Source organism: Argiope bruennichi, chromosome 8 (genome assembly GCF_947563725.1).
Source record: "Argiope bruennichi chromosome 8, qqArgBrue1.1, whole genome shotgun sequence".
Taxonomy (NCBI): domain Eukaryota; kingdom Metazoa; phylum Arthropoda; class Arachnida; order Araneae; family Araneidae; genus Argiope; species Argiope bruennichi.
Window position 1 is genome coordinate 63,158,085 of NC_079158.1, and position 72,089 is coordinate 63,230,173.

The 72,089-nt window shown below is 29.5% G+C and overlaps 3 non-coding genes across 3 annotated transcripts; 1 reads left to right on the forward strand and 2 right to left on the reverse strand.

The window, feature by feature from the left end:
• Nucleotides 1-38,165: 38,165 nt before the first annotated feature.
• Trnaw-cca (transfer RNA tryptophan (anticodon CCA)) lies at nucleotides 38,166-38,237 on the forward strand. The gene has a single exon. It is a non-coding gene; the product is annotated as a tRNA-Trp (tRNA).
• A 1,145-nt stretch (nucleotides 38,238-39,382) lies between these two features.
• Trnaw-cca (transfer RNA tryptophan (anticodon CCA)) lies at nucleotides 39,383-39,454 on the reverse strand. The gene has a single exon. It is a non-coding gene; the product is annotated as a tRNA-Trp (tRNA).
• A 31,764-nt stretch (nucleotides 39,455-71,218) lies between these two features.
• Trnaw-cca (transfer RNA tryptophan (anticodon CCA)) lies at nucleotides 71,219-71,290 on the reverse strand. The gene has a single exon. It is a non-coding gene; the product is annotated as a tRNA-Trp (tRNA).
• Between the last annotated feature and the right edge of the window lie 799 nt (nucleotides 71,291-72,089).

The following is a 72,089-nucleotide window of genomic DNA, read 5'->3' on the forward strand; positions in this document are numbered from 1 at the left end:
CGAGCATGACAATTTCAATCCATTTTTGATAAACACTTTAATTGTCCGACTGTCTCGCTTTTCACGAATCGCTTAATGGAACCTCGTAGACTAATGTTGACGATACCATTAAGTCGTGAAAGGATAATAATAATCACTGTGAGATCACTTCAGGAGGTTATAATCCCTGACCACCATTATACTTAATGGACGTGGACATAATGGAGAGATTGACTATTCACCTTGAAAGTTGTCTTGGGAATAAATAAGTCGGACGCTATATTTCCCAGAGTGGCTGTAAGGGAAAATGCATTTTACTTGAAATGAATAGCATATAAATAAACTGAATGGAAGATCACTTAGTCCATTTAGGAAAGTCCTTCCTTCACAATCTCAGATTGAGGTTTCCCTCATTTGAATGGATTAGCAACTTAGAAATCACCCTTGTAAAAATTGTGATTTTGTTTAAACTTTGGTTTAGAATTTTTGTTCGAAATTTTCTATGTTGGAAAGGATTGGGAAAGAAATAATGGAATAATCTTTAAAAAATGGATAAAGAATGCCCTTAAATATATATGTGTGTGTGCGTGTGTAATGATATTTTAAAATCTAATTTAAACTTAATTAATTTCCTAATTTTTGGCTCAATTCAGCACATATTAACTTCATTCTAAAATATTCTCTTATTTCCTGATCCCATTCCACTTTTTCTATTTAATTAATGCAGCAGAATTCTCTGTAAAATGCTTTCGTCAGCGGTTCCCACTCTCCGTGTGAAGGGATAAAAATTGCTGGCCAAAACAAATTCTTTTAAAAGATCCCTATAATTCCCTTACCTGAATTCGACACGTGTAGGAAATCCCTATCAAAATCTCACAATATCTAAGCATTGGGGAAAACATTCTTTCTCTCTCTCTCTCTCTCTCTTGCCTCTTTTTCGCTGTCTTCTGCTCTTGTGCCGCGCTGTGAGAGGACGTGTTTTGTCCATGCTACTTGTACATAAACCATGCCTCCTGGGAAGAAATAAACGAAATTAAAAATTCAAAGTATCTTCCCTCTCTTCGGCAACGATTCTGCTTATAAAATTATGTTTACATATATATATATATGTGTGTGTGCGTGTGTGTGTATGTGTGTGTGTGTGTGTGTGTGTGTGTGTGTGTGTGTGTGTGTGTGTGTGTGTGTGTGTGTGTGTGTGTGTGTGTGTGTGTGTGTGTGTGTGTGTGTGTGTGTGTGTGTGTGTGTGTGTGTGTGTGTGTTTTTAATCTTCATTTAAAAATGACTCTATAAGATTTTCCACGATCAATAGCCTTAAAATGTTTTAGGAGAATTTTATAAAATGAATAATATTGTTGATTTATTGTGGATTCCATTAAGATTTTTCAAACCTTTTAATTATTTTTCAGGGTTTAAGAATACTAATTAATGAAAATAAATGAAAAAATTGGGAGCAGTGAAAATTATTTGTTGGCAATGGAAACAAGTCGGTGTTTTTGAGGCATGAATTTACTCTTTTTTCCCTAATTTTGGAAGATGACAGAATTAGGCTCAGTGGTTAAAAAATAGGAAATAAATCAAAGTGGTACTTGCATCTACAAACAATCTAATATTACGGCAAAATCAAAAAAATATATGAATAAATTATAAAATAAAAATTCATGTGAAATAAAATTGAAATATTCGAAAATCTTTGAATTGAAAAAAAGAGCATAAATAATGTGTTTTACCATCGCTCTTTCTCTTTTTTTATTTTTATCTTCCTTTCTAACTGTTTCAACCGCAATGTTCATATTAGAGAGACTATATTCTTTAAGTAGTAATAATTGACAGACCTCATTAAAATCTAATTTTTAGAAAAATTTATCTAATTAATGAATTTATCTAATTGGAATAAACTATTTGAGTTTTGATTTGATTATTGAACCATTGATTCCAACTATTGAACCATTGATAAGAGAAAAACAGGACAATTCAGAAACTTTCCAAGTTGAGATGAATATTCGTAATTCAATAATATCTCGACTACCTTGGGATATCTGATTTATATATATATATATATATATATATATATATATATATATATAATTTAATATGGGTTATTTATTCATAGTCAGCTTTACCATGAAACATATTTAGGAAATCGTCTAAAGGCGCCGATGTAGTTAAATTCTTGTCTATGAAACAAAACTTTGTATGTTATTCATACTACAAGGGGTGCTCAAATGAAAAAGTACGAAACGTTGTAGCAACGTAACCTTTAACATATTTGCCTATGCCGCTATGGGAGAACGTAGCGAGACATCTAAGGATACGATTGGAGTCTCTGGCGTAGATCGGAGCATGCACAGGAGAGAATAGAGGCTCTTATAAAGAGCGTCGTCCACTTGAGGTGCACAGAACTATTAACTCCGATGTGTACTGTGAAACACTCCGAAGACTATGCAGTACCATCAAGAACAAAAGACCGGGCTACTCACGGAGTGGTTCTGCTCCATGATAACGCGCGTCCACACGTTCTCCAAGATCACACACGCGGAACTGCCCAAGTTCAAGTGGGAGCAGCTCAATCATCCTCTCTACTGCCCGGGCATGTCACCCTGCGATTTTCATGCGTTTGGTCCCTTGAAAAAACATCTGAAAGGGAAGTACTTCAACTCGGACGGCGAACTCAAGGACACTGTGAAGGATGGGAATTCTGGGAACAAGAAATCCTTCGGATCGTTGTGCTCAGGCCTATGGTGTATACTTTGAATAAAATCTTCATTTATACCCACAATGTCGCTTCGTACCTTTTCATTTAAACCCTCCTTGCATAAAAAAAACAGTGAAATGTTACATGCATTTTGTTACAAATCTAAATGTAATCATTTTTAGTTATATTATTGATGATAAAAATACAAAATAATGAATATTTTTAAAAAAATGTTTTACTTTTTTTGAGATTTTAAAATGCATCATTAAGTAAAAAGAAAATAGTATTATATCATATATGTCTATATTTGACTTTGCTATTTTGGCAATGTTTGTGACTATGTAAGTACGTATTGGCAAAAGAGAGCACAATTTTTTCTTTTCTCAGGGATCTTGAATTTTTCTCTGAATAGGAGTACCATGCACATTACACCAGTCTTGTTTATTGCGAAATGAAATTCAGAATATTAAAATACTTTTTCTGTTCGATTCATTCGGTGAAATTCACGTCTGTCTCTGAAAACTTCAGATGAATGACCACCTTAGTTAAAATTAACTAAATAGCAATTTCTCAAATCCGATTAGTGTTAGATTATTAAATTAAAAAAGTATAATTTCTAGAGACCTATCAATTTGGAACGGGGGGGTGAGTCTATTCTCTCTATATATGTATTGTAGTGTTTTTAAAGTCGTTTAATTTTATGCTTTCATTCAATTTTAAAGGTTGTGCAATCAAGCATTCAAATTAAAAACAAATATTGTTTGTTTGTTTTTAATTTTAGAGAATCATACTTATAATATTCCTAACAGGTTGCTATTTACAGGTGTTTTGTAATTTTTTAATTCTAAAAGAATATAGTGATTTAAAATTTTAAAAAAGGATCGATTCTATTATTAAATATTATGTAAATTGAGTTAAAAAACGTTTTTTTTAACAATAACTTTTAAATTTCATTTGTAAATCTTTTTATAAGCGATTTATTAAAACCAACATTTTAGAAAGTGATTTGTAGTTAAGTGTTTTGCTATTTCAGTTTATCAAAACTTCCTATTTAAGACTACTTACGTAAGTGTTAAATTAAAGTCGACAAAAAAAAATATTTGGTTCTGAAAATTTAGAAAGGAAAAGTGCCCTCCAGATTTGCGTTGCCTAATGGCCCCTAGTAGATTAAATCTAAACGGAATCTGCTCTTTTTGAAACAACCAAACCAAAATTTAATCCATCTGCCCTATAATTCGATATTGGCCATTTCACTCAACGTCGCTCACACTGAAAGTGGAAACGCCCCTTAAGCCAACATAGCACACATCATATAGTAACAAGGCACTACCGAAGGCAATTCAGGTGTGCGCACACATAGCTTTCTTCTTTGGAATCCATCTTCTTGGAGAGGAGTGCAAATTTGCATAGTGGCAACGACAAGCCAAAATCGTGACTCGGCCCGAGGCTCATCTACATCTGCTTTGACCTTGAACCCTCTGTTCTTCATGAACTCCGATGACTCTTGATGGGAGGCACTCGAACAGGAATTGGAGATCATTTTTCTACCGATCTCCCACACACAACGAAAACGGAAGCTCTGGTAAAATAATGCATATACATTTTGTATGACACTAAGTGTAGTTTGTTAAAAAATTTTACAGAAAGAGAAAAAGTAAAGGTATGACTCATGGTTTCAACAGTCGAAAAGAAGCAGCTGAAATTTTTTAGCTGTTTTTCTTAAATACCGGGTGATTAGAACGGATTTTAGATTAACGGAGATCAGTGGATTTTGGCTATTTAAAATGGAACCAGAAGGAATTCGCTTCATTCAAATGATCGACTTTAAAACAATTAAATCTGAAAATGTGTAGTAAAAAAAACGATAGTATTTCAGTTTAAAATTAAATAAATTAAGATTGTTTAAAAAACTAGAGATAATAAATAAGCAAACCTTATACTCTATTAATTAAAAAGTGAGAATAATTTCTTTACAAAAAAATTGTACTTTCAAAAATAGTGAAACCTTTTATTGTTATTTCGATTGAATGCATTTTTTTTTTTTTTCGATTGAATGCATGCAACGTGATGAATGCATTTTCATCACGTTGGAAACAAATTACCAACGTATTTAACAAGAAATAACAGCTAACAATTCAGAAATAATTCTTTAAGTTTTTAATTTTGAGTTTAATCAAAAGTCAAATATTTTGACATCATATTAATAAAAATTACAAGGAATTAATGATAAGCAACAATATTTATAAAATTATTATTTCTACAACACATTTTTAATGTCAATACTTTATTTTTTAATAAGAATAACATGAAATGAAAAATTTTGAATACGATTTAATTTAAAACTTCCGCGATGTGAAAATGAATTATGAAAAATGAAGGAAAGTATTAAGTTTTATATATAAATATTTATCCTATTGAACAAACTTAAACTAATTTTTGGAATTATACAGCACTTCAAATTTTTTCAAGAATTGTTTTATCACAATCAATATCTTCTTAAGAATAAAATTTCGTCCTTATCCTTAAAGTAAATACACCACATAACCTTGAAACTCACGAAAACTGACCAAACTTCTCATTTTCCTGACCTTTGTCAGATACCAGGAAAAACAATGGAATCAATTCATCGGATGATCAAATATCGAACTATATATTGGGTTTAAAGGTAACCGTAAACGAAAAGACTTCCTGATGACGAGTAGAATTCAGACCATGAATGTCATGGTTTTTAATGCTAGAAAATGACTTTGAACACTGTTCAAATTACCTCTCACGAAACAATGCAATCTTTGCATAGGAATGGATATAGATAATTTTATGTTATTATGAGAGGGAAAAAAACTAATCTTATAAGGAAATTTTCTTGAAATCTTTATTAAAAGCATCTTCTTTAAGATGACATTTTCTTTACAGCTATATGACTATTTATATTATTATAACTAAAAGTATTATTTTTAAAAAGGTAAAGGTAATAAGATCGAAACCCATGAAGCATATAAAAGCAAAGCTTTTAAATATGTTCTGCCAAAGATTTTCTTGCAGTACTACTTGAGTTTTAAATATTAGATACCAGCTGCCTTTGACGACTAGCTCACCAGGTATTTAGCTTTTATTTGATTTCAATTAAATCTCTTCGTATAACTTTATATCCATGCTTTTTTCAACAAAGCATTTTAGAGCATTTATTTAAAATGTATTTAAAATCGTGTGATTTTAACAGCTCTATACCTGTTATATAATGAGTCATGTACCTTTCTAATATAGATCCATGGTTATAAAGACCTATGACATCATAAAGTGATCACAAACATAACTTTCCGGGTAGTCTTTACATCATCTTTCATTAAACTTTAAATTTCCTATCCGATTCCTGTTGTATAGTACTACTTGAGTTTTAAATATTAGATACCAGCTGCCTTTGACGACTAGCTCACCAGGTATTTAGCTTTTATTTGATTTCAATTAAATCTCTTCGTATAACTTTATATCCATGCTTTTTTCAACAAAGCATTTTAGAGCATTTATTTAAAATGTATTTAAAATCGTGTGATTTTAACAGCTCTATACCTGTTATATAATGAGTCATGTACCTTTCTAATATAGATCCATGGTTATAAAGACCTATGACATCATAAAGTGATCACAAACATAACTTTCCGGGTAGTCTTTACATCATCTTTCATTAACTTTCCGGGTAGTCTTTACATCATCTTTCATTAACTTTCCGGGTAGTCTTTACATCATCTTTCATTAACTTTCCGGGTAGTCTTTACATCATCTTTCATTAACTTTCCGGGTAGTCTTTACATCATCTTTCATTAACTTTCCGGGTAGTCTTTACATCATCTTTCATTAACTTTCCGGGTAGTCTTTACATCATCTTTCATTAACTTTCCGGGTAGTCTTTACATCATCTTTCATTAACTTTCCGGGTAGTCTTTACATCATCTTTCATTAACTTTCCGGGTAGTCTTTACATCATCTTTCATTAACTTTCCGGGTAGTCTTTACATCATCTTTCATTAACTTTCCGGGTAGTCTTTACATCATCTTTCATTAACTTTCCGGGTAGTCTTTACATCATCTTTCATTAACTTTAAATTTCCTATCCGATTCCTGTTGTATAGTATCACAATGTTAAATAAAATCTTCCTTCTTTAGTTTTCAAAAATGGAAGAAAAATAAATATTTTATGGAACAATATAAAAGATTTCTGTTTCGTTGCAATAATGATATGTGTTCCTGAAATTCATTCTAAGAAATACTTCTTAAAAATTGTCATAGATTAGGAAACATTTACACGACAGCTAAAATAGTATCAGCAAAAAAGAATTCTTTTTATATTTTAAAATGGCATAAAAGTTATTTATGTGCAAATACACTTCCAGAAGTTTTCATTGAAGACATTAAAATTTCGCTTGATTTTTAATGAAATGAAATACTAATTAAAATTTCAAAAACAATAGTCTAATGTAAATATTCTGAATTCTAATGCATAGTTGCAATAAATTTGGTAGCTTTGAGTCGTACGATGTAGTTTGCAGAACCCTAACACATACACATGAACATATACACAAATAAACATACAGCTTTATTATTGGACTTGTAGCTTTGGCGACCAGCTGGTTCATCGAAAATACTGGTCATCCTTATTCTAGTGAAATCATTTAGATATAACTTCCTATTCATGATACCATAAAATTGTCAGACATAAAAAAAAATGTATTATTTTAAATATTTTATATATGTTCCACTCAAAGTGTATATGAAAATTTTAAATGAAAGTCAGTTCCATGACATCATGGTATTATTAAAGATGTAAATGTGAGGTTCATCTATTTTATAAATTTTGCAGTGTTGTATCTTCTCTTTTTTTTTTCCGTCTTCTAAACTACGCAGGTATTAAATGAAAGCATATATCCTTCAAATCCTAATCTAAAAATAAATTCTTAAACATTCTGCTGCTAGATGAAATTTAAAATGGGTATATTTAAAGATTAATTGATATATATTGTTGTGGTTTATAATGGCACTTGCCATGGATAAGCTCGCTGACGAAGTCAGAGATTTTAAACCAAGAGAGCATCTCTTGTTTTTTAGTAGCGCCAACTAGGGCCAAGAGTACGTCTTAGTTACTCACACATCACACTCGCTTGTACAACCCCTTTTTACAGGTGGGCACATTCACACATCTCACAGAGAGAATAGGAAGAACAACCATGCCCGAACAGCGACTCGAACCCAGGATGCGCAGGTCACTGGGACGACGCGCGACCCCTATGCCAGGACGCCGGCAAATGATGTATATAGAATAGATTAATACATAACAAATGACTTGCCCTCTCGCTCATTTTATCTATTATGTCCAAACAAATAATTTAAGAACTTTATCATAAAAATATCAACAAATCTGCTATGAAAAAAAAGAAAAGAATGAAAAATTCATATGGTGTAACCTTATTATAGGGATTTTCATAACAAATTGTATTTAATAAACTTATTAAACAATTATTTAATATATTAACGACTATTTATCGTACAGAAATATTAACTTTACAGAAGTAGGCCCCAAAATTAACTCGGTCATTCACATTCAAATAACAACAGTTGTCCGATTTAGAATTTAATTAGCATATAAATTTATTATTTTCCAAGTATTATAATTATTTTTATTACCTCTATTGTAAAAATATCAAATCAGTAAAAAGAAACCTTTAGCAAAATTAAAAGAGACTAGAGCTACAAAATTACTTAGAACTTAATAAAGCTATAAAAATGCCTCAATTGTTTTTTAAATCTTTAAGGTATCTGTCTACGTCTAAAAGGCCACTTTTGGTCAAAATTCACAATTTTTTTTTTTATTTTAAAGTGCATTTATTTAGCTTTCTAAATCTGTATTTATTTTTCTCCTACGATTGATAGAAATGGAGATATGAAGATTTATGTAATTCAAAAGAGTCGAAAACGAAACCGGAAGTGCTTACCGGAAGTTGAATGTGTTTCGTCGTTTCATCAAACATACGCTCCTAAAATCATAAATTAATTATTTTTTTAAATTTATACAAAACTATGTGCAAGCCACCTAAATTTGAATTAATTTTCAGCTCTTTATATACAGAAAAGATTGGCAACAGCTGCTTCTCGAACATTGTTTACGTTTGAAAACATCTGCTCGTCTCGTGTTATATGTTTATTTACTCTGCTTTTTCGAGTGAATACAGCTTAGTTTGATTTGAATATTTATTGCTTTTTGTTTAAAAAGTGTTTTAAATGGGTGGAAAAAGCATTAACAGAAGTAAGAAACGAAAGTTTCATGGAAATAGGCATTCTTCTTCCATGCAAGCTGCAGACTCTGTTGGTGTATCAGATTCAAAACAAAAGACTTGCAGCGAAAAGAAACTGCTGAATTCGCAGTTATGTGAAGATAATGTTCCTGATTTGAAAACAAATAACCTTTCTGGATTTCGAATTATGGATATCGAGATATTAATAAGTGTTTTTACTCTTTTATGTTGTCCTTTATGCTTCAAAAGCAACTTGTATTTGATAGAGGATTCTACCTTTGGATTGTGTTCGAATTTCTGCCTCAAATGCAAGAATTGCTCCTTTTACAAAGGTTTTTCTTCATCTAAAAAGAAAAACACATCCAATGAAATAAACACTCGACTTGTGTGTGCACTTAGAATCATTGGAAAGGGTTATACAGCTGGAAAGAAATTTTTTGCTACCCTCAATTTTCCATCTTTTCTTTCCAAACAAGCATTCAGAATGCAGGAACTGAAGCTTCTTCGTGCTGCTCGTTCTGTTGCAGAAAATTCAATGAATATTGCTGCTACTGAGTTAAAAGACAATAAAAACCCTGCTATTACTGAATGTGGTGTATCTGTTGATGGAACATGGCAACGGAGAGGGTTTTCATCACTGAATGGAGTAGTGAGTGCAATCTCTGTGACATGTGGTAAGGTGCTGGATATTGAAGTGATGTCTCAGTTTTGCCAATGGTGTCACACGAAAAAGCTGAATTTATCATGTGCATCAAAACATCAGTGTGCAAATCATAAGGGTTCATCTGGAAGTATGGAAGTGCTTGGTGCTTACAGAATATTTGAGCGTTCCAAGAGTTGTCATAAACTCATTTATTCACAATACTATGGAGATGGTGACTCTAAGGGCTATGATACAGTTAAAGACATTTATGGGAAAGATTCCGTTTCAAAACTGGAATGCATTGGCCATATTCAGAAGCGAGTAGGCACTCGTTTGAGAAAATTAAAGTCATCGAATAAATCTCTTGGTGGCAAAGGGAAATTAACAGACTCCTTCATAAATAAGTTGCAAAATTACTATGGGATAGCAATTAGAGCTAATGCAGGGAATTTATTGCAAATGCAGAGTGCAACCATTGCTGCATTTGCTCATACATGTTCTAATAATAAACATCCCATGCATGGACAGTGCCCAACAGGAAAGGACAGTTGGTGTAAATATCAACGTGCAATTTCCTGTGGAAAAAAATTCAAAGAAACAAATGCAGGTCTTCCAAAGAACATTATTAAAATCATTAAGCCAACATATATGCAGCTATGCGATCAAAACTTATTGAAAAAATGCTTACACGGTAAGACTCAAAATGCCAATGAAAGCTTCAATAATCTTTTGTGGACAATAATTCCCAAAAACACATTTGTGGAGCTACAGACTTTACGTTTGGGAGCATCAATAACTGCAATAATTTTCAATGATGGATTTTATGGTCTCTTGGCAATTTTTTTTGAACTGGGAATAACTCCTGGGGATTATACCCTGAGACACTTCCTTTCTCTCGATAAAGAAAGAATCATCACGTCAAAAAGGCAGTCATTGGGTACAACAAAAATTGCCAGGAAAAAATTAAGAGCTGTTAGAAAGAAGAAAACAGATAAAATTGTTAACAAAGAAGGTGTATCATATAAATGTGGTGAATATTAATAAAAATAAAGAGAGATATTTTTCATAAAACACAATTAAAAACTTTAAATGCATTTTTTGAGGAACTTCAATTTTGTAAAAATTTTGATACGCAAAACATGATATCTCAAAATATTATGAATATTTTTTAATGAAATTTTGTATGTATGTTATTTATACTATCCTAAAGGCAATGAACTAGGATTATAGTTTTGAGATGAATAGTTTTTTATTTAGAGCTCATTAATGTTGTTTATGCATAAGAATTTTGATAAATTTTCAGTTAGGAAATACTCGAACTGCTATAACTTTCTTATAAATGCCAATATTTCTTAGATCCTAGTTCATTGCCTTCACTAAAGCTCTAACTATATTTTGTAGAAAAAGAATTTGAAAATTTTGATTAGAATTCTTGTTAGGATGTTTTGCGTTTTACACCAATTTTCACAGTTTTTTACCCAAATTTCCCCATTTGACTGAGTTGCAAATTACATAAAACTTTTTAAATGGTATTATTCATTGTTTTGAATTGCAATAACCTAAAAAATAAACTAAAAATGAAAATTAAACAGTTTTTTCAAAAATTTGTCTTCGCACGTAGACAGATACCTTAAATCAAATAAATCAATCAAATTAATCTTTTTTCTATCATTTCTTACGGTTTTCTGGCAAATGGCGTCACTTTCCAATCTGGCATTAATAACAAAATTCCTATCTATTTGGTAGCATCAATATTGCACCTAAAAGAAAATGGCACCTTCGATTCGATCTAAGGGCGATAAATGCAAGATTTCATAATGATCTTGCAATTAACAATGCAAATTTTAATTCATGTTACAAAAATGTCTACATTACAATGGCATCATTTTCCAAAAGATGACATTTAAATACAGTTCTTATCCGTTGCCAGTCGGCATCAATAGTGGAGGCAAAAATTAAGCAGCGTCGTGAAAATCGATTTAAGATCGAAAAATGAAAAAGATAAATTTAGATGGTATACTAATGCTGTGAACAAAGCTAATTTTTATTCATGTCAAAGACGTGACAAAATTCTGTACATTGCAGATGAAAATGGCATCATTTTTCAAATTCATTTAAAGACAATTCTTATTCGTTACTAGTTGGCATCAATATTGCACGTACTAGAAAGCAGTCTCGTCAAATTAATTTAAAGTCAAAAAATGAAAAAGATTAATTTAGACATCACGATATACTCCTCGATTAACATTACAGATTTTCATTCATGTAACAAAAATTTATACATTGCAAATAAAACGGCATCATTTTTCCAAACTCGTTTAAATCAATTCTTATCCGTTGCTAATTGGCATCAGTAGGGCACGTAAAAAAAGCGTTGTCAAATTCATTTAAAGGTGAAAAATGAAAAAGACTAATTAAGATTTCATGATATAACCGCGCGGTAAAAAGGCAAATTTTCATTCATGTCAGAGTTGTTTTTCATAACAAAAATATATTCATTATAAATGAAAACGACATCATTTTTCCAAACTCATTTAAAGACAATTTTTATCCGTTGCCAGTTGGCAACAATTCTATATCTAAAAGAAATCGTGAAATTCTATATCGTGAAATTAAAAATGCAGATTTTTATGCATGTTAGAAGCGTGACAAAAAATATCTACATTACAAATGAAAATGGCATCATTTTTGCAAACTCATTTAAACCAATTCCTACCCATTGCTAAAGGGCATCAATATTGTACTTAAAAGAAAACCGCATCTTCAAATTGATTTAAGAATGAAAAATGAAAAGGATTAATTAAGATTACATGATATAATTGTAAGGTTTACAATTTTTAATGCAAATTTAAAGCAAATGCACAAATTAACATTGCAAATTTTTATTCATGTTAGAGGCCCAACAAAAAAAACAACAACACATGAATTACAAATAAAAACGGCATGAATTTTCCAAACTCGTTTAAAACAATTCCTATCCGTTGCTAATTGGCATCAATATTTTACTTAAAAGAAAACCGCTTCTTCAGATCGATTTAAGAGCGAAAAATGAAAAAGATTGATGAAGATTTCATAATACCCGCACCGTTTGTCATACAATTATTTATTCGCGTTGGAGGCAGTCACAGAAGCCTCCCAATTTAGATACGCCATCTCTGTTTTCTTCAACACTTTGAGAGGAGCGATATTTCTCCGAGCCGCCTCCGGAGTTCTAAATTACCAGCTTGTGGGGTGTCGCGAGTCTCCAAATCCGTAACTGTTCGCACACGTCAGTTGCTGCATCTCTTTGTCAAAATGCATTGTTTGGTGTCAGTAGGTGTTGATAACCGAGCACCCCCCCTTACGTAATAAGGGGCGGGAGGGAATAAAAAATGTGTGCTTCCGATCACGCCGAAAGCACTCTGGCAAGAGGGGTGGAACGATGCCGTCTGCAAACGATGGAACCTTAGACATTTTCGTTATCGCCATCGTCGTCTGCGATTTAAAAATATCTTTTGCGAAAGTTTTTCTTTGCCGTATTCGTTTTGCGTGGACGAATGTATGTGTGTGGATGTGTGTGATGTCTAGAATAACGTCTCAGGGAGGAGATATCTATATTTGGGAATGGGAAGTCCCTCCCGGGACGATGTGGGAACCCGGAGAGGCCTCCTAGCGCAATACGAGACAGCTTGAGGAGGCTCTCGGGACGAGTTCATGTTCTTGACTTTTAGGTGAATTTCTTTGCATTGGAGGGTTTTGTAAGAGCTATTCGGAAGCAATGGGGGGATAAAAAGAAACTGCATGAGTGACATTTTAATAATTGAAAATGAGCAAGAAAAATTGTTTTAAAGATTTTTTCATTATTATTTTCTGTTATTTAGCAATGGTTTATAGCACTACCATTCATAACAGCAAATAAAAGTACTATTGTGTTAATAATTTTCAGTGTCCTCAACAATAGATTTAACATATGGTATTAATTCATATGATAAAGCTAACTGCGCATGTCCCTTAACACATAGCTACATATTTTTTTATGCTGCCCCTTAACGTCCTGTTATCGTTTGACTTCCAGATGTTCAATGGATTCCAAAGAAATAAAGTAGCAATGACCCATATTACTTGAAGCATAATTTGATATTTTCATTCTCCATCAGTGGCGTATTTTCAACTGAGGAAGCTATGCAGCTATCTAAGCAGCTACATTGAGAGCACACTGCAAGCAGGTATAATAAAAAGCTTTATTTCCCTAATTGTCAAATATAAAACATACAAACTTTTTGATTGAAAAAATAGGATAATAGTAATTAATACTTTATCAAGTTTAATTGACCTATTCATTATGTTTACTTGTTATTTGAATATGTATAAAACCAAGCATCTGCTTTAACAATCTTAAGTACAAGCTTAAATTCCCAGCAGTCTTTAATCATAATAGATAAATAAAAACTAATACATATTAAAAAAGTTAATAAAGTTCAAATGTATCATTAATGTTAAAAATGTGCTGAAATATGAAACTAAATTATGTTACTAAAAAAGGAGTATCATAATGTGCACTTCCCAGAGCTGCAAAATGCTTAAATCCACCACTGCCATTAATCCCCTATTCTCTTAGGGAGGATTAATGGCATCCATAGCATGGTATTGTAGAATATGCGATTAAGTTTTCGGGGAGACAGCATCAAGCTAATTTCCCTTAACATAGTCTCATACCAACATGGTAGTTAGAACTCTATATGGGAAAGTTGAATGTACTTTTGTATGGCTTTTGACAGATTTCATTCAAAATTTGACGAGAATTTAAATTTTAGATGCTAAATCCGTGTACCAAATTTTATTTTTCTAGCTTCATGTAATTATCGTATTTATTTCTCTCCGGAAACTGGGCAGACTTTCTCTAAATAATTTCATTTAAAATTTGATAGAAATCTACAAATGTAGTGTTAAGTCTATAAACCAAATTTCATCCACATAAATCAAAGCGTTTTTGAATTATCGTGTTCGCAAACAGATGGGCATGTGTTTTTCAGATGTGTTTTCCAGACTCAGATATATCTGAAACCTGGAGATTCATCAAAATTTCGAACTCGAATTTTTTATCGATTGCAATACTTTCTCTTCGTATACATCATGTATAGAAAAGTAAAAAAAAAGGGGCAAAAACTGTGAGATATATTTTGTTTTTTGTTCTTCCACCACCAATCCTTATATCGTTATTAATTGTCCTTCGTTCGGGTTAAGCAATCACATCGTTGCACGTGTCGAGCTGCAATCGTCAAGCTAATATCGTTAAAAATAGTTTGAAAACGAATTCATTTGTTGCTTTTTAGATAAATCCCCCGCGTTTGGCGAGTTTTACGAGTGACTCATTAGCGTATCAGCTGGTTTCGAAATTAGAGACATCATCATCCCACATCAGAATCCAGCTGTTTGATTTCGAAAAATTCGAGTTTTTCAGGGTTAAAAACACATTAAATCAAGAATGTAACGAATAAATCCATTGCGAAATTGCTTCTGGAAGGACGGCCCCACTCTTCCGTTTTAATTCGTCGTAGGTAACTCTCGTTTAGTGACTCTTGTTAGGTAATTTTCTCTCATCGTAACTTTAGGCGCTTTATAGCCAAACATGGCTCTTTTTCCAATAAAATCAAATAACAACATTAATCATAAAATCGCGTATATATATATATATATATATATATATATACTTTTAAAAGAAAGAAAAATATTTTTCTGATTCCTAAATTAACATGCTAAGAAGAAATCATAGTATTATGGGAAAAAAGATGAGGTAAATGAAGAATTTTCTTTGAAAAATTAACTGGAGAAAACAATAAATTCTAGTTTTTTTTGTTTTTGTTCTAATATTTTTTTTAAAGAATGAAAATAAATTAGTTAATAAATAAAATATCTTAACGTAAAAAAAAATTATTCAACACAATCAATAAGAAGACTTTTTTTGAAAAATCGTAATCATAAAGAACTTTTGATTTGCAGATTATGAAAATTACCTCCCCTCCCCAGATATGTAAGAACCTAAGACTCTGATGATTATCTTTGGTCACTAAGATTGTTTTAATGTAACAAAGAGCTTGTTTCAGTTATGAACGCCAAAAAGACAAAATATGTTTATTATATTGTTATCTTGTTATGTTGTTATATTGCACAAATAAATTGAAACTACTTGGAATCCAAAAACTTTACGCCATCTTGCATTGCGTATATTTATAAATTTAATTTAAATTGCTCAAATCACGAATGATTACAGATAGAAAATTCTCTACAACATTTTGCAGCTAAACTCAGAAGAGTTTTTTTTAATCGGCTTTGTGTTATGGCCATATAAATATTTCAGCTGAATTTCTTTTTTTAAATCATGTTAAAAATAGGAAAATTCCAGTTAGTATATTAGGATTGTACCCTAATTATTATGTAGGTGCCTTGCTACTAAAACAAATCAAAAAATAATTTTTTTGTGGCTACACCAGCTTTTTGAAATTAAATTTATTTGTCTGTCAACTGATATTCAATGACTTTCTTTTATATATATTTGAGTTTGGAAACTGATGTGCCCTTTTTAAAAAATGATAAAGAAACTTATTCTATATCACATAATTTACGTCTGCAGCTCAAAATAATTTTATTTAGGAATTTATTGCACATTTTGCAAGAAGAAAAAGGACATGACACCTTGTCAGTTCTTGGATTAAAGGTGTGTTATATTAAGACAGTATTGTCACAGCCAATACGAAGAGCATGCGCAGGGAAAATACTACGAAAAAGCAAAAAAAAAAAAAGACAATAATACTTGTCCTGAAGGAAGCAACTGCGTAACTTGTTCTGCACTTGCGTGATTTTACTGGCTTAATGTGAACCTACTTTAAGACAATGTGAAATTAGATATTAAATATTATGCAGAATTAGGTTTATCATATAACTGTGACACCTTTGAAATGATGTCATTGTCAAAGTAGTTAAGAAAACAATTTTTATTCGCATCGAAGCTTGTTCAAGTTCGCATCACGGTTATTTTTACTCAACATCAAAATCTGCATTGTTATTACCTAACAATGAATAAAGAGATACCTTAATTTGAAAGCCATTTTTCCGCCTTTTACTAAGCTTGCTTAAAACCTGCCCACTACTTCCTGTTTATTTGCAAAGATTATTTGTGAGATTGATTTATCTTTAAAGGTCACATGTGATCGGTTTCGAAATGCTTAAACTATCCTCGTGTTATTTCAATTTTTTTCCATAAGGATACAGTAACATCATTGTTTGATGTATCTTATAATATTAAAACAAAATTCCTGAGTTTCGCATTCTTCGGCAAATTGCGAAAGATAACATTTATGATTTATTTTCTAGTCGCATTTATTTAACCTTGTTAAAAAAAAACAAAGAACAGGTCTGTTTGTTATGCTTGTTAGGGGCATGACAATAGTCTATAAGTTTCAAAATCTACCTATTGAATGTAATATGTTCGAACATTTCACAGTAACTTTGATTAAATGGAGAAGGAAAAATTTGTATAGCCTTTATTCTAGGCCTTGAGTAAAATAAAATATTAATTGCTACTGAAACAAATATTAGTAGAATTTTCTGGGTGTTCCTCTCTTACAAAAAATAAGGTCTGGTTGGATAGAAGGTATTTAATATATTTTAGAATATTTTAAACTTAAAGCGGTACGCTGCATGTCCAAATTTATTTTGAAAACATTTCATTTCATTTCAAATTTTAAAAAATTAGTTAAATGAAGTTCGTATATAAATATTTGTTTTTTTTAGTTAAAAAATGTCATTATTTCATGCTAAAGTAACACACATAATAAACATAGAACTCATTTAATTTTGAATTCTCTTATGTAAATTTTATTTGTTATTTACAAAAATACGAACAATTTAAATGAAATACATTATGCAGTTAAATATTGACTACAGGTCACAAAATGAACTGTGAAATAATCAATGGATGACTTTTTTTACAGCATTTAAAAATATTAATCAATTTAGATTCATTGATGGAAACACTATTTACTATTGATGAAGCTAAACGTAATATGCAGTTTATGGTGAAAATATACAAAAAGGAAAAGAGAAAAAGCATGCTCTAGTTCTTTACGAATATTGAATAGCATACTCTGTTACTACAGGTCACAAAATGAACTGTGAAATAATAACTGGATTGTCTTTTTTACAGCATTAAAAATATTGATCAATTTAGATTCATTGGTGAAAATACTATTTACTATTGATGAAGGTAAACGTAATATGCAGTTTATTATGAAAATATACAAGAAGGAAAAGAGAAAAAGCGTGCTCTAGTTCTTTAAGAATATTGAATAGCATACTCTGTTACTACAGTTCACAAAATGAACTGTGAAATAATAACTGGATTGTCTTTTTTACAGCACTAAAAATACTAATCAATTTAGACTAATTGTTAGAAACATTCTTTGCAACAGATGAAGCTATTGTAATGTAAGTTTATTACAAGAATTAAGAGAGAGAAAACTGCAGCCAGTTCTTTACGAAAATTGATCAAAGGAAAAAAATAGGAAGAATCAAACAAAAAAAAGGGACTACCCATGAAGAAACAAACATTCGAAAATACCACCAAATCTCCAAGTGAAATAACTCATTTCATTTAGATTTCCACAAACACAACACATGGCAAGGGCGAGCTTTATGTCAGGATGTGACTAACATGTGTACGAAAGAATGACTCACTTTGAAGAAGTTAATACAAAATAGAACTAAAATGTTTTGAAGAAAATCTGGATTCTATGAAAGAAAAAAAAATGAAAATACAACTGAAACCGCTGAAAAATGGGCATCATTTAGCCATCTTTATTGCTCTTAAATAAACTGCACTATTTTGTTGCCAATGTGCAACTGCTAGGAAAACCACGGCGAATGAGTCTTTCGACCTTTTTCGTTTCTTGGTCTGGAAGAGGAGAAACACAAGCATAAATATAAAGCATTTATAACTAGAAACAACAAGCAATAGTTTTTCTCCTCTATATTTAGACAATATGGCGCCTCTTTGTGTTAAGTTTAATCACACTTTGGTATCTTTTACATGAGGTTCTTTTCATCAAACTTGCAGTGAATGGAGACTTTCGACAATTTATCGTGCTCAACAATTATCAACAATTTATCCTTTGTTATTGCTTATTCGTATATTAATGATTTGCATATGAATTATCAGTATTATCGTTGAAATTGAGTTTATCGCTGTAGGAATCGTGACCTAAGCTTTCATCCGTAAAATTTCCACTCCTCGTCCCAGGTGGCCACATCCCTATTCTCACGAAATTCACTTTCTATCATAGTCGGTCTCATCGTCTAACCTTCACAGGTAGTCTGTCATGTCCCCAACGGACAACACCAGATCATGCATTCGAAGCCATTCAAAAGTAATCATTCATCTTAAGGTGATTGAAAACCAATTCCCACACCTCTAATCAAATAATCATTTTAGAATTATCTGTCACCTGCTGTAACTAAATTTTGGGATTTAAGCAACATGCTTTTTCGTATTTAAGCTATTGCTTAAAAAAGAAAATTGATGAATTTTGGGATATCTTAAGTGCAACTGATTGGTTCCGGAATTTGATACATAAACAATATGGAGAGATTTGTGTTTAAGTTATTTGTATAAAGAAAAGAAATGGATATGAATTTTTTGGGATGCTTCATCTGCGGCTGATGGGGAACAAAATTTTATTCTGAAATACTATGATATATGTTTTATTTTGGTAAATATATAGAGAAGAAAATCGAGTATGAACTTTGGGATGGCTCATACTTGACTAGTTGTGACCAAAATTTGATTTTAAATCAGTATGGCCTTTATGTGCTTAGGCATATCATTTAAAGAAAAGAATTAAATGCGAATTTTGTCTTCCTTTGGCTAGTAGATCTGAAATTGGATACAGACTTTTGACTTTCTGTCAAAACAATATGACATTTTTTATTTATCTCGGTGCTTTTTGAGGTATCATCTTCAGAAAAATAACAGTTCACGAATGGTATACAAGTCAACACTTTGATTAAACTTATCCAAAATTTGCCCCAGATATATATAATTCTAAAGATAAAAAGAAAATATTTGTCTGAATTCATTCGTATAATTTATTACATGTGCGAATTATTGCATTCATTTGCATTTAGTGGACAGACAGACTGACTTCTTCTTTACTGATTTCATACAAAATTTAATGCAAGTCAACGGATTTTTTTCCAGAATATTTACAAAATTTTAATCGTCTGGCTCATTGCTTTTTTATATAAAAACATTATTTCTTTTTTTACCACAAATATACCTTAAAAAAATAGAGATTCATCAGGATGTCGAGGTTGGCTTTTTTTTTCGATTATTACAATATTATTTCTTTATATGATACTGCAAACTAAACTAAATATTGAAGTTAAAGATGAATAAAAAATAGAGCCCTTATTCACTATTAAGCATTGAATGTTATTACTAGTATTTTTAATAGAACTATTGCTGCTGAGGAAGATAACTATTAAATAAAAAAATGTAAACTAGTAAGATAACAATTACTGACGCTTTCAGAAAACGATATTTTACGTCAATTTATATAAACGGATGAGATTAATTTTATTTCCTGCTTAATTGTTAATCATGCACATTAATTCGAATTCGAATTTTGTAGTTGTCAATGCTGTTTTTGTGACTATCTTAAAGGATCCCTTTACATCTATTAAATGGGTCTTCCATTGTAATTCGAACTCTCAGCCATTGTTCTGCTTCGTTTTTGCTGCTGATGATTCATATGTCTTGTCGCTATTCTGTAATGATTGAAAAGAAGGATTCTACTATCTTTGAAATTACTTCACTATCTAAAATTTAATATATAACTTCCTTTTTAAAATGCATAGTTAAAACTAAACAATCTACAAATAATTTAAATAAGTAATAAAAATATTTAAATAATATAAATAATTTATTAAATAATAAAGTAATACTATACTGTGAAATCTCATTTCTTCATATGCATCTACAAATACTTAGACATCAACAGGAAACGTGTGAGTCTGCCTAAAACACAGATTACTCCAGATATTTTTATTTTCCCGTATGCAAAGTCCATAAAGAGAAAGTAATGTAATTGTTACAGAAATCCGGTCTATAAATTTTGAATTTACACATTTCAAGTATCGGTGAGTTCGAAAAAATTATTTTTTAAATTATGTTTGCCTGCCAAAGCTTGTGTATGTAAACAGGAAAGAAACTGCTCCAAGAAAACTGCTTATATAGGTATCTATAAAAAAATCTATGAGATATATAAAATAAAATGTATAAAATAAATAAATCAAAATCTATAAATTAAATTAAATTTAATTTAAATACTTATAATCAGGGATAATAAATATTTATAAAATATAAATAAATATAAAGTCTATAAAAAAAATAACTAACTGACTGACATTTGGAAATTAACCCCTCTCCTTCCGAAACTTGTTTCCATATAGAACTAAATCCCAACGTCTTAACAGAACTAAATCTGACTGTTATTACACTTGACTATATTTCTGCTTTATTTTACTTCATTTGAACTTTCTGCATTTGGTGGACAGTCCCTTTTAAGAAGAGTGACAATTCTCTTGAAATGACCCATGTCGGTCTCCCAGCTGATACGGAGGAAGGAGATGCCTTCTTCCACCGCTCTTTCTCCATTTACGGTCGTCTCTCCTTCTTCCTCTTTTAGAGGAGTTCTCGCTTCGCTTTAATTACGGAAATAAATCGTGAAGAGAGGAAAAAGTTTACGAACCTTTCAGGTGAAAGCAGAAAGGATGAACTTTACAGAACTGCAGAAGATAAATGCGCTCTTAAGGAAAGTGTGCACTGGACGCAATTTCTTTTTTTCTTTTGTAAAAAGTGCTTTTACTTTTAGCACCTATAAAAGGAGTTTCAAAAACTTGTTCTTTCTTAGAAGAGGATGCGATCTTAGAAGAAGAAGTGATCTTTTGCCCTTCTGATATGTAAAAGTTATGTTAAAATGGAGGAAGTTCTTTAAATTCCTGGAAAAATGCAAAAAGATTGATGGTTTTATTTCCAGATGAATGGTAAAAATTGAGGTACCCATCTTCCAAAAGTTCTGCTTCTGAAATTTTCTAGGTAATATTTCTAGAAAAAAAGAATTATTTTTCAACTCATAATCAAGTAATTTTGCTTTGATTTCTCAAAAATTAAGATAATATATAGATATATATCTTTCAAATAGATTTTTTAGAAAAAACCTCCGTCCTTATATATTCTAGAATGTTTTGGAGAATAGAATAAAAAGTAACTAAATACCTAGATTACGAATCTTTTGTGCAAAACGTGTAAGCAACATAATATTCTAGATTTGATTCATCTGACGTAATTCAAGATTAAGTCAGATGAATATAAGATGATTAATTTGATTCATGTAACTTAATTAATCTGAATTCAACCACGATGCATTGATACAAATCAATGTATCATGCTTGAATGAGTTATCGTTGGATTTATTACATAAAAAATTTTAGATCACTCAATTCATGCGAGAAATGCCAGACTAAAAGAATTTTAATATTTATAAATTGAAAGAGAAAATTCTGCTTATAATTAAAATATAACGAAAACAAATATTTTTAATTGAATTTTAACCATAGTGAAAGATTTTATAGAGCGATAAAACTGATTTGAATTTGATCACAGCATTAAAAATCATGACTACAAGAGATGAATGTAGGGAACATCGCTGTATTAACTCGCATCACTAAATGTTGAATGCTAAATTATGAAGATTCATACTGCATAGTCTATGAAGTATGAATCTTCATAGTCTATGAAGTATGATTCCAGTAATTGTGTGAATACAATCCAATCAGTCGTAGAATTAAATCCCATATTTAATTAATAAAGCGATGACTGCTGATTTGATGAGTAAGGAGATGGATGGTAACTATTGTTAGAAAGAATATAAAATTATTGTATTATCTGTCAGAGATCACATAAGGTAAAATTCCTCTTCTACTTCAGAAAGAGGAATTTATAATTCGAAAACTGCGATTCTCTTCCCTTCCCTAGTAAAGACAAAGAATATATGGCGCTGCTCACCTTAGGATGCACATTGCAATTTTTTTTAACGGGTTGTCACTAGCCAATTCTATTTGATTAACTTCTTTTGCTGCTTATAAAACAATTGTAAACACAATTGGAGAAATAGTATGAAATAGGCTTAAAATCAATGCAAAATTATAGATATTATCATTTGAAAAACACATTTTTCTCAATCCAGATAATAAAAGGTGTCCCAAATAATGCAAGTTTTGAAATCCTGCAGTAAAGTGTTGGCAACTCTATAAAAAACATTTGACAGCTGATAGTTTAGGGTTCGTAAAAATGGTGCGTTACACGACAGAACTAAGTGTTATCGAAGATTTGATTAAATAAAAAGCACAGTTTTTTTTTCTCTAACTTGTTATATTTTTATTGAATCGTAAAGTACACAAGATAGGTTAACATATAAGACAAATGGCCTCCACTGCTTTGCTGCCACATAAGCACTCTTTCGTTCAAATTTTCCTTGATCATTTTGCTTAAATGTGGCTGAATTTTATTAATGCAGCGTTGAATTTCCTCCTTCAATGCACGCGTACTTGTATGCTTGTTAACATAGACCTTTGACTTCGAATAACTCCATAAAAAGGAATCTAATGGTATTAAATCACACAATCTAGAGAACTAATTCTTAAATGTTTGAGCTAATGCTCCATTTTTTACAAACCCTAAGCTATCAGCTGTCAAACGGTTTTTTTTAAATGGTTGCCAACATTTTACTGTACAAATCGCGGCAAATTCAAATCTTGCATTAATTTTAAGACACCCTTTACATCGAGATATATATAAATGAAATCATGAACATGATATTATACATCATGGCGCTGCAAAATGCAAACAAATTGGAGCAAAAAGGCAAACGATTAAAACAAAACCATTCGGCATCATGGCATTAAAAAAATTGAGTTTTCAAATTAAATAATTTTGGACACATAATATATCGCTTTTATATTCATTTTCTGAAATGTACATAACATCAATTTTTTTTTTTTCTGAAGCATCGTAATTTCGAAGGTTAGATGGTTTAATTCATTGATTTGATTGGCAAAGAAAGAATGTAGAAACCAATATGAAAACCTCGAATTGAAAGTGTTTATAATCAGAATATTCTTTATCTTCTTTCGATATTCTCCTTTAAAAACATCACAAAACAGTACTGCAATCACCCACATTTGAAAATATGACCGCATACAGTTCCATTTCACGCAAGCATCAGATTTTGAGACTGAAAATCCTTGGCATGATTCTTTTCTATTAGCACCCATTGTCTTTTTTTTTGCAAGAAGAGCTCCAATGCACCTGTTGCTTGATCCTTTGATTAAGAGCCTCCATTACTGTCGCTGTTTTGCGGCGGAGAAGATTTCATTGCGTTCACGTGCCGACAAAGAGCATGAAGGAAAATTTGGAATCGGATTTGGTTTGAAAGGGTAATCAAGTAACTTTCCTGCGTCTGACTTTTTTCGATTTAATGAGGGAACTAATTCATCGTGATTGTCTTCGGATAGAAAGAGATTATTAAATAGATGTTTTTAAAGGCAGTTTTGTTTCTCTACAGGAAGCTGTGTTTGGCTTGCTCTGCATTTAAATTAGTTGAGGTGATAGATTTTGGGGATGATCATTAGCTTCAAAACAGCATTAATTAATAAATTTTCCATGTTATTTCAAGTAATAGATTTAAATAAAGAGTATAACGTGTGATATAAACTATTTTAAATTATAAATCTAAAACTATAAATAACTATAAGTTTAAACTATAAATTGTTTCAAGTCTCTGATCAATTAAATAAAGAATATAACGTGTTATATAAACTATTTTAAATTATAAATCTAAAACTATAAATAACTATAAATTGTTTCAAGTCTCTGATCAATTAAATAATAGAGTAAAGGTTTATGGAGAAAAAATTTAAGCTGACACTACATATACAATTTAATCTTGTCTAATATAAAGTTAACGGAACCACAACAAAAATTCTATTTACATAAAAGTTTGAATCAAAAACAAACATGTTTAAAATGGTTACAGCCAGATGTAACGACTGTTTTATCAAATAATCCACAATAAACAAATAAAAAATAAAGATTTTCTTAAATAAAGTGACAATAATATTTTTTAAATAGTTTTAACAATAAGTTTATCAACTTCTGGCATCAAAACGTGTATTGCATTTTTATCTAATGAGAATAAAAAGTATTTTAGAATGAGCACAGCATTTAAACTACTAATATTCTAAGATTTTCTACTTTATGTCACATATTTTTTAAGAAAGAAACGTTGGCCAATATCATATTATCGTATTACATTTCATAAACCAGATTTGTATTAGTAAGAATTTTTTTAACCATCAGAACTACCAATTACTTCTGATTCATCAAATAAATAGTTTAAAAATTTATATCACCATGTTACTAAAAATTTGAATTTCGAATCCATTTTATATATTTAGTTTTAGATAAATTATCGTGATGTCTTTAAACTCGCATGAGGGTTTTGCATATTCAACCATCTCTTTCCGAAACAAAGATTATGTAGTCTTTTGTTGGTTTTGTGCCGTTTAAGTTATGTCATTTGGGTTTTTGCTATTTAAACTTTCATAAATTGTGTTTTCTTTAAACTGAATATGCTATGCCAGAATTCGATAAGAAAAATTCTATCCGCAGATTTATTAGAATCTTGTAAACTTTGTATTAGTTGAAAGACAACGGAAGTAGTCTCCCAGACAATTTCTCGCATATACTCCAATAGAAATGATCAATGGCGAACAGTAGCTATGAAAAAATTCATTAGCAAACTTTGGAGATTTTTTTTGTTTTTGAGATTAATCGCTGAGAAACAGTTATTACACAAGTACCAGAGCACTAAATGTGCATTTTGAACTCCAGACCGATTTCAACCAAAATTTATCTCAGACCTCCAGTTGTAGTCATAAGACGTCATATAAAATTTTAATTATTTAAATCATAGCATTTTTACATCGCTTTTACATGCACGCAAAGACGCAGACTGAATGACGTTCAACGGAACTTTTTAACGGACTTGGTCCAAATTTTGATATTGACTGATGCTAAACCTATGAACGAAATTTTATCAATCTCATTCTTTTCATCTAGTAATTATCGTGTTACCTTGTATTATGGTATCCGGACAGACAGACTTGTTCAGAATCGCTTTCGTTCAAAATTTGATAGAAAACTACAAATGTGTTCCAGAGACCATATACCAAATTTCGTCCAACTCAAAGCGTGTTTGAGCTATCGTATTCACAACGGACATACATAATTCCAAAAATGTGTTTTTCTTATTCAGGGTGGTCTGAAACGCAGTGATTCATCAAAACCTTGAGTTCGAATCTTTAACGATTAAAATAATTTCCCTTTGTATACTTCCTAATGAGAAAGAAAAAAGGGGTATTAAAAACAAAAATAATATATACGATTCTTTTGTAAAATGTAAATTTAGCGTAACAGCCCTTTCCAAATTTATTTCCATGGAACTTAAGAGCACTCATTTTGTGTTTCTAGAGACACACAGGACAACAGCTCATTCAGCAGTAGACCGGATACCTCTTTTCATTCTTAATTATACTCCAGATGATCCACCAAACGGGAGGTGGCGGAAGATCAAAAAATGTTATGTCCTTCTGTTCCATTCCGCCTCTTTTGGCAGGTCCGCTGTTTATTGCTAATTTGGATCACTTTTCTGACAGCTGCTATTTAATTATAGTGATAGAACTGAAAGAGATATTTATTTGGGGTTGTAATTCACATCATCCTTTCTTCATCGTACCCATCCACTTGCTTTAAAGAGACAACTGCAATTTTTGTGGAGGGGAGGGTCGGAAAAAAGGGTAACACGTCAACAGGGGATGTTATGGTTATAAAGAAAGCGTCCTTCCGTCTATTTTTAACGTGGTTTTGCAATTTTAAATTAAAAGTTTTGGAAGTGTCTCAACGTTTTGCCGACGTCCGATTTCTTGCGTAATCCCGGAGTCAAATTAAGATTTCTGATTGTAATTTAGTTTAGGAATCAGCTGTTTTCACTTTGTCATGTATGAAGTATATAAAGTAAGGCAATCGTCAAAAAATTCAGACTCGAGATTTTGACGAATCGCCAAGTTTAAGACCTCTCGCTGAGCTCAAGAAACACCTTTTTTTGCAATTATATCTGTCTTTAAATAAGCTAACCCAAAAACACTTTGAAATGGACAAATGAAATCTGGTAAATAGCCTTAACATAGAATTCGTAGATTTCTATCGAATTTCGAAAGAAATCCATTCAGAGAAATCTATTTGTTTGTTTGTCTGAATATAAGTTAACATAATAACTACAAAACGAAAAAAGCTAGATGGGTAAAATTTTGCACACAGATTTAGCATCTAAACTATAGATAATTATCAAATTTCTAACCAAATCCATGAGGGAGAGATAACCATCTGTCAGTTCGCATTTTCATAAACATATAAATGCATTTATTCAAAAACTAAATTAAATATATGAAATTTGATATATTATTTTGTGATTAAAATAAAATTCTGCGCCGAATTTTGGTTTCAATCAGTCGAAAAAAACGCGTCCGAATAATGCTGCTAATACGCATTTTAGCAGCATCCCAGTGATTAATAGCCAAAAAGAATCGCCAAAGACTGCATACTAATTGTCTCTTCCATAATTATTGTTCAACAATAGCACGCGGTTAATTTTTCATCATTGAGAGTCATATTTATTAGAGTTATAAATTTCATAAGTCACGTTTATTAGAGAGTATACGCGAAAGTTTTAGGGAGACCACTGTTATTGGTTATAATCATTTCAAATTTCCTTTTTTTTTTTATCTGAATTCCTTTCAATGTGATAATTTTTTCTTCTCGTTTACTTTTGGTAGATTTTGTAGAGCAAAAAGTCATACGAACGGTGTAAAACATCATGCGAAATGTATCGAAAACAGTGCTTTACAGAGTGGACCGGCAGATCTAGAGCCGGTAAATTTACCTCTTGATGATAACGTACTCACTAATAAGGAATTGGACTTTTTAATTAATTAATATTTAATTAAATTTTCAACTATTAACTTTAAATTCTGATCTTGACTGTTGGTTTCGTTTGGCTTTTTTTTTCCTTCAGAAACAACTCAGCGTCTACCAAAATATTTTTTCTTGAAAGTATTTTACCGCAAATAAATAAACAGTTATCTCAAAACATATTTTGCAACCTATTCCTTGAAAACTTTTGAAAACAGTTCTGATGAAAATATATTTCATTATAACAATCGTCCATTTCATATCTTTTTTTAAGGAGATTGTTTTTCAAAAAATTAGATGCAAAAAAAAAATCGCAATTTTTTTTTTAACTTGCATAGTTTTCAACAAATTAGACAAGTCTGGAAATCAAGAATTTTTATTTAAATTTAAAAATAATGCAAAGAATAGTCAGTGGAGTTAAAATATTTTGTTAAGAAATATTAAAATGTACGCAAAACAGTCTAGGAATACTTTGAATAAATAAAAGACAATTTCGAGAAATAATGTTTTTCATGACGTGTTGAAATACCTGCTGGTAAAAGCTCAACAACAGATTAGTAACTTACTGTTACATTATTAAGATACATTTTGTTCCAATTTTATATATTTAAAAAATTTTATTTTGTTTTTATTTAAATAATGAGTTTGAAAACTTTCACCTGCAAGTCAGCAACTTGCTGAGGTAATTTATTTCTTGCTTTAAAACTTTGCATTTTTATTTTCAAATTCTTTTATTTTCAAATTTTGCATTCTTTAAATTATGAAAGATACATATTTATCATAGTATTTCCTTTTTTTAAAGAATATTTAAGCAATAAAATTTTACTGATCCTCTAGAGAACATGCCGTTCGATAAAATGGAATAAAGTTCGAATACAGTTATTATACTGCTAACTATCATGAATGGTATGAAAAACATTAGTACAATTTTTATTTTCTATATTACAGAAACCAAATTTAAAATATTCGTATGACAACACCAGTTTCTTTTCCACAGAAGCTTGATACTCATTTTAAAAAAATGAAGTTGGAACGGTATTTTTAGCTCAAAAACAGCTGCAGACACGGAAATATGTCACTAATCTAATATAACAATTCCTCCTTCTTACTACACTCTACTTGTATTTTAAAAATAGTTCTCCTATTATTTTTTCTATGTTTATTGGAAAGGGAGCAGATTAAACAAACACTAAATCTTATCATTTAGTACCATTATATGAAAAGTAATTGTTTTAAATATAATAAATTTGTTTAAATAGAAGCTAAAAATGTTTCTTTGTAAAAATATTTTAGCATTATTCCGCATCTAATGTGACGAAACACCATTAGAAACAACCAAAAGATATTCAATAAATGAATCATTTCACAGTTAGAAAACTTTTACTAATGATACGTCATAATTATGCCTACATATCATAGACAAAACATGCAAAAAAAGCTTTTACACCAGCCAAATTTATCTTTATAATTTCTTTCTGTATTATATTTTATTATGTTAAGTGAAATAAACTCAGCGTGCTAAAGGTGTCAGATGACATACCCTAAACGTTTAACATTAAGTACGGGAAATCCGATGACGTAAAGGCATTTAAGTGCAAATGGGACTCTCAAACCTTTCATTCTACTGTCGTTATTTTTTAATTGTTTGTATTTCTAGTCGTGTTTTTTTAATTACATAATAGGAAACCTTGGCACCAGTGAAAATTTTTCCCAGAGAGACAAAGACAAATGCGAAGTTACGGCCCATAATAAATAATTCATAATGAATTTCCTGTTGTGGCGAAATTTATAATTTATCTCCCTTTTTTACAAACTTTTTTGCATATATCCTATTAAGGAACTATTTAAATGATATTTAAACTTAAACTCGGCGCAATTAATACTTATATTTGGTAAGCGATTTATTTCTTTCAGTTTTCAATGATATTCTTTAATTGTTTAGTGAAATATAAAATAATAACTTAGCAGAGATGCATGTAATATGTTTGATTTTATAAATGATTGAGTGGTATAATTTATTTTATTTAAATAATGAGTTTTTTTTTTCTTGAGAAGCGATATTAATCTACATATTCCGATGTCGAAATTTTAATGATCTAAAAAGACGTACTAGCTCGCTGAAATATATACATAATTTAATATTTGAGTTAATTAATCGAAATATAAATTAAAAAACATTGTATTTATCAAAACGTTTTTGACCTATTTGTTATCACTCATCTCTAAGAAAAAGTTGTATATTTGTAAAAAAATTTCAATCATAAGCCTGCGTATGCGAGCTCACATTTAATAAAAATATAAAATATTTTTATTAGTCAATTTATTAACAAAGTTTTGCCATTCCATTCAGTGAAAATATAAATATCCATTTGAAATTATAAAATACCCATTTGTGTGGATGTTAACACGATCATGATTTAAATTAATTCTTAAAGAATTGTGAAAATCAGAAATTAAAAGCAACATGTCAGTCAAACTGGCAACGTTGAGTAGCTATTTATTCAATTCTTACTATTAGTTCACACTCTCCCTATATATATTTATATATCTTGTTCAAATTTTCAATCGATAATAAATTATTTTTTATTCATCCACCCAAGTTCAAATACAATTTTTTTAACTTGTAGTGGATGATACTTGATGTTAATACATTTTTTTTCAAATATTAATTCATTAATTAAATTTGTCCAGTAATTTCTATTTGGTCGCTAAAGTCGCCAAATCCGTCGCCATGTTTCCAAATGATCGCCAAGTTTGTCGCCAAGCTCTGAGATTACTGACGCGCCACCTGATCATAAATAATATAAGATATATATATATATAAATAATATAAGAAAATAAGTAGGTATTGACTTAAATTTTTTTTATATATTACTTGTTTTTAGACTCAAATGATTTAATAGTTCTTTTGATTAAATAGTTGATAACTTTGAAACTTAACTATGATAAGCATCAAAATGAAAATATAGGAAATAAAAATGAAAAATTTCAATAAAACAGTAACTTCAGGTACTTTTATTTGATTCTGGTTAATTCAGTTTGAGAATGTTTGTTTCGTAAAAAATAGGAGCACGCATTTTATCTTGTATTAAAGGGTGTCCCAAAATTAACTCAAGATTTGAATTTACCACCATTCATGCCTTAAAGTATTGGAAATCCTGTTGAAAAAAACGCTTTTCAGCTTATAGTTTAGTAAAAATGGAGCATTACACGATAGAACAACGTTTTAACGCAAGATTTGAATTTAAAAAAAATTCTTTAAATTGTTACATTTAATTGAATTGTGAACTACACAGGATATGGTTATGTATGGAATAACGCATAGGGCAACTGCCCCCAGGCTTTGCTGGCACATACGTACTGTTTTGTAGCAGTTTCCCATGATCATTTTGCAGAAATGTGGCTGAATTTCGTTGATGCAGCTTTCAATTTCTTCCTTCAATATATGCGTGTTTGTGTGTTTGTTGATATAGATTTCTAATTTAAAATAACCCCATAAAAATCCAATGGGATTAAATCACACGATCTAGGCGGCCAATTCTCAAACTTTCGAACTTCGGCCGTATAACTTTCATTATTTTTGAAATATGAAACAATGAAAACACGTTGTTCTATCATGCAAAGCTCCGTTTTTACCAACCCTAACCTATCAGCTGCCAAATAATATTTTTAATAGTGATGCCAACACTTTACTGCGCGAATGGTCGCAAATTCAAATCTTGCGCTAATTTTGGAACACACTTTATAAGCGATTGTCTTATGCAAAAGCATATAAAATAATCGACATACAGAATTTTTTTTTTTTTTTTTTTTTTTTTTAGTCTGTCATTTTGTGTTTTTTATTAAATGATGTAGAATATATAAATTCGAAAGAAAATTTCAGTTACAATTTTACCCACTCATGTCACTTTTTTGAATGAAAAAATTTAACTATCACATATTGAGCAAAAACGAAATTCTTCAATCACTCAAAGACAGACAATAAAGAGTTTATTATTAATAAAAAAAGACAAATCTAATTAAAAATTGTTAATTTGTAAATTTTTGTTAAATCTTTTGAATCATGACGATTTCCTGTGTTACTTATTCTCGCGAATGTTGAAAAATCTAAAAAAAGTCCATTAGTAAATATTTTGTGAACATTTTTTTTCACTGCGTTTTTGGAATGCGTCTTCGGTTTAAGACACTCTGGAGAAGACTTAACTAAAAAGTGTTTATATATTTTAGCAATACAAAACAGATGTATGTGGATATACTTTTCTCTCCATTTTCTATCATGTTAATAAAATATAATGCGCGTTTTGTGTTTCACAATGTAATAAAGAAATCTGAGTAAAAAGTTTGGTATCATTATCGATTGGGTCCGAAATTTGATATAAATCTTCAATTTAGGTGACAAAAACGTTAACCAAATTTCATTTCCTAGATATATATTTTCGAGTTATAGTGTTCATATTCACCGAATTATATAAACAGCCAACTGTAGATTTGACCCTAAATTTGACACAGACCCACAATTCTAATTATAAAATTATATGATAGTTCATGCTAGAATAAAAAACTACAATTCAATCTTTTTAACTATTTCCATTTTTGAGTAATCGAATTTACAACGTTATGTACGGACAGACAATTAGACTAACTGCAGATATGATAAAATGCAGATATGATATGACTATATGCAAAATACGATAAAAATCTGCGATTTTGATATAAAGGTCACTTATCACATTTTATTCCATTCTAGATCGTTGTGTTTTTCAATTATTGTGTTCGCAGACAAAAAACAGTAAACAGATATAATCCTAAAATTGTTTTGTCCGGATTCAAGAAGGTGTAAAGTCAAAATTAATTAAAATCTGAGAGTTGATTTTTGAATGATTATACTTCGCATACCAGAAAGTAAAGCATTCACTCTTTATAAAATTATTTTTTCATTTCAATTTTTGTTTATTTAAGGTTTATAAATAATTGCTTGTGTTCTCTTTTATTTTATTTTAGTCAGAGCATAACAATGATAAATATTAACCTAAAGGGAGGAGTCTCAAACATAATTAATTTGATTTTTAACTGAATTTCAAGGTTAAATTTTTATTTTCTTCTGCAATTCAAATAGGCGTTTAAGTGTTAATTGCGCTGTATGTTTTCTATTTTGTAAATGATTGATTACATTATTCTATTTCAGGAAATATCCACAATTTTATGTTTTTTTTAATAAGACACTGTTATTGTTTGTTTGTTATTTTGAAATAACAAACATAATTTATTTGAGAAAAACGATGAGTAAGAGCATTAAATGCTATGGAAAATGAATATTTATTTTCAATTAAAATTTAATTATTAAATGAGAACTTCTTAAACTTTTCTCCGTACTTTGAACAGTACTTCTCCGTAAACTTTTGAAACAGTACTTCTCTACCAAAAAAAATCCAGAATAATTTTTTCTATATTTCTCTTTGTTACAATGGCTTTGTTAAAAAATTATATTTAAATATGGCTCTTCTTTCAAAAGTTTTAATAGTGCAATGAAGAAAAGTGTTAAAAAATTTTAAGGCAATGCACTTTTAATTTGAGATTATAGGAAAATTCGATATGAATGTATAAATATAATGTAAGGACAACATAATAAGTTTCATATGTTTAGCTTGTTACATTTTTTTATTAGTAGTATTTTCTTGTCTGCATCGGCAAACAGATCGATTGGTACAGCTCTAAAAATAGCAATTAGATTCAGACAGATCATTTAAAACTTTGGAATCCATCTATACCTCGAAGTTCAAAATTTCTCGACTATGCCATTTCCTAACATAGGAGAAAGTAAGAAAAAGGAATCCAATAGAAAAATGTATTGATATTTAGCTGCTATAAAGTAAAGATAGTACTTATTACTCTGAAGAAAAAATATTCTAGCATTTCCTTATGGTCTACTGCAAATCTTATTAAACTTTTTCCATTTGCAACTTCTCAAACCAATGACGGACATAGGCGGCGCACATCTTCACGTTGGTTTCTAAGGCGAGGGATACGACAAAATTCTCTGAACTTAATTTAACATAATTTTTTCTGTTGGTGTTGTTGCAATTATAAAAGTGCTTTTAAGAAAGAAAACTTAATGGAAGAGTAGAACAACAATAAAATTCCTTATATGATATATTTATTAGAAAAATATTTCCTAGTCTTTAATTTATTTTTTTATAAAAATCTCCAAATACTTATGATTACACTAGAATTAAAAATGAATCGCATATCACAAAACGTTTGCATCCAGTTTGATAATAAAGTATAACGAAACGGCTTTTATCACTGATAAACACTATAAGGCATATAAACGCATTATTTTTATAATAATAATTTTTTATGTTATTAAACTCCAGTTGAAAATTTAAAAAAACTATGAATAATATCTGTATTTCTAATTTAGTATATATATATATATATATATATATATATATATATATTCGAAATTCGAAAATTCATTTCCTTCATTGCAATAAAATATTAAAATTGATTGATGATTGATTCTATCAACTAATTTATTGTTTGCTTGATTATTGAATTAATGTGATTATTTAGATATCGAAAAATAATTAAATAACAGTATGTCAATTTCCTTAATTGCTATAATATTTCAAACCATTTGACTTTTTGTATTGAAGTTTTTTAATTGTTTGATGATTCATTCTATCAACCTATCACCTATTGTATTGATTATTCGATAATATTAACTTGTCTCTTTAAATATCAAAAAATAAATAAACAACATTTAATTTATGCTTACAGAAACGTTGTTTTTGTTCTACAAAATATTTTATTTTCGCTTTAACTAGTGCCTAGTAGGTAATGTGTAGATTATCTAGATAATTCGCAAATTACCTGAGAAATGAAATAATTTTTCGCAATTTAACAGATTACCCTAATTTATGCGTAGATTATCTAACTGATCGGCGGATTAACTGATTTCTGCACTTTAGCAGTAATATATATACTAAATTATGGATATAACATAATTTAATATATTATATCTATAATTCTTACCAATTCTTTCAATTGCCTATACCTTAAAAAAACTCATAATTTTAAACTTTACCTGAATTTTATAGGAATTTTGCTGAAGATGAATGTTATTAAAAATAGTTTTATGGATATTATTCTGAATTAAATGCATTAGAATGCTTTGAAACAAGGGTTTCTAAAAATAATTCAGATGGTTTCATTATATGGATAATGACTGAAAAATTAGAAACTATAATTTAAATAAAACGCTTTCCTTATTACTGGTAATTGGTTTTTTCCCCATTGATTAGTAAGATTTCTGTTTCGACTAAAAGTACTTGTTCAAACTGTAATTCAAAACTAGCCATAATTCACTTCACATTACAGCTTCCCTTTTTGGAAAAAGGATGTAGTAATAGAGATGTCATTTTGCCGATTAAAATTTCTAGTTTTTACTCGCTTTCTATACTGTGAAACATGACGTAGTTATGCTTCATACCGCTTTGTGTCGGTCCCACAATTTGTTGTCCTCCGAGTATTTCAGAGTGTAATAACCTACATGAAAAGAAATTTAAAACCATGCTTATAAAACAGAATATAAACTCTTTATTACAATCCTTTATTTATTAAATATAGAATATTTATTACTTTGCAACTGAATTCTAATTAACAGTTTGATAAAATTGCGTTGAGTTAAAAAAAAGGTTTATAAACGGCATAAATTCTTCCTCTACTCCAAATTATTTTTTTAAAAAGTCTTTGAAAACTGTTCAGGCTTGAGAGATTTTTCCAAATAACCCTCATGTAATTAAAAAATGGACTTAAATTGAGGTACATGTAACATCAAATATAATTAAAAGGGCAATAAATTATTTTATAATATGGTTCATAATAAAGTATAATGACTACTTTCTTAAGTAAAAAAATTACTAAAAGTTATGTTATATATATATATATATAGTAGTGATATTTTTGGGCATTTCGGATTTATTATTTTATGGTACATATTACTTATGATCAAAATCGCGCATTCAGTAGCAGGTCAAAACCAGGGACCTATTTTGAGATACAAAATAGAAATGCAGGGTTAGCGAAACACAGTAGCTGCGCTTTTTATTTTTTAAAATTCTTTTTACGAAGAATAAATATGAAAAATTCTAATCGATCTAAAACAGAGCCTTCTTTATGTAATTCTTATCCTCAAAAATATAATTCATATTTCAAATTAATTGCAATCTTTGGCAGGAAGAAAATAAAATCATTAATATTATGAGCATATAAATATAATTCATACTTCAATTTTAAAAAAGACATGAGGTTTTCTATGCTACTTACAAATGTCAAGATTTTATATTGAAATTAAATGTTGAATGAATTATCATTTTTAATATTAATTTAATAAATTACTTAATACAAAAGATTTTAATGATTTTTTTTTATTATTTTTATTAAGTTTATATTTTGAATTACAGCATGAATTAGATTAATGTGTGATGAAAAATAAGATACAAAATAATTACTGCAATATATATATTATTTTATTGTTGATATCTTATTATTTCACGATTTCAATATGTAAATGAAATATTATTTGTTTTAAATTCAAAAATATTTGGAAAATATAAATAAGAAATTATTTGTTTCTTAGCCTTTCCATCATCTGTTCTTTTCTGTTCCCTAATTAACACCCCCCTTCTCCCAGCAATACCACCCAAAACGGAGCATTTCTAGAGTGCTTAATATACGACAACATCAATGTTGCCAAAAGTCATTAGCCTTTTTTTCCGCATAATTAAAAGACATATTAGACGTTGAGAATGAATTCTGCATTTAACCCTATCATCAAAATCAAATTCATGGAACATCTTCAACATCTTGAGTGGGTGAAAAAAATCGTGCGTTAAAACTGCGGTGAATGCCAAATGGTAAGTGTCAACAAATGAGGAATCATTACGAATGGATTATGGACAAATTAACTGCTTCATTTACTAGTGTACATGGAATTAATGCGGTGTCGTTCACCTTCCGTGTAAATACTTTATGAAAGAGAATTTTCAAAAACTAGCTCTTTAATTTGAAGATGTTCATACGAATTTAATATGTTTTTCTTTTTTAGATTTCGATGACATGAGATTCTATAAAAATATCAAATTTAAAGTTTCTATTTATCTGTTTGTAGTTTTGGATTTTGTAATTGTAACCCTTTTCTGTAGCCTTTTTTGTAGGAAACTTTAAGCAGCGTCCTCAAGCTGTTTAAAGTCCCCCCCCCTCCCCCGAATTTCTGAAGTCAGACATTGTTTGTTTGTTTTTAAGTTTAATTTCTGTATAAGTATTTTTTCCAGTTACAAATATTATACCAAACTCAAATGACGAAATATTTAATATTAAATGATTTTCAAGATAATTAGATAATATAAAGATTAATATTAAGATTAATGATAATATTAAGATTAAGATTAATGATTAAATGATCTTCAAAATATGTCGAAGATTAAAAAAATTAATTCAATTTTTTTTTAACTAAAATCATAAATACTACTATAGAACATTTTCATCGCAATCTAAATTCTCTAGTACAAAGTTTGCTAGGGCTGCTGATTAAATCAATCGGTCACTGAAAAAAAAAATATACTGATTAAATACAAGCGAATTGGAAAGCACAAATTAAATATTATATATATATATATATATATATATATATATATATATATATATATATATATATATATATATATATATAAGAATTGACAAAAATGTAGTAAGCACAAAACTACACTTTGGTGTTTAATACAAGCATATATAGAAAACATATTAAATACATATTAAATACAAGCATATATAGAAAAATTATTTCACAAAATTATTACAAAACAAAACATAAGATTCTCCTATGTCGTAGTTCCTCTAAGTTTAATAAAAACATTTCTTTAAAAAAATAATTTTATTAATGAACTAAATAGTAAACTTTTTAAATTTAATTATTTTCCCCTTTTGCATCAATATTATTGATATTACGGAACCTTGTAATCAACTTTTTTCTATAATTCTTTATCATGCGGTACTAATCGAATTGAATCAAAATTAATTAGTATTAACCATTTATCTGTTGTATTAAAATTGCATTTTCATCGAAAACATTCAAGTGTATAAAATTTCAAAACTCTAGCACTTAATAGGCTTATCATTCATTTTCTTTATAATTGTAAGGCTAGTCAGATTAAATAAAGCGTAAAAAAGATAATTAAATTTGAAAAAATTGTTTTTTGTGAGATGTTATGCATATACGTTCATTTCATTAAAAGTAAAATACCATAAGACATTTGCATTTCGATGCTCGATATTAGCATTAAAAAATGTTGTTACATGATTAATCAAAACCAAAGTGTACATCCAGTTAGCACTTTTTATTGCCTGGTTTTAGATACGATATTATTTTACAGGCTGCTCCAGCGGGACTCGGTGGCGCAACGGTAGCGCGTCTGACTCCAGATCAGAAGGTTGCGTGTTCAAATCACGTCCGGGTCAATTTGTTAAAAATTCGTTTTTAGATTTTAAAGAAAACTAAAATGTGAGATTCAAATCCAATCTGAAGAATGAAAGTTGCAAATTTATTTCTTCTCCCCCCCCCCCATCACTATCAGTCAGTCAAACAAATTATTTTATGTTCATGGAATATATGCCACTGTTTTCTGAAAATTGAAAAGAAAGAATTAAAGCAAATCGAACCGATTGACCTCGATGTGTTATCGATTTGTGGTTAACGCAACATATTTTAATTATTTCTGGAAATATTTCCTAAGGATTTCAAAACTATTTTCAGTATTTATTTTTTTTAAAAACTTAGGCTAAGTTAAGGTAATGAAATTTTCATTTTTATTAAAATAAGAAAGAAGGAAGGAACAATTATCTGCCTATTTTTTTTAATTTTCAGCAAGTTTTCAGAACAAAAAGCTTCATAATTTAAAAAGATATGAACATAATACAATCCAGTTTTCTTTGGATTTTTTTTTATATTCTACAAAATGCATTTGAGCTTAGTGTTTATCAATGAATTTAGCAAACATATAAATACAATTACATAAAAATAGTGAGATATTTCTAAAAGAGACTGAATTACATAACTATGTCAGTTTCTGTGAATTTTAGAATGTAGTGCAGAATTAACGTCTAGAACGCTACTGGATTAAAAAAGTAACATACAGATATCTGTAAATTAAATGAAATTGATAGTAAAATTTTGAAGCTTCTAAAACTAAACACAAAAGACTGTTAAATTAGTATCAAGTTTTGAACACTTATTTTTTCCACTTTTTGCGTCGCATTTTGTTAAAAGGTATGTTAAGCCATTTTTTTTAAACTTAAAAAGTATATTTTAATCATAAACAGATTATATCATAAAACTTCTAAAAATCATATATTTGGAGAATTTTTATTGGTTAATTGCTTCAAGTTATTTTTTCAAAAAATTTCCCGAATTTTAGGACTAACTTATTTATTATAACTTTTTACAAATATCAACAGAATTTTCAAATTTGAATTATAGACAAATTGTTAGTTTTTTCTTCGTGTCATTTAAGTATCTTTATGACAGATTACTTCATTACTTCCTACTTATTTACTTTTAAGTAAATGAAAGAAAAATAAGAGAACATTTTGTCACTAAATCAACATGACCCGGACGTGATTTGAACTCGCAACCTTCTGATCTGGAGTCAGACGCGCTACCGTTGCGCCACCGAGCCACATCAACCGCTTTTTAGTAGTGTAAACAAAGATTAACAAAGTAAAAGTGAGTACCCTGGAGTAAAATATTTTTCTTCCATTTTTATTAAAACGTTAAATTTACCTTTAAATATATCACAAATGGATTTTCTTCGGTTTCTCTAAGTAAGAATCTAGAGACGGAAGTCATGGGGAGAATGAATGCTCTCATCAAAGCCATTTTTGGGACAATAGTAGTAATTTTTTAGGCATCACTTTTTCAGCAGAATATGAATTCGTGAAAAAATAATGTTGTCCTAAATCTCATTGCACTGATTTCCATTGGGAAGGTGGGGGGGGGGGGGTCATGGTGACCATGTTCTTGATGCCACTTATCCTCACTACACATCTCTCCCTTTACTATGAATGCTGCATTGTTCCATTTCCACTCGAATCCATATTAATTAGATCAAAAATTAAAAATATAATTAATTAATTAAAAATTTAAAATTTTTTAAAACTATATAAAATAGTTAAATTGAAACTAGCCGCCTTTGGCGTATTTATATTGATCGCCCGCATTAATTGTTTTAGGCTGTTCAACCATTATTGCATTTTTAAAATGCATTTTTAAAAAAGTCTGTTTTATCTGCTACGACTGGAAAACATGAATTTATTAAATCAATCTGCTATAAGTAATTGCAGAACCAAATTTTTATTATCTTAGTTTTAGCATTAATAAAAGAACGTGAATGAATGTATTGTTGAATGAGTTTTAATTTCATTATAACATTTTAAAAACATTGGTACAAATTGAATATAGCATTTAAAAATTCTAGTAAAAATAAAGAAAAAATTGTATTGAAATAAAATTGATACATTTTAAAGGGTAATTATTTTAATTTTACGGTAATCCTAAATCCATTTTCTTAAAATAATAGTTTTGGAAAATCTGATCAGCATTTCCCATTGATCAAAGAGATTACCACCTGGAGACAATTAAACTTATTTTCATTCTAGATAAAAGTTTTCTTTTTGATGCTTCTTTCTTGATTTCTTTTGAATCTTTCCTCTGATTAAATGGAGCTTTTTGTGACACAGTAAGCTTTCTGCTGACCATTTCTAATGATATTTTGGGTTGGTTGGTTGTGAGTTTTAGTGGCGCAAGAGCCAACCTTGGCTAAACTGCACCAAACGTATGGTTAGAATATTGACGATCGTGGAATAGAAACAACGTTAAAATAATTGTATCAAAAGATTTTTAAAAGAGTTACTTTAAAAGTTTGAATTCCACACGGTAAAAAGTTAAAAAATGGTAAGAACTAGATATATCCGTAAAAACCAATGGCCCTTAAAAACTGAAAAAGATTTCCATGGGGCTTTACTTCCACTAAGTCCGACATTGTTAGTGATGAAGTTTTTAAAAAATGAATAAGCTGAGTATTAAAATTTGGACACTCAATCAAAATATGATTAACACTAGAAACAGTATCGCAAGTAGGACATGTAGGTGCCCTTTCTCCGAATAGTAAATATTTGTGCGTGAAACGTTGATATTTTGGGAGTACGAAAAGATGAATTAATTGCGGCAATAATAATATTCCATAAAGTAACCTGAAACTTTCATTAACCGATTTTTTCACATCTGGCTGTTGACATTCAGTATTAAGTAATAACAGCTGTTTCAGTGCTACGTACGTTAGCTTTACATATATATAAAACTACCCTTAACAGCTAAAAATGCATAACATTATTAGAAAGATTACTTCACGATATTTTACGGCATTCAAAATATAGCACAATATCGTGGAAATACCGTAGGATATTTTGCGATGAAAGAAATGGCTTGGAAATGCCATCATTAGGGTAAAAGCTATGAAGAGAAAAAGTATTTTATTCATCCTCCTCGTCATTCTTAGCTTTAAAATAGAAATTAACATGATAATTTCTTGTTTCCTCTTCATTTCTCCTCCTCCAAGTTTTGCACTCAAGATATTTGTACACCACCTGAAGCAGTGCGCTGCGAGGGCTTGATGGCGACATGCCATGGCGTGGTATTCTTTTTTCATTTTGATCATATTTGACATTTAAAAATGATATTATTAACCGATTGGCTCAAAATTAGGTAGTGTTGGTAGTCAAATGTTAATTTTGTGCATCTATCTAGTAAAAGCGGACAGGCAGTTTTTTCCTATAGTAAACAGTGAACAAAATTCGATAACCTGTAAATTTTAATTAAAGGCTAAATTTCACTTCTACTTTTTTGTTTTACTGAATTATCGAGTTCACATAATTGAACATGAGAAATTCTTAAATGTTAAAAAGAATTACTGTTATTGGATTAGATTTTCTCTTCCATTTCGTTCTCCAAATACAGAGCAACATCGACGTCAAATGCGAATAGTATCACTGACACGATGCAGCTACTTAGTACAATTTCGTTTATGCCTGCGCTAGGCTATCTCTTACAAAATACAAAAAATAATGCCGGAAAATTCATTTGAGTCTTATTGAATAATCCCGAATCTAGTTGTATTATGTGTGTTGAAGAAGATTTTAAATATTCAAAAGAATTAGATGTCTAGCAGTTAGTAAACTATGTATACCGTATGGATATAGGTTACTGTACCTTAAAACAAAAATTGGGCCAAAATTTTTTAAGAAGCCTAACTCAAGTCATGCATTAGAACTTTCAAAACTACCCAAGGTGACTCTTGGATCTAAATTTTTCCTCCCTTCTTCCGCATACATATTGTTTTCACTGAAACGTGCCATTCTAAAACCGTGCGTTCCCCCTGATAACATAAACAAAGGAACTCATCAACAATCATTCGTTATTTTGTCAATTATTTCGGAAAGTTTTCTTTTTCGGCTCAACAAAAAGCCACTTGTTCCGATACATCTTCTGCCTCTCTGCACAGCAGTTGCTAAAATAAGTGAGCTTACACGCCTAGGCTGTTTGAAACTTTAAGAGGGGCAGTCAAAAAGTCTCTTCCTTTAGTTAAACTACTAATGAACATTATTCTTGGCATTGACTCCGCCGAAGCATTGTTCCCAGACTATACAGAAAATAGTTCTGTCGCGTTTGATGGAGAGATACGTTGGCAGCTTTCGAAGAAGATAAGCAACCTCTGTATCGATGTAAGGGTATTAGACAGACTCAAGGAATAAGAAACTTCAAATAAAGATAACAAGAAAGTTGGAAGTTTCACTTATATAATTGCATTGGAATAGAAATTTACAAAGGATGCGCATGTTTAAAAATAATTTTTTAAACTCCTTTCTCGCACATATCTTCAAATAAAAATCATTCTTGAGATTATCATGGTTGATCATATCTTTAATCTGTATGAGACCAAACCACAAGTGTTGGAAATATGTCTCCCGCTTTGTGACTCAGAAACAAAGCCAAAATTCAATTCAATTCATGAGTGAAATTGTGTATAAGTATTTTATATTAAAATGTTTTATTTAGTAGAGCATGTTGTTCTAGCAAAGAGCAATTTGTATGTATGTCTGCCCATGTACAATTGAGAACGATAATACAGGAAAGCAATGAATTGGTTGATTGAATTTTGATATAGGGTAAACTAAAACCTACCATTATACTAAATGTCGAAATTAAATTTTCCACCCCATGCTCCCCCCCCCCTTGTTAGTTCAATAGCAATATAGAAAAAATGTCAAATACCAGATAGCTAAATGCTTGAAATTGAAGTTTATAAATTAACTAACAAAAAGTAGTTAAAATAATCTTTTATTATTGTAGATAACAACAAAAATATTTTATGTTAATATCGTTTTACATTTAAATATTGAGATCTTTTGATTCGTAAATTCACTTTATGTGACGATAGCAGTACGGAATCAAATTTAATTAGATTAATGATTAACTGATGAGGGATAAAAATATTAAAATAAGGTATTGTCATCGAGAATACATCAGGATGAAATTTCGGTCTTCTAAAGCGTCATCAGTAAGTAAAAACAAAATTCAATTTTACAAACATAAAAAAAAATCACATCAATAAAAAATGTAAAAAATGGTTTCCTTTTATGAGTATTTCTTTTGAAAGTGAGAGCATAAATTTTCTGCATATCAGCTACAAATACTAACATCAAGATTGTAATAACTCTAACAAGTCTTATCTTACTTATTAAACTAAATAAAACATGAATGTATTCTTCTTCTTTTTCTGCTTTATATATTTCAAGACTCAAGAAACTATTTCGATAAGAGAATTTAAAATGAAATTAACTTGAAATGATAATCAAGTTGAGGAAATTAAAAGATTTTTATTTTGGAGAGAGGATAAAATATATAACCACTGTGCATAAATTGATGTTCGTAAGTTTTCCTTCAATTATTAAGATTTCCTGTTTTTCGAAAATTCAGAAATCAAATATTTAATTTATTGATTACAAGTTTAGATCATTTTGATATTTCTTTTAAGATTCTCGAAATTTTCTTTCATGTTGGTGTAAAGGTAGAAAGAATATTTTTTCCCTTTATTCATTGTTAAAAATTAATTTATAGAAAGGAGAATTTGCATACATTTATTATTTACGTAATAACTTCCCAAAAGGATGAGCTGCGTGACTTTCTCCCTTCGATTTTTTTGCATGTTTTTTTCATGGATTATCCTATATTTCTTTTGTGTTATCCTTGCAGAATAAAATAAAGATGATAATCTACTACGTGTTTAGGATCGCTAGTCTTTCAGAATGGATCCAGAATTCGATACATATCCATAGTTCTTGAGACAAAGCCCGATAACAGTATTTTTATTTTATAAAATAAGAGGTTTGCATAAAGAAAGAATTGTAATGGTTTAAAACTTGATATATTGATATTGTTACGAAATTTCCCGGGTTCGTTTGGATAGTGGAAGTTATATGATGTGGAGAACGCTCAATCAGCAGGCGGCAGTAGAAAATATAACAACTACGTTTATTTACACGAAGACACACAGGACAGCACAAAAACGACAACGATATACAGCACAGAAGACGATTATATTCAGCCGAGACGTGCAGCATACAACGACTCTACTGCAGACAGTAGCGCACAGCTTAGTTCAGCACTAGCTTGACTCCGTCACTGCTCTGCTAATCCCTGGAAGACCAGTTCTTCACCGTCGATTCCAACTACTCTTCTCTGTCGCTTGCGACTACTCTTCACTGTCGATCCCGACTACTCTTCTCTGTCGCTTCCGACTACGACTCCTCAATTCACGACCACCTCTTCGGCAGCTGCAGCTCCTTTTATAGGTCTCAGGAGGCGGGGCTAGAAGCCTCTCAACCAAGCAGGAACGTTCGAGGCGTATCTCGGTTCCTACTGGACGGATCGGGAAAATTCTCGATGTTTCGGGTATAATCTATTTTGTCGCCAAAGTCGCCAAGCTCTGGGACCTCCTATGGAACCAACTATGCTGGGAAGCCGCATCACAGATTCGTAACAATATATTGAAAAACTTTCTTGTTTCAAGCTACTCTAAAAAACATATATTTATATCATATTTGTCTGTCAGCGGACACGATAACTTAAAAAGGTCTTGAGCTAGACTGTTGAAATTTGTATATGAATTTTACACAAAATTTGTAGAATCACTCAGATCATTAATTCATTCTTCTATCATTTCGGTTGTTCGAATGTAACTTAACACGGTAATTACAAAACAAAGAGAGCTAGATGGATAATGTTAGTACATAGGTTTAACAAATTCTGGAACCAAATCCGTCAGGGAATTGATTGTCTGTCGGTCTGTTCTTTTTCACGCATATAAACCGATAGTTCAAAAACATAACAATTGGGGTAAAAGAAATTAGGTTCATAGTTATAACTTCTAAAATGTAGATGTTTAGCAAGCTTTCAATCACATATGTCAAAAGATAGACCGTCTGCCGGTTTGTCGGTCATGTAAAACGCGGTAACACAAAATAACTTAACTACTTAAAATTTGGTGTGTGATCTTGTGACTTCAATTGTAATTTTGAGTCAAAATTTGATTTTAATCGGTCAGAAAAATAAGGCTTTCAAAATACGTAATCGGTTTTGTGGTACTTATATATTAAACACATCCAAACGATTAATCGCCAGAAATAATCAACAGTGATAGCAAGCTATTGTTCCTTAATGGCATGTAGTTAATAATACATAAGTATATTTATTAGAAAGTATGCTAGAAAGTTACGGGGGGATCGCTCAATCTGAGTGGAGTTTTTTAATTCATTTTTTTTTTTTTAAATTTGGCGTAATGATTTAACTCTTTATTCCTTCAAGTCTTTCTCATTCACAGGCAGTTTAGTTACAGTCTATTCACTGATGCAGCAGTTTCAAAATTATGTAAGATTTGAGATTATGTACAATATTTATGTTAACCTTCCATTGGGCGCAACTAATCTGTGAGATGAAGTCACATTAATTGAGTACTCATATATACTCAAATACTCATACTAAATATGCACAAATGTAAGTGAAAAGTTCTGTTTAATATGTTTTTTTTAACATACATTCAAAAATTGCATTAATTGAGTACATTAATCTCTTAGATGAATTGGGCCCGATCGTGTTAGAATTTGCATTGCGCCCGACGGAAGGTTAAGATCATAAGTTAATATTCAGCCAGTTAATCAGCTGCATATTTAAAATCCCTTAATCATCGTGCCCGAAGGTTACAAAAGGATCAAATTCTTGTTTCTAGAATTTATAATTTTACAATAAATCATTCTAAATGCTATAATTTGATACAAGAAACATATAATCCATAAATATTGCAAGTTTCTTAACTGAATATGTATCAATCTATGTATTGTTAATTGAATTACTAAAACAGTGCAATGTGGGAATGAAAAGTTTGATCTAATTTTAAAAAATAACAAAATAAAATAGTTAAAGAGTTAATTGCAGCATTTGCATTACACAATGGTAGATCGACATACAATCAACTCGTTGAGGGATTTGACTCAAAATTCAACCAAAATCTACATTTTTAGAATCTTTCTTGTTTGAGTTATTGTGATCTCATATACAATGAAAGCCAAATTCTCATAATTGAATCGTGCCTAAAATTTGACAGAAAGTTGCATTCTAAAGTCTCGAATGGAAAGAAATGTTCAGGAGTTTGGAATATGAGCAGAGAAATGAGGATTTAGCATTTTATTGCATTAAGTTCTCAATAATCAAAGGGCATATTATGCATGGTTATTATTCATAAAGTTTTATTTAAAAAGTTTGTTTATAGATAAAATAAGAAAGTTATAATATTAAAAATAAAAGGAAGCATTTATTTTCATATCAAAAATAAAAACAAGTATTTTTTGGTGTTGTTAATCAACTTTTAATCACGACACAAGGTTCTGGTCGTTGTTAATCAATCTTCAAATCGAGAAACGGATTGTCAAAAATTTCCTGTATCTAATTTAACCCTTAAAAATATATATTGCTTGTATAATATTTGTTTATAAATTTAATATTCGCCTTCGTCATTCATAGAATCAGTTAGCAAACGTATTCATTCCTAACCATTCTTTGATAAAACTACCGCCGCAATTGCCTATTTTAAATATTTATCAAATTATCTTCGGCGGTCATCGACTGAATTATCAATCTCTTTATGAATTTCGCAAAGGCCTTGAGAAATTCACTTTTCCGCGTGATGCTTTCGTATCATTTCACAATCTGACCTCCATTGTATGTATATTTTACAGGAAATAAAGCACTTCATAGTTCTCCGCTTCAGTATTGTTCTCTCCGTTGAATATAGAGCTCAAAATCACGACAGGGTTAGCTCAAAAATGAATGAAAGGGATAAAAACGAGAACTGCATATTTTTAAATTTCATTTTAGGCTTTTAGTTTCAAATAGGGCTCTAAAAATGTAGAAAGGAAGTTCAAACAATGATATTTTACAACTCTTTACTGTTTAAAATCCTCAAGGCAATGCTTTAAAAAAAGACTAGGAAAAATCTGTTTATATCCTTGCAGTCGTAAAAGACTGCTAGATTTCCACAACTGAAATTCTCTCTCTCTTTTTTTTAACTACATCTAAAAGACCATGAAAATGGTATTGAATGTTTTTGATGTAGAGCTGTTCAACTTGAGTAATGCGATTGGATATGAAAATAAAGTTTTAGTAGAGCTACTCGCATTTAAAAAAATAATTCTACTGAATTGTGGCTTCACCTGTTCAAGACTTTAAATTAATTATAACAATTAAAGAAAATCCCACTTCAAGAAAATGATTAAAATATAGCAGCACTACAAGCTTCTTGAAATTAATGAATATACTTTCAGCCCTATTATACCATATTTTATTCGTTCTTTTCTCTCTGCTTCAAAGTTATGTTAAGTGGAATTAATACACTTAACAATTCAAAAAAGTTTGGAACTAAAATTTATATATTTCCAATTTTTTTTTTCAGTCGCTCCCTGTGCAGACGATATTGTTAAAATATTATATTGTAAGATGAATATTTATATTTTTGTATAGTCATGATGATAGAATGCCTTTTTATTACATAAAATACATAAATCCGAGAATATAAGGAAAAAAAAATTTATTAGTTGTTTCTATGACTTTTGAAATTTAATATTAAGTTAGATAATGGTCTAATTATATTTATAACCATTTTGCTACCAAGAATTTCACGAAATCTGCAATAAATCAATCTTTGTTTAAACTGAGGTCTTTTTCACATTAATAAAGACCTCAGTTAAGGTTCAGACTTAAATCAAAACATAAAAAAAACTGCAAAAGTAAATAATAATTAACAAAAATGCGAGTAAAAAAGTTTTAATTAAAACAAAATGCAACATCAAAAGTAATTTTAAATTACTGCTTCCGGTGAGTATTTATTTTGCAAATACAGGTTAATTCGAAAGGACTTTAAGTCATTCGTATCATTTTTGCATAGGAATTTATAGGCGGGCACGTTATATGTGAGTACAAGAAGGCGTTGTTTGATTTAAAATAAACTGAATAAAAGCCAAATTACTCCAGACATACTAAAAGTAACACGTTGTACATCTATCACGAGACAGTAGACAAGTATTTAGCATACGTGACAACTAACTAAAATGAGCGGCTGGCTTTTCTTTGTATTTCGGTAAAGAATCCAAAGTAGACATGTATTCAATCACAAACTATTTAAATAGAAAATTTTGTAAAATAAAATTGGCCACAATCCACTCACATGAAAAACTAATTTCATTCCTATTTACTTCGGTTTGGTGTTTATTTTCAATTAAATACGGAAAGAGGAGTGAAATTTATTTAATAAATTCTCAAACTTAGTATAAAATTTACACTAAAACAATGTGCACTTTCGTTCGCTAAAGATAAAAACTCACACTGAATAGAAAATATAAGGGATACAAAAGGGATATAAGGGATTTCTATCTTTAATAAGGAAATGTAAAGTTGGCAAGCGCACGTAAATATCTGAGTAATAGAAAATTGAGAGAAGTTTAATATTTTGACACTAAAAAAGGGAAAATAAATTTCGCCAAACAGCTATCTAATTTTGAAAAGATTCTTTGTAAACATATTTGAGTGAACTTCTTTTGTTTCTAATTAGGAAAAGTCCATTTAATTTCTATTTCGTTAATGAAACTTTGAGTTTGGAAAAGAAATTGCTTGAAAAAGAAATTGAATAAGTAGTTAGTTTTTCCAATTGTATTCACAAATTTAAAAAAATTATCAGCCCCTTTTATATCAATATTATATTTCTAAATTATATTTATGATTCTCATGTATTTCTTAAATATATTAGATTTCTTTATTTGTTATCGAAAGGTGGGAATTAATATGAATGGCAACAAAAATACTTAGAAAAAATGTAGATATTAATAATACATAAGTGTGCGTACGCGTGCGCTTGTTGTGTGTGTATGCGCGCGCGCGTGTGCGTGTGTGTATTGACGATCTGCTACCAAATTTGGAAAAGATATAATTCGAATGATAGAAATAATCTCCTAGGGTTAATTTTTTTTTAATTTTAATTCATTACAAATTAGATGAGCTTTGGCATCTTTCCAGGGTGCGTCTGAAAATGTTGTTGAACAAATCGTATTTTTACTCCAATTTAATATTTTTAAAGATCGTTTTTCTTATAATACTAATTAAGTTAACGTATAATTTTTTTTCTGAATTTTTTTTATAATTTCTTAAAAATATTTTTCGAGTAACTTTCAATAATAATTTCAATGCTGCAATGAAATTCAAATTATATTTATTATTCCATCAAATACTTAATCGTGCGATTTCCATTGTTGAAAACTGAGAAGGATAATTCTGTTTATTATCACCACATTTTTAATAAGGAATTAGAAGGTAAGGTACAGTACAGCGAAAGGCAACGCGCAGTTAGAAAACAGACTACCCGAATAGTATTTATTTTTGCACTATGATATCATAGAAATTGACTTCATTTGGAAAATTAAAATTATATAATAAAAAACTTGACGCAAGGCTGTCGAACTAACACTTTTTTAGTGACTATCACAATCTAATTTTTAAAAATATGTTACATACAATATTTTTATATTATATTTATTAAAAACATTTATAGCAATCGTGAATACGATCGTATTTAATTTAAATGAAGCAATTGTTTATGGTTAAGATAATTATGCATATCCTATAATGTCTGCTTCTTGCCATAAGCCCGAATCACACCAGAAATAATTGAAAGGGAGGAAATGAAATACATGAATTGACTCAGTTCTTTAATAATTGTGACGAAAAACAATTCGGGAAAAAAAAAAAGATTTTATTCAATAAAAGTAGGTCGCTGAAATTTACACCATCGCAGAAACTGACTTTCTTAAAAAAAAATACATTTATTTTTATTCCATAAAATTATCAATAATTGCATGAATTAAAATATACCTTAACCATGTTATTTTAAAACTACCTCACACAAGAATTTTATGATGAAATCTCCGAATATAAATAAGGTTTTCAGGTGAAAAACTCAATTTTGAGATATGAAGAATGAAGTTTAATCGGTGACAAATTGAGTTTGAAGAAGACGCAGAAAAAATTCCCCATGGGAATTTGCAATTGCATTTTTTGAGACAGATTAGTAGGCGCAGGTAGGGCACTGGAGTCATTCATCAATGTCAGTCTCTTAGAAGAAATGATGGAAGAGGTGGTGCCTTTTTTTTATAAGACGAAGGAAGTCAGAGAAATGAGGAGAGCTTTTGGGGCTTCTTCCAGCAGTGCTGGAGTTTCACGTGGAAAATTGGAGACCAAGGCTGGGATGCTAAAAGGATACACCGTGTCGGGAACACGTGCTTCCCAGATGGAAAGAGTTCGGATGTTTATGTTCGTGAAATTATACTCGATGTTTCTCTTGGATAAAGGTAGCGAATAGTTAAGGTTCAAAAGGGGCTTTGTTGAGAACAGTCTGACTATTTATTTGTTAAGTTACTGTTCAAAGAATTACTGGGATTGATAACATAAACCGTCAGCCGTTTTATCTGTCTGAGTTTCGAAGCTAAAAATGCCTGTTAATCAATACTTTTAGCCTCTTTTTATAAACGTGTGTTCTCTTTAAGGAAGAGTATTAAAAACATGGTAGTTTTAAAATATTATCAGGGTTTTGATAATTTTGGAAAATCGAAGATATACAATTCATAATTGTATAATATAAAATTGTAAATTGATAAATATCTGAAAATTTTTTTCAATTGTGCTATGAAAAAATAATGTATGATCAAAATGTTTGATCTTTAAATGCCCTTTGCGAATTCCAAAGAACAAAAGTTCAAAAATATTTTTTTTTCTATGTTGGGCAAATGGAGTCATTTGAAGTAACATCATGATCGAGTAAGTTATAATTTTCTCCTGTCATTCAACATCTGTTTATCGGTATGCTGTCCTGTCACTTTTTCACTAGGAAAGAATGACAAAATATTATTATGAAGTTCTTCATATTAATTTGGTCACAGAGTTCAAAATTAAAATGGTGAAGACATGCATTATATGAGCATTAATTGTTTCTAGGACTTAGATTTAATCTACTACTATAGGTATCTATTTTATATCAGTGCCCAAATGGGTGATTTTAAAAGAACAAATACAGTGACAGAAATGAATATGAATAATTTTTGAACAAATATTTTGCAGATTTTGTATATTATATGAAGCATCAGCTATTATTTATTTGATTACTTAACATGATGGAACAATTCTTGTAATGTCAATGTATGCTGTGTTCAAACTCTTACAACAGAGAAACTTGTTCATAGTACTAATAATAAAGCTTTAAAATCAAAGTGAAATTTAAACAAATACACCAAAAAACAAGAAATTTTCAAATTTTTGTACAATGCATCAAAACAAACATTCTGTTTCAGCGCCGATAATAGAGATTGTCAGCTTAATTTGGTTCCTCGAGAGTTAAGTGAATATCCTCACTTAACATTTCCCTGAAAATCCCGTTCTTGGAAATGTGCTTTTCTTAAGGCAGTGAACACAATAGTTCAAAAATGAAACCAGCTGGAAAAATGAAACTTGATGTGTGACTCTCGGATTAAAATTTCACATTTATATCAATTTTTGAACGATATCCGTTCCACCTTTCTGCACGCGCGCGTGTGTTAGAGTGAGAGAGTGTGTGGAAGAAAGGGACATTGTCAAGAATCAATGTCCCTTTCAAATCAATGTGCTTTTCAATCCTTGTCAAAGGGAATATTTTTTAAATTTAATAAGAATTTTAATTAATTAAAAATTAAGCTGAACTTGGGTATTTTTTCAACAATAACTTTCAAAAAATATTATCGCTCAAATATAAATTCCTACCCTAAAATAAATTCAAAAATACTTTTAACCTAATTTTCATTTTTCTCACCGATAGAGTGCATTATTACCCTGAAAATCTTACCGCTTTCATTATTTCATTAAATATTTAATCTCGTTATTTTCCTCCATTGTTAAAATCTAAGGAAGAAGAATTCCAATTAATATATGTTTAGTTTATAAGACGAATAAAAAAGCAGTTTCAATACCACGAAGTTTAAAAAATCGAAGAAAAGTGTTTTCGCTTTTAGTAACACTCTGATGTCATAAGACCAGTCTCCATCAGAGAGGTTCATGTACACAATGTACAGAATATATATTAATTAAAGAATATATATTAATTAATATAAGACAATTAAAATAATACGGATTTAATGTCTGATAATTTGAGGGAAATAAGTTATGCCTAAACGATATAATTGGCTAATTAAACGAAACTAACTAAAAGTTACGAATCCCCGAAACTAAAATAACTAAAAATTATGAATATCCCTGATGAATATCTGATCGCCATAGGCTATTAGCGATGAATATTTAGGGAAAAACTAGAAACAAATAAATGTAGAAGGCGAGACAACTTTTTATTTATAATTATTTGAATCTACATTTAATTAACGCAGAATATAGTTTCTCTTTGCAGTAGAAACATATATTCTTCTATTTGTCTAATCATTACAAATTTTGCAATCGATTTTAAACTACTTCCCAATGAGCTACAGACTGAAATTTTGTAAATGGTTCAGCATTAGATGACAATGCAATATTTCTCTTTTCCGTAAAAATTGATGAAATTTTAGTTCATTATTTGCCCTTTTCTGCATCCTTTTTCAGAACACTCTCAGTTAGGAAGAAAATTTCAGAAAGCAAACAATTCCCAAAACAAATAAAAAGTGGTCTTGACACAGTTTTCTTTCACAGCCGTTCAGGCGTTAAGTATTTCACGGAATCCTTCCCTAAAACAAATGCGGGCTGAGAAAAAACAACCCTTTCAAACAGAAAACGATAGATTACAAATAATGGGAAACAATCAGAAAACTACTTTGTATTCTCTGTCTGCCATCCTATTCTTAAAATCATTACTATAGATTATTCTTTTTTTCTCGAAGCTGCGCAATTTTAGTTCTAGACACATATAAATAATTTTTTAATGTGTTGTTTTAGAGCTTACTGGGAGTTTTGGAACAAGATTAAGGACCAAGGAAAAACAGACCCATAGCAATTCCGTCAAATTAAGTCAATAGTTTGACTATTAAAATCAAAATAAACTATTCAATACTCAAATTATACGATTTACTTATTAAATCTCTATTACATCAACGAACTTTGTTATGACTGTCCTCGTAATTGCGAACAATATAGAACGACAATGAAAATATATAAGACGGTACCACATTCTCCAAACTTCCATATCACATTAATATAAAGTCATTTAAACCATTATAGATACAAAATACATCATTGTCACATGCATAACCAATCATAGGTGGTTTTATGGAATCTTAAAAAAGATATCTCTGAAAACTAAACCGTGACCATACCACTAGTTCACTGCGGAGTTCGAAATGTATGTTAACTCAGAAAAAGATAAAGAACGGTTAGTTTCTTAGTAAAAAATATAGAGAATGTAGCTTATGAAATCTTGTTCTTCTGTCAAAACTAGTTGATGTTTTTCTAATTCAGTATATAATCTCAAAAGTTTATAACTCAAAAGATGTATTTTTAATATTTGTTAATTCATATTTCGCATAAAATAAAGTTTTAAATTCGTATTTTTAAGTGATATTTTGCTTATTTTATTATAATTATAATGTATAAGATATATATGTTATATCATGAACACACTCCGTTCAGTAATTCAAAAATTGATTTTGTTTCTTAATGTTCCATTAGAACTATATGAATTAATAGAATGGCGGCGAAAACATCATTGCAGACGAATTTTTGAGACACTAAGAAGCAAAATCGATTTTTGAACGTACTGACTTTCAAAAATCGATTTTGCTTCTTAGTGATTCAAAAATTCGTCTGCAACAAAGTTTTCGCCGCCATTTTATTAATGCATATAGTTCTAAAATCGTTTCATATAGCATAAAATATAAGCCTCATCTGATTCACTAAGATTTGCATAGATGTGGAGAGATTGATACAATTTGTTTTAACTGTGCAGTTAGCTGAAAGGATTGTTGTAGATTTCTCGGGCACACTCTTTTATTCGAATGTTTTTATCTTGTTAGAGAAGAATGAAGACACGATTCGAACACCGTGTAATTGCGTGTCACTCCAAGCCTATTTTTATCGTCCTTTACTTGATTATAGTTGTTTTTTTAGGGTTGCGCCAGGAGTTAATACCATTTTCTGAATCATCCTCTTGTCACTTAAATTCTGGAACAAGATTCTGATGTCAAGTATAATAATTTAGGAAAGGAATCGAAATAATTTGCTGCAAGATGGGACATTTCTCTAGTTTTATTATGTAAATAAATGGTTTTTTTAAGATAATTATTTAAATTTCCAAGTTTATTTTTGCTGGGAATTACACTTAGAACTTTCACATATACACCAAATGCTACGGAGACGATTTATATATCTTCTTTAGTAAATATTAAAAAGTCAAACTTTTAAAACCAAAAACTATTCTTTTTTGTTTCCTTTTCTCGTATATGAAGTATAGAGAAATTTAGTAATCATTTAAAAATAAGAAATCGACGTTTTGACGTATATGAAGTATGAAGAAATTTAATAATCTTCTAAAAATACGAAATCGACGTTTGACGTATATGAAGTATGAAGAAATTTAATAATCTTCTAAAAATACGAAATAGACGTTTTGACGTATATGAAGTATGAAGAAATTTAACAATCTTCTAAAAATACGAAATCGACGTTTTGACGTATATGAAGTATGAAGAAATTTAATAATCGTCTAAAAATACCTAACTGACGTTTTGACGTATATGAAGTATGAAGAAATTTAATAATCTTCTAAAAATACGAAATCGACGTTTTGACATATATGAAGTATGAAGAAATTTAATAATCGTCTAAAAATACGAAATCGACGTTTTGACGTATATGAAGTATGAAGAAATTTAATAATTGTCTAAAAATACGAAATCGACGTTTTGACGTATATGAAGTATGAAGAAATTTAATAATCGTCTAAAAATACGAAATCGACGTTTTGACGTATATGAAGTATGAAGAAATTTAATAATCGTCTAAAAATACCTAACTGACGTTTTGATGAATCTCCATATTTCAGATCTCCCTGAGTTCGAAAAACACTTTTTTGGCATTATGCTTGCATGTACGTGAACACAATAACCCAGAAATCTTTTGCACTAGATTGATAAAATTTGTGTTTTTTTGTCAGATTTTGAATGAAATTCATTCAGATTAAGTCTGTCTGGTTGTTTGAGCTCAATAACTACAAAACCTAGAAAGTTAGATAAAATTTGATGCATAGATTTAGCATCTGAAATGTTGATATTTGTAAAATTTTGAACTAAATTCTTGAAAGGGTTTACCATCTGTTGATCTGTAATTCCACATGCAATGTAAACACATTAACTCAGAAACGTAATAATTTAAATCAATGGAATGCAGTATGTGATTTTGTATAATAATTTTAAAACCAACTATAATTTGGTTCAACCGGCAGAAAAAAACAGGCCTCCAGAATATATATTTGCTTGATGGATTCATTAAATATGCAATTAATTCTTTGAATCATATATATCTGTGTTTTAATTTTATTTGTATCTATATTTCTGTATATATATATGAGCCCGATAAGTCAAATAACAACGAGCTGAGCAGATAAAATTTAGCATAAGATCATTAATCCTTACAATAAAATTCTAAATAGCCAGTAAAATTAGGATTAAATACTGAATGTATAAGATACATTTCATGAAATAATTAGTCAGTTTTTACCATGAAACTACACAAAAGGAAAGAATTTTGGATACATTTTTACTTTGGCTTAAGCGATTTAAAGAAAAAGAAAAAATCCTAAACTTATTTATGATATTTTGATTTATCCCAGCATTTCAAGTCTCCTGAGATGGAAAGAAAACTAGTTTTTGGAATTACGTCGGTCAGTGAATATGATAGGCTAACAAATATCATGTGCTATCTTTATATTAAAGTTGTAGATTTGAATCAAATCTTAGGTGAATCCTTTCATGAAAGTCTTTCCATCCGCATAGTAAATGAATCCGAATATAATAAATGAAGTGCATATATTGAGCTAGATTATAGAAATCTAGTATGATTATAGATATTTTTAGAAAAACTGTAAACCCTTATCAAATTTCGTAAGGAATCAATCATTCCGCGGCACTGATATCAGCGATATATGATAAAAACAAGCACAAACATAGTATGGAACTGCAATTCTCCCCTTGACCCCAGAAAGTCGAGGGGAGCATTTATGAACCAATGGGTATGGCCTCCAATACCTTTCTCTTTCATAGAGGTCTTATTCTCCTTCCCTCACATAAAATCTTGAAGGCTGTGAGTGTCTTGCTTGGCATTTTCAAACAAGTAATAATATCTCTAGCGTTAAACAAGACTATATACAGGGTGTCACAAAAACCTTGACCGCAACTTTTATTCCTTCAATATTGATCATAGACATATACTGTAAGTTACAAAGTTGCTTAAAAAAAGATGTAAAATGTTATGAAATCGATTAAAATTTGCAGGGGATTAAACTTCAAAAAATTCAAAATTCAAATTTTTATATGGACCCCGTACAAAAACAAATTGTCAGTGAGTAAAATGTGCCCCATCCTCTAATAAGGTCATGTACAAAATTTAAGTAATTTAACACAAAAAGTCTCAAAGATATAAAACTACATAAATGCTGACTTAAACCACTTTTCGATGCCTGGATATGAGTTCGCAAAGAGGAAAAATCATGTCGGATGTTCGTGTTTTAGGGGTCGTACACAAATTAACAAAGAAAGTAATGATGGAATAAATAAATAATAATTTTACTATTTATTGGTTCAAAAATATTAAAAATTTGTAGAAATAATCTTAAAGGAAAGATTACATAAGTTTTTTTACAAGTTCCTTGACTGTGCTATTTTTAAGTTATATTCTGTAATTCATGATATAAAATTTCAAAGTATTTTTCAGGAAGCATAGATTTTAAAATATGTATTTAAAACTAAAGATATCAAGCATATTTTATTTCCTTAGGATGCATTCCTGCGTCGCTCCATCAGCACTGAAGCTGTAAACATTTGCATTTTAATTTGTGATTGATCCTTCTCCAACTTTGTTTTAACATATTTTTGAGAATTTTCATGATAAAATTCTGAAATTTTGTACATGGCCTTGTTAGAGGATGGGCACATTTTACTCATTGGGAATGTTTTTATTCGGGGTCCGTATAAAAATTTAAATTTTGTATTTTTTAAAGTTTAATCCACTGGAAATTTTAATCAATTTCATAACATTTTGCACCTTTTTTTTACGCAACTTTGCAATTTACAGTATATGTCTATGATCAATATTTAAGGAATAAAAGCCGCGGTCAATGTTTTTGAGACACACTGCATAACTTGACTTTAACTTTGTTTTAACATATCTTTGAGAATTTTCATGATAAAATTCTGAAATTTTGTACATAACTTTAATAGAAGATGGGGCACATTTTACTCATTGAGAATGTTTTTGTACAGGGTCCGTATAAAAATTTAAATTTTGTATTTTTTAAAAGTTTAATCCTTTGAAAATTTTAATCGATTTCATAACAATTTGCACCTTTTTTTTACGCAACTTTGTAATTTACAGTATATGTCTGTGATAAATATTTAAGGAATAAAAGCCGTGGTCAATGTTTTTGAGACACACTGTATAACTCCTTTCTATGTATAGCATGTTATCTTTGGCGATTAATCGCTGGCATGCAATTAATATTCAAGTACCGGAAAATGGAATTTTCAGTCTAATATTAACCGCACCCAGTTATATACATTTTTTTTTCAATTTTTTTTCCGACCGATTAAACCAAAATTCGACTTAAAACTACAACTGTAGCTACTAGATCACTTGCCAAATTTCATTTATTTAAGTCATTACGTTTTTGAATATTGACGATTTTTTTAAACATAGACAGTGTTTTTTCACATAGATATATAGTAATAAGATAAAAAGAAATGCTTAATCTTTTGACTCAGGAAAATATAATTATTAATCAAAGAACTTTTACCATATCAGAATTTTATGTTAAAAAAAGAAATGGAAAAATTTTCCGATAAAGATAATTAAATAAATGTTGAATGAAAATAAGTATTCATCGAAATCTAGAAACGTATGAAAATGATAATAAAAATTAACATGAATTTCCTTAGTACTAATTTCTGTCTACATATGTGAGATAGATGATTTCAGATGTTCATTTTTAATAATGATCTAAAAGCGAAACACTTTATTTGATCATTACTAAAAAAAAAGATTTGAACGTTTTTTATAATTATTAAATAAAAGGGATATACCGTCACCAGCGTAAGTAAAACATACAGACTTTGATGATAGTTGTAACGATAATTGCTAAAAAATTTCCATATTCAAAACATTAAATATGGAGCAGGGGGAAGAGAAATTAAAGATAAATTACAATTCTAAATATATCATATAATATAAGGTAAAACTCATTAATTTACCTTTATAACTCCCATTAAAGTCCCTTTGCAAGTTTATACGTAAATAATTTATAAATTATAAGGAAATCTTTTAGAAAAGTCAAATTGTTTTTGTTTTTTTTACTTTCTATTTTTTTTTTATCAAGATACTCTTACAGACATTTAGTAATTAGCAACAAAAGAAAAATTTCAAGACTCGAAAAATTATTTAATATTTCTCAAATTTAGTTATATTAACTTTTTGTTTTGAAATAACGCGAAAGATATTTCGAAACAGTCCCCTTAAATTCGAAATGGAGTCACATGACGAGAAACTTTTGAAATACTAATCTCAGTATCAATGACAAATACAATTACAAATACTTACGATGACTAAACGCGTTCGCTGCCACGACATACGTCTGATATTCGGCTATCTATCTAATTAGATGACCCCTTGTTTGCTCTCTCTTAACTATAGTAGAGAAGAGGTAATCGATTAAGATAGATGGTTTGGTACAATTACATATTATTTATAACGCCAGATGCGTAATGCGGCAGTCAACGTTTTAAAAATACAGTGAATCCCCAATCTACAAATCTTTAAAGGCGATAAATTGCAAAGTATGGTAACCTAATTATATTCTTTAGCTGATATTTGGTGAATTTTCTATGGTTTGGTATGATTTGGCAGAGACTAGCAAAAAATCAGTACCGTATTTCTTAGTTTTACTTACTGTTTACTTAGTATTTTCTTTTTTTAGTTACCGAATCTTGATTTTCTTTGTAAAACTTTTATAGTTATAAAATAGCTTTTTAAACAACAGCATTAAGTTTAAGAAAAAAATCTTGCTGTCCGCGGCTGTCAAAAATATTTATTTTTATTTTTTTTAAAAAATGTCCTCAGACATATTTAAAAAGTTATAGGATTAAATATAAGAAACTCTTGCAGCATGATAGTTATGGTTCACATTGCACAAAAAATTTATGGACACAGAAAAAGCATTAAATAAAAAAGGGAAAGATAATGAAACTTGTTGGAGAGAAATTCCAATCGCGAAATTTATTCATTTGTTTATTATTCTACAAAAACCACCATTGTTACTGCAACTAAAAAAAATTACAACTATTAACTTCCGCACTGTAACTTATGATGGTACGGTTATAAACTACAATTCGTACAGATATCAAAGTCACCTTATTCCTCAGACATCTCTCTATTTCAGAAGGTTAAGTTAACTATTTCGTGTGCCGAACAGCCGGTAAAAAAAGGCTAATGACTTAATAGATCACAGATAATATTTCCATATCTGATGATACCCTTATTAATATAAGATATTTTCAGATATCTTCTCGATGTTCCTCTATATTCTGTGTGCCTGACAATACTGCGAGGATATGAACAATATAGCAAGACACTAGCACTGTCTTATTGAATTCATTGTTTAACTGATGAAGCACATACAGATATATGAGAAATAAGGCAAAGAAGACTCCTAAAATTTTAATTTCACATTTATTATAATTTCCACAGTTCTGGTGCTTCATTTGTTTCCTTTATGGAAGTTGGAATTGTAAAGTTTTCCTTTATGGATTTGACATAATTTTATGAATCATTAGCAAGTCAGTCTATTTATGATTCATGTCCCATCCATCTACATCAAAACTTGTCGATGACAGTACACTTTAAACTTGTTCCAATATTTAGATAAAGTTGTCACCTTATTCATTACTTTGCCTTATATGAGAAATAAGGCAAAGAAGACTCCTAAAATTTTAATTTCACATTTATTATAATTTCCACAGTTCTGTTGCTTCATTCGTTTCCTTTATGGGAAGTTTGAATTGTAAAGTTTTCCTTTATGGACTTGACATAATTTTATGAATCATTAGCAAGTCAATCTATTTATGATTCATGTCCCATCCATCTACATCAAAATTTGTCGATGACAGTACACTTTAAACTTGTTCCAATATTTAGATAAAGTTGCCTCATTTCCAGTCTTTTAAGCAAAACATACCATAATTTAATATCTTTAAAATAAAGTTGTTCAGGTACGTCGCCAAATCGCATTAATCAATGTCAAAATAGAAATATATATATAAAAATTGGCTGCAAATCATGCTCACAAAATAGAAATAATAATAAGAAGTGAAAGCAAACGTAAACATTCAAGAACCGAATTCTAAAATTCAAAATGAGGAGGTATAGCTGGAGGAAGAATCCGTGAATATTCTAAAATAAACTAGTTGAACTCATCTTGAGGAATATTTATTTTATTTCCCTCCGTAAGAGAACGAAAATATAATTTGTAAAAAAAAAAACTCCTCACCTCTGTGAAGAGGATACAGTTGCAAGAAAACTGTCGAAACCTACTTATAGCAAGATCCTACGTATGGAGCTAGAAATAGACTAGAAAACGACTTGGACCCTACGGAGTGCATTACCACGTTTTCTTTTGATACAGTTTTCTTATTATTTTCTTTTCCCACTCTACCCAACAAATTTTGGATGAGTTCTGGATGTTGGATCCTGCAGCCAGCAGCTGTTGTTTTCGGATATTAAAGGACGAAACCTCTGACGTCTTTTTTGGGTGAAGGGTTACAGTTGTCATTTTTTCAATTTTGGAAAGTTCTGGCTTCGCTCTGGAAAGCAAAAGAGGTTTTTGCCAACAACTGCTTTAATAAGAAAAATGAGTTAATTATATTCGCATTGATGATTCTGGGAGACATTTTATTTTGAAAACTATTTTAACAAGATTTGTGGTATTTATGCTGGGTTCAAAGCTTATTATATATCAATCGCCACGTGTTCAAAAATGGCGAATTTCTTTCTTGATCGTTTATATAACATGCAAGCAAACATTCTGGTGTTGGCATTCCTTTTAAAATATAGACTTTCAGGTATAGAATTTTTTTTATTGCGAACTAGAATAGTTTTTAAAGATGGAAAGTTATCAAATATTCCAGAACAAGATTTAATTTATACCCCTGTACAATCATTTTGAAAATCACCATATGTTTAAAATAAATATGCTTAAAATCAATCGTCATATGTTTAAAAATGATGAATTTCCTTCTTGATCATTTATCCAACATGCATGCAAAGATATTGGTATTGGCATATATTTTAAAGTGTAAACTTTCAGATATAGAATTGTTTTTTATTGCAAATTTGGAATAAATTTTAAAGATAGAAAGTTATCAAATATTCCAGAACAAAATTTAGCTGGTTCCACTTTATAACCAGTTTGAAAATCGGGAACATATTTTTAAAAGCTAAATCTTAGACATATCAAATTAGTGATGTGACTTTCTTTTTTATATAACTTCAAAACAATAAATATCTTTATTTTGGAATGTAATAAATAAGAAATCTAAGAATTTTTTGAAGATGTAACATTAATGGTAGGTAACAGGAATTCAAGTTTCAAGGTCATGGATAAAAAAAGATATTATATAATATAAACTCCATCCTTATTTATTATATACATAAAAAGTAACAAAAGACGTTGTGCAATATTTTATAATCATGCTATTGTATAGTAGCGTAGAGTTTATTGTGCAAAGTATCAAAGTCAGTTTCTATTTTCTTAATACGTCATATCGTTTTTTCTATATAACAGTGTTTTAATTAAAATTTCCAAAAAAATTATTGTAATAATTAAACATTTTGATCAATTCTGTCTTATTAAAGATACATTTGAAATTCATTTAAATCAAACTCTTTTTGCAGTTGAAAAACATTCATTCAATCAGGTGCATGTAGTGTAAGAATTCTAAATATCATTGCTAATTTCAAAATAATTTGCAACATTAAAACATGCACAAATTGAAGATTTCATTTGAAATGTGATAAGATATCATAAATATACTCATTACTAGATATAATTTTTCAAACAATTAAAAAAAATTCATAAACTATGCAAAAAATTTTATTTATGTGTATATTTGTTTGAATATAAAAAATAAGACAAGAAGAGTTGCGAGCTACTCACTCTGAATTAAAAATTTTCAAAAACATGATATCAATTTCTGCAAATTAGAAATCAACATTTAGGTGAACATTAGTCTATTTTATACATCAGTTTTGCCCAAATAATAACTATCGAATGATTCGTGATACATTTTTAATTATTGGATCAATATAAAACAAATACTCACAATGCACAAAAGTTTAATTTTTTTAGACACTTTTCAAATAGATTGATTCTTGCATGCAAAAATGTATGGATAATTTTTTTTATAAATATTAAGAAATTTAAATGATTATGAGTTCATTATATTCATCTTGCTTTGCTACTCTTTGTCTATACCCAATGCCTATTTGAATACAGATTAGAAAATATCACCATCCATTTTAGTATTTTATAATCCAAACTAAGCTCTCTGCTTTGGCTACGACCTGACTATAATAAGAATTCATTTTTTGACTACCAACTGGCTATCAGCAATAATATTCCAAACTCGTCGGGCATGAGATATATGGAGAAATAAAAGATAATTTGTTCCAATGTTTTTCATTAAGGTGTATGTACACACTTGAAACTTCGAAAATCGTTCAAAATACAGAATTTTTTTTTATTGCTTAATAATGTTCTCTGATCCTTTAGCTTTCAAACGATACCAAGATGTTGTCAATATTCGAAATATTTCTCGAGTTATAATTATTTTTCTTGAGGTGCTTTCATTAAAAACTCAAGTTACGGTTTTTTTTAAACTCGTTTTATGAAGAATGATATTTTCCCACTATGTTGCTTCATTCAAACAATCAGAACTCAAGAAGAAATTTACCAAATACAATTATTTATATATCAAAATAATCGATATGCAATAGCGGATGTTTTGTGCCTCAATCAAAGTAATATTTATAGAAATAAATTTTTTACATTTGTTTAAAAGTTAAAATTAAAAGTTCTATTAATCGTTAATGAAAAAGTTGTTAAAAAAACTATATATTTTTATAACTTGGTTGAGACAGACAACATGAAGACTAATATTAGGCATAATTTTCAACTAGAATTGTGTGTCTGTACAAATTAGAATTTAAGATAGCATGTTTCAAAAAATAGGCTAATTAGCTCATTAAATATTATTTAATTAATTAATAATTAGTGTAATATGGTTTTTTCTCAATGAAATAAGTTTAAAAATATATTTATGACCTAATGTGAAAAAACTGGATTTTTAAAGCTAAAATTTAAAAAAAAAATCTTCTAGTGTGTACGTACACCTTAATATTTGACATCTTTCTCATATAAGAAAATCAGCTTACTAAAATGGGAGGGTTTCAAAAATAAAGTCTGACAAACTTAGGGAAAAATCCTGGAGAGTAAAGGTTTCAAAAAGGTCGCAATTCATTTGAATTATTCAATTTGTGAAAACCGACAAGTTCGATTTGGTTGGTAAATTCAGGTTATGACGATGACATTACAACAAAACGTGTTGACACAAATGTGGAATAATTTTTTTAATTCCAAATTTTGCAGTTATGTAAGAAAGAAAAAGTGGGTGCAGCATTTCTAGTGAATCCAGACTCAATTGAAGTATCAAAGACGCGGTTACGTCTCATATATTTGCTAATTTTAAAAGAAAAACTTGAAAATTTACTTATCCCTCAAACCTGTTCCAATAAACGTCAACCTTATTTCTTACTTATTATGCAGTAAATTACATTTTAATAGTTTCCAAATATTATAGTCATGTAGAAAGTATTCGCAATTAAATTTCCCTTAGAATATAATAAAATATGACATAATTCATTGAATTATTTCCATAAACAAAATGGTAATCCTAACTACCTCCTATCCTAATCTCTGTCTCCTTATTTATGAGCTTTTCGTTCTAAGAATTTATTAAAAGAGCGGGGGGGGGGGTATATTTTCAATGAATAAACTTTTTGCAGTTTCTTATAAATAATCTAGAATAATAAGATTCCTTAATTAGAATTTTTTAAATATTTAATTGCAAACAAATTTTGAGATATTATACATTCAGTATGATCAATTAAATAATAATACTAGTATGAACAATTAATCATTTAAGATTGGCATATTTAAACTATACAGGATTTTATATAGGTACTGAATTTTGGATTTCATCTGTCATAATTTTAGAAATTAATAAATGTATTTCTAGAAAATTTACAAGGTTTATATTTGAATACGGTAACCTGATTCTATCAATCACATTTAGGAAAATATTTTGACACGCTTTACAGTTTAAATAAAATAAAGTTCGAATCATCTGCGGCAGAAATGATGGAGTTATAAAGTTTTATATTTCATTCATTTAACCTAATCAATAAACTAACAGAGGAAAAAGTGTCCACCGACTGATATAAGTATTGAAATTATCAAAAATTATTTAAAATGGTGATATTTAAAAATGAGTTATAAATTTTAATCGCGGAAAAGTTTTTTTTGTTTATCTGTTTGTTTGTTTGTTTTTCGTTTTGTTTAAAATATTAGCAAGTCTGAAATATTTTACTAAATATGATTAAATGAGAAAAAAATTGATTTAATATTTTTTAGAAGCACATTTATCAACTGAAGCGACATAATGTATAATTCTCTGTGTAAATTCGCGCATAAGTTAAGCATATGCCTATCTCTAACAATTTACACATTAGCTATTGAGACACAATTCGACAGGACGCTATATATATATCAGTTATACAGTTGATGAGTTTTCAAATGCCGGATAACACGATACTTCTGTCAATGGCAGCTGAAATCGGTATTACGGGGCGAGAGGAGACATGCATGGTATAACATAACACTCCTAATAATCTGAATTAATAATTCATTGGCATTTTAAATAAAATGCAGTTTTAAATCAGAATAAAAGATTCTGTTTCAAGTAACTGTATATTAAAATTAAAACTCATGGAGTTACTTATGTCACATTGAGAAGCATAAAAATGCATGTTATGCCATTCTCCAACTGTGAGATCACTCGTCGCAAAATCTACTAATATTGATTATAAACCGGAAAAACTCACAAATTATAAAATATTGAATAAGTAATCAGATTTACTAAGCAAAACAACATTAACTTGGCAGTTATGTACAATAAACAAAGTTTTATAAATATGATAAGAAATCTGTTTAGATAATCTTGTAATTTCCGTATAAACAACTTTGTGAAAAGAATTCAGATAATTTTGAGATTAACAACAGTGATTAGATAGGTCGAAATCACGTTTGAATTGTTTATTACCAAGTGCTCATATATATCTTTTGGATTATGTTTTTATATAAACTCTCCTCAACTTCTCCATGGTATGGAGTGTTTCTGTGCAATTTCTTATAATAATAAATTAATTAATCATGCATTTGGGACATTAATTCTTTTGACTGATTTGACCTATATTTTAGCAATGGTCCACTATTGATTGAATGATCGCATATTGAAATTTAAGACTACAGCAAATTTGAGTTAGATATGTGAATATAAAGACTGACAGACTGTCATCCCGTTGAAGTATTTTGTGAGAAACTTTTATATATACCTACAAATCTAATGATAAAATCAGGTATCAAATTCTATCGTTTAAATTGTTGAATACAATTGTTACCATATACATTTGTATGCGGATCAAAAATTTTATTTTTGAATTTGGCGATTTCTGAATCAAGAAAATTTAACAAAATCTAAATAACGAGGATTTTTTTTTTACTATTGTAATAACTTCGGTTTTTAAATACAGTATGCTTGAAACTAGAATATTTTTGTTAAGATACTGATAGTTCTATGAACAATTTTAAATCTACATAATTTTTGATAAATTTTAAGCTTTATTACGGTAGAGCTTCTGAAATATATTTCTCGAAGAGAAAGCAATAGTAGCTAGATTATAATAATCTTACAGTAATATTCATTTAACCAGCGGGCGTGGTCTCCTCTAAACTTTCTCGCATACTCTCTAATAAAGATCTTATCTCAGTGAACACCTTGCATGGCTTTGAAGCACAATAGTTAACCTTTTGGCACGAGTTTAGCATTTTTGCTGAATATGTACTATATTTACCTTGGCGAATTATCTGGAGATAATTCCCTGGAATGCATTATTAGTATCTGAAAATCGAATATGTGTTTTTGACACATTATTATCCACCGAATGAAATAAAAATCTGACATTAAACTTAACTTAAAGTTACAAAAATCACTTACCAGATTTGATATATTTAAATCATTGCATTTCTGAGTTATCACATTTAAGTGCTTCTGAAAGTACAGACCGACAGACGGTCAACCCCTTAATGGATTTGGCTCAAATTTGGTAGATGTCTACATGTATAGATGTTAAATTGGTGTACCGAATTTTATCCATCAAGCTTTCTTCGTTTTGTAGTTATTGTGCTAACTTATATTTGAACAGATGGACAGGCAAGCCTTCTCCGAATAGAGTTTGCACAGAATTTGATAGAAAAATACAAATTTAGTATAAAGAGCTTATATCAAATTTCACACGTCTAATTCAAGGCTTTAGAATTATCTTTGTGACAGACAGACGGTCATTTTCCAAAAATGTGTTTTTCGAACTCAAGGCGATCTAAAATGTAATGATTCATCAAAATCTCGAGTTCCAATATTTTGACATTATACTTTCTCTATACTTCGTATACAAGAAAGTAGAAAAGCTTTATTTTTCTTAAATATCAATATTAGCTTAAGGATAAACATTGCATCGTCTTGTATTTAAAAAATTATTCCATTTTCTCTCATTTAATATAATGATTCACTATGATGAATCATACTTCCTCAAAACCACCTGCGAGTGTTTGTTCTAATATACAGTCTTATTTTATGATGAATGTGATCTTGATTCAATGATTTCCGTGTCTGACGAGTGAAATTATACAATTAGAAAAAAACTCATTCCGTGAACTGTTTTTGCAATAAGGCTGCATGAGGAGTGGTTGGTTGATTATTGAACTTTTTTTTCTTTTATTCGAAATGCATTACAGAGAATAATTTATTTTCTCGAATATCTTTACTTCATTGAGATTTTAAAGACATTTAAAACTTCAAATTGAACTAAAAAATGTGTTTTGCAGCATAGTTTGATTTTCAATTACTTGTTGTTGGTTTTTTTTTTCATTTACATTAAAAGCATAGAATATCATTGAAACTTTCAAAAATGTATGACTTCAGATTTTGAATTATCTTTTTGTTTTGCCTGTCTAAAGCAAAATAAAATACTTTTTGGAATTATATCAAACTGTAACTCAAATACTTTTGTAAGAGTACATTAGGAAGTCGAGGTTGAAGATATTGCTTTTGATCCATTCCAATGAATATTGTTTTAAACTGTCATTAGGTATGCATCTGAAAAAAAATCGAACTATAAATTTAAATTTGCATTAGCTATATCCACAAAAACTTTTTGTGGATATAAAATATTTTTCTAAAGGCACAGCTAAGAATTTTCAATTTATAATTTTACAAAGAACAAATCTTAAAATTTGATTTAATAAATTTAATATCTTAATATCAAAATAATTAATGATATCAATTCAACAGAAATTTAAAGGGGGGGGGGGAACTGTTCGTATTTCATACTAATCCATCGCCAAGTAAAATTTCTATTTTAGTGGCTTTGCAAGAAATTTGGTATTTCAAAAGATTTTCGACAATTCCAAACCCACTAGACATAGTATACCTTTGCGGAATCCCAAAACTCACATTTTTCACCTCCCCGGCACACAAACTTTTGTTCTTCAGGTGAACGACCCGCTTCAGGCTGCGCAGTTGCCATTTATACTATTTAAATTCATGACAGGGATTTCATTGTTTCCATGCCAAACTCGGACGGAAGCGGGAGTTCCTTCACCACTCATGATTTATGCCAGTGTATGCTTAATTAGAAAGACGCATCTGCTCCCAGGTGCATCTAGACATGCGCGATTATTTGGTTAAAAGCATCCATTCTTTCGGTAGATGCCGTTTCATGGCACTTTGAAGGTGCTTAACTCAAGCATGGATGATTGATTTTTGCCACATGCTACAATAGTAACAATTTTACAAAATCACGGGAATATCAGAAAAAAAGGAGACCTTTGTCTGTCTAACTAAAATTGCTGTACTTCAAACGTAGTTTTATGTATATTTAAAGAACTTAAACCTAGAAGGGCTTTTTTTATTGTTGTTCATTTCTATATGATACATCTGATAATAAGTATCATATTCAAATGATTTGAGATAAAATAACAATTTCGAAACCTTATCAGAGGCATAACGGAGCGAACGAGGTAAAATGAAGATAAATGGAGCACTTGTTAAAATGTGTTTCTTTTTCCCTCAGTCGTCATTGGTGGTTGAGAGGAGGACAACATAAAACGGTGCATGGTGTTATGTTTTCATCCCTTTATTGTATTTTATTTCTTTAAAAAAATGGAATGCATACAATAGCATCTTATTTGTATGAGGCTCCAAAAGAAACCACTGCCGATTGAGCAAAATGGTACAGATTCTTCCAGCAGCAAATGTTGGTGGCTGATTCAGGTTTAATCAATCCTTAACCTTAAAACTAAAAACAATTGAATTGGAAATAATTGGGTGGGACACCGTTATGTGTATATCTCTTGCCCTTGTATCTTCAAAACGACTTGTGGCTCTACTAAATACATTTCTGATATCTTTGAAAATAGAAACTATAATATGAGCGACAGCTATGTTGTCATCTTTGCATTTTTGCTGTCGTTTAGTTTGTCGAATAGTTTGTCAAAAGATGCATACTTGATACTTTTTATTTTTGTCAACGATGAGTAAAAAATTTAGTGTGATATTGGCTTTGAAGTCGCTTGATGAAATTGATCAAATTTGTGAAAACTCTTAAATCCATTTGAGAGTACAACTTTCTCGAAGTGTTCAGCTATGTGGATTGAAACTGAATGGCTAAGTTCGAAATACATTTGCTCTTTTTTTTTCCAAAATTGATAAATTTTTCTTTTTTTTAGTTTCAAAGACATTTTTATTTCCTTTTGTTTTCTAAAATGCTATATCTTCATAGACAACTCAAAATACGGTAGCGCTTAGGCAGCCAGCACTCCTGACTCTAAATCCGAGGTTTGTCCAAATCAGGGGAAAATCAATACTGATAGTTCTTTTTGGATGCTATAAGTAAATTATTGATTTTTATATATTGCAATTATTATTTGCATATTATTATTTTATTTTTTATTTCTATTTTATTATTTTATAATTATTATTTTATATATTGCAATTATTGATTTTTTATATATTACGCCGTTGTAAAATGTATCTAACCATCAGCAACTAAAACTGAATATAGAAATGAAAATTAAAATAACAAAATTTTCAAAAACAATTCATTGAAACATTTTTAAGTATTTTGCAGGTACTATTAATTACACTGAAAACTAAAATTTATAGCTTAATTTGATTTGATGACATACGTAACACTTAGACTGTATTTCGATCGTGCAATGGTAGCACTTCTGATACCTGGACGGAAGATTATGTATACAAATCCCGTCCAGGCCATCTTTATACTTTAGCCCAGAAATACGTCTTTATCCTTTTACTTTGCTTATTTATTTCCCCCTAAAAAGGGAAAAATGCTTTATAAATGTTTGCAAACGATTGACGATTATTAAACCCGGAAAAGCATTTTTCTACCTCCTCCCCCAACATTCTTGCCCATAAAAACTTCAAAAATTATTTAAAAAAATAATTTTTATTGTTTAAATGTTGTCAGATCCAAGAGATAGAAAGCTTCAGAACGTTAAGGATTTAAAAATGAAATTCGTAGAAATCAATTCAGTTTGAATTAAAAAGTAAGTTTTATAATGCCTCACAAGACATGAAAATATACCACACAATGTTTTCATAAATTCTGAAGAACATGTTACAAATTTCTCACATGTTACAAATTTCTCCATTCAGAATTTATTTGAAGTCATTTTTGTTTATCTCATTCTGCGCTGTGAATATGCGAATTAATAGTTTCATGATGTATTTGGTGAATTCATATGAAAGAATGTGTGAATATGTAAAAGAGTGTTTACCTTTTCAAAAATAACTGTCATTTCCTTAAAATACCTTGAAAAGGTATTTTAAAACTTAGGCATTTAATCCAAAAAATAATTTTCAGTAAGGGCTAGATTTAATTTATTAATCATATAATATTCCTAACTGGCAAATTTTCTAAACGTCAACTAAAACGCAGTTTGTATTTAAATTTTAAGATTATACTCAATTTAAAATTTACTCTGCTATTCCTAAAATACTTTTTATTCGAAAATCATTTCGAAACATATACGATGCTCTTATTTTGACATTGGAATAATGATTTAAAATCGTTCTCGTTAATCGAAAAATAAATACAAATAATATGACCCGGACGTGATTTGAACACGCAACCTTCTGATCTGGAGTCAGACGCGCTACCGTTGCGCCACCGAGTCACGAGAAAGTGGCACTCAACAGTAATGATAACAAAAACTTAAGTATTATTTTTCAAATAAAATTTTGATTTGTAATTTTTTTTCTGGCTTTATTTCGCTTCTAAAAAAGATTTTACAGCTCTTTTATGTAATATAAAAACTCAACATATTTCATACGTCAAATAAAGAGAAGATTTGAGAGAGCGTCTAAATTAAATTCTGTTTTTCAAGCTGTAGTAGAACTTGTAAATCTAACAATGGGACAGAAAAAGCATAAAAATAATTCCGAGTGAAATTCCGTCTTTTAAACACTTTTGTTTATACTCAAAATAGCTCGAAAATTTATCTTGATTTTTAAAAAAAATCATAGAAAATTGGCAAATGGTTCTTTTTATTTGAACTTCTTTCTACTCACAATTCATTTCTATTTATTTTCTTACTAAATTATGTAACTGAATTTTATAAGTCTGTTTCTTAATATATATGCAAGAATTTAAATTTAAAAATAATTTGTTTAAAAAGCATACTACACTAGAACCTCTTATCTATATATTATTAGACTACTATCAATAGGAATCAAAGAGAAAAATAATTCCTTTTCGCTGAGATTTTTATCAAAATGAGAATATTAATTAAACCAAGCGATTTTTAAAATCGGGTACTTTTTCACAATGTTAAACTGTGGGCTAAACGATTTTTAAAAACATCCAAAAGCTTATTTTTTTTCCATGGTTATTAATAACTTTCATTGAAGGATTTTAAAAAATAATAAAGGCAACTAGAAAAGAATGTTTTAAATACACATGCTTTTTTATACTAT